This window comes from Oncorhynchus mykiss, chromosome 17 (genome assembly GCF_057628025.1).
Source record: "Oncorhynchus mykiss isolate SJ-2025 chromosome 17, ASM5762802v1, whole genome shotgun sequence".
In the NCBI taxonomy this organism is placed as follows: domain Eukaryota; kingdom Metazoa; phylum Chordata; class Actinopteri; order Salmoniformes; family Salmonidae; genus Oncorhynchus; species Oncorhynchus mykiss.
This window is the reverse complement of record NC_143038.1, coordinates 34,892,335-34,964,423: the sequence shown is the minus strand read 5'-3', so window position 1 is coordinate 34,964,423 and position 72,089 is coordinate 34,892,335. Positions and strand designations below refer to the sequence as shown.

The following is a 72,089-nucleotide window of genomic DNA, read 5'->3' as shown; positions in this document are numbered from 1 at the left end:
CTTTTCTTCCATAAAGATTATTTTTATATCCAAAATACCTCCGTACGTTCAGAAATCCACAGGAAAGAGCGGTCACGACAAATTCCAAATAGTTTCCGTAATGTCCACAGAAACATGTCAAACGTTTTTTTATAATCAATCCTCAGGTTGTTTTTAAAAGATATAATCGATACTATATCAACTGCAAATGTCTTTATCAGTAGGAGAGGGAAAAGTAATGGCTACCCAAACTCTGTTGCGAGAGAGAAACTCATGCGACCACTTGACACGATGTTATCGTTCTGGCTCATTTTTCAAAATAAAAGCCTGAAACTATGTCTGAAGACTGTTGACACCTTGAGGAAGCGAAAGGCAAATGAATCTGGTTGATATCCCTTTAAATGGAGCAGAGGGAGTTTTCAAAATAGAAGCCACTTCCTGTTTTGATTTTCCTCAGGGTTTCGCCTACAATATCAGTTCTGTTATATTCACAGACGATATTTTGACAGTTTTGGAAACTTTAGAGTGTTTTCTATCCAATACTAATAATAATATGCATATATTAGCAACTGAGACTGAGGAGCTGGCTGTTTACAATGGGCACCTTTTCATCCAAGCTACTCAATACTGCCCCTGCAGCCATAAGAAGATAACCTGGAATAAGTAGGTGTATCAACATTTTGACTGGTTCTGTATACTGTATTCTGCCGCTGAAAAGTTTGGGGTCACTTTGAAATGTCATTGCTTTCCATGAAAACATACATGAAATGAGTTGCAAAACGAATAGGATATATAGTCAAGATGTTGACAAGGTCACAAATAATGATTTTTTATTAAAAAAATAATTGTATCCTTCCAACTTTGCTTCGTCAAAGAGTCCTTCATCTGCAGCAATTACAGCCTTGCAGACCTTTGGCATTCTATTTGTCAATTTGTTGAGGCAATCTGAAGAGATTTCACCCCATGCTTCCTAAAGCATCCTTCCACAAGTTGGATTGATTTGATGGGCACTTCTTACGTACCATACGGTCAAGCTTCTCCCACAACAGCTTAATAGGGTTGAGATCCGGTGACTGTGCTGGCCACTCCATTACAGACAGAATACCAGCTGTCTGCTTCTTCCCTAAATAGTTATTGCATAGTTTGGAGCTGTGCTTTGGGTCATTGTCCTGTTGTTGGAGGAAATTGGCTCCAATTAAGCGCCGTCCACAGGGTTTGGCATGGCATTGCAAAATGGAGTGATAGTCTTCTATCTTCAAAATCCCTTTTACCCTGTACATATATCCCACTTTACCACCACCAAAACACCCTTAGACCATCACATTGCCTCCACCATTGGTTGACAGATGATGTCAAGCATTCCTCCAGCATCTTTTCATTTTTTTCTGCATCTCACGAATGTTCTTTTTTGTTTTGGGCAAAAGGCATATCCGAACAACTCAGACTTAGATTCGTCTGTCCATAACACTTTTTTTCCAATCTTCCTCTGTCTAGTGTCTGTGTTCTTTTGCCCATCTTAATCTTTTATTTTTATTGGCCAGTCTGAGATATGGCTTTTTCTTTCCAACTCCGCCTTGAAGGCCAGCATCCCTGAGTTGCCTCTTCACTGTTCACGTTGAGACTGGTGTTTTGCAGGTACTATTTAATGAAGCTGCCAGTTGAAAACTTGTGAGGTGTCTGTTTTTCAAACTAGACACTCTAACACTCTAATGTACTTGTCCTTTTGCTCAGTTGTGCACCGGGGCCTCCCACTCCTCCTTCTATTCTGGTTTGAACAAAAAGTCTATACACAGTGAGTGCAAATGAGGTAAGATAAGGGAGGATAAGGCAATACATAGGCCATGGTGCCAAAGTAATTACAATAAAGCAATTAAACACTGGAATAGTAGAGGTGCAGAAGATTGTGCAAGTAGAGATACTTGGGTGCAGAGGAGCAAGATATAGCAAGATATACAGTGCCTTGCGAAAGTATTCGGCCCCCTTGAACTTTGCGACCTTTTGCCACATTTCAGGCTTCAAACATAAAGATACAAAACTGTATTTTTTTGTGAAGAATCAACAACAAGTGGGACACAATCATGAAGTGGAACGACATTTATTGGATATTTCAAACTTTTTTAACAAATCAAAAACTGAAAAATTGGGCGTGCAAAATTATTCAGACCCCTTAAGTTAATACTTTGTAGCGCCACCTTTTGCTGCGATTACAGCTGTAAGTCGCTTAGGGTATGTCTCTATCAGTTTTGCACATCGAGAGACTGACATTTTTTCCCATTCCTCCTTGCAAAACAGCTCGAGCTCAGTGAGGTTGGATGGAGAGCATTTGTGAACAGCAGTTTTCAGTTCTTTACACAGATTCTCGATTGGATTCAGGTCTGGACTTTGACTTGGCCATTCTAACACCTGGATATGTTTATTTTTGAACCATTCCATTGTAGATTTTGCTTTATGTTTTGAATCATTGTCTTGTTGGAAGACAAATCTCCGTCCCAGTCTCAGGTCTTTTGCAGACTCCATCAGGTTATCTTCCAGAATGGTCCTGTATTTGGCTCCATCCATCTTCCCATCAATTTTAACCATCTTCCCTGTCCCTGCTGAAGAAAAGCAGGCCCAAACCATGATGCTGCCACCACCATGTTTGACAGTGGGTATGGTGTGTTCAGGTTGATGAGCTGTGTTGCTTTTACGCCAAACATAACGTTTTGCATTGTTGCATAAACATTTCAATGTTGGTTTCATCTGACCAGAGCACCTTCTTCCACATGTTTGGTGTGTCTCCCAGGTGGCTTGTGGCAAACTTTAAACGGCACTTTTTATGGATATCTTTAAGAAATGGCTTTCTTCTTGCCACTCTTCCATAAAGGCCAGATTTGTGCAAAATACGACTGATTGTTGTCCTATGGACAGAGTCTCCCACCTCAGCTGTAGACCTCTGCAGTTCATCCAGAGTGATCATGGGCCTCTTGGCTGCATCTCTGATCAGTCTTCTCCTTGTATGAGCTGAAAGTTTAGAGGGACGGCCAGGTCTTGGTAGATTTGCAGTGGTCTGATACTCCTTCCATTTCAATATTATCGCTTGCACAGTGTTCCTTGGGATGTTTAAAGCTTGGGAAATCTTTTTGTATCCAAATCCGGCTTTAAACTTCTTCACAACAGTATCTCGGACTTGCCTGGTGTGTTCCTTGTTCTTCATGATGCTCTCTGCGCTTTTAACGGACCTCTGAGACTGTCACAGTGCAGGTGCATTTATACGGAGACTTGATTACACACAGTTGATTGTATTTATCATCATTAGTCATTTAGGTCAACATTGGATCATTCAGAGATCCTCACTGAACTTCTGGAGAGAGTTTGCTGCACTGAAAGTAAAGGGGCTGAAAAATTTTGCACGGCCAATTTTTCAGTTTTGTTAAAAAAGTTTGAAATATCCAATAAATGTCGTTCCACTTCATGATTGTGTCCCATTTGTTGTTGATTCTTCACAAAAAACTACAGTTTTATATCTTTATGTTTGAAGCCTGAAATGTGGCAAAAAGTCGCAAAGTTCAAGGGGGCCGAATACTTTCGCAAGGCACTGTATAAGTAAATACAGTATGGGGATGAGGTAGTTGGATGGGATGTTTACAGATGGGCTATGTACAGTTGCAGTGATTTGTGAGCTGCTCTGACAGGTGGTGCTTGAAGCTAGTGAGGGAGATGTGAGAATCCAGTTTCAGTGATTTTTGTAGTTCGTTCCAGTCATTGGCAGCAGAGAACTGGAAGGAAAGGCGGCCAAAGGAGAAATTGACTTTGCGGGTGACCGGTGAGATATACCTGCTGGAGCGCCTGCTACGAGTGGGTGCTGCTATGGTGACCAGTGAGCTGAGATAAGGCGGGGTTTTACCTAGCAGAGACTTGTCAATGACCTGGAGCCAGTGGGTTTGGCGACGAGTATGAAGAGAGGGCCAGCCAACGAGAGCGTACAGGTCTCAGTAGTGGGTAGTATATGGGGCTTTGGTGACAAAACGGATGGCACTGTGATAGACTGCATACAATTTGTTCAGTAGAGTGTTGGAGGCTATTTTATAAATGACATCGCCGAAGTCGAGGATCGGTAGGATGGTCAGTTTTACGAGGGTATGTTTGGCAGCATGAGTGAAGGATGCTTTGTTGCGAAAAAGGAAGACAATTCTAGATTTAATTTTGGATTGGAGATGCTTAATGTGCGTCTGGAAGGAGAGTTTACAGTCTAACCAGACACCTAGGTATTTGTAGTTGTGCACATATTCTAAGTTGGAGCCGTCCAGAGTAGTGATGCTAGACGGGCGGGCAAGTGCGGGCAGTGATCTGTTTTACTTGCATTTAAGAGCAGTTGCTGCCATGGAAGGAGAGTTGTAATAGCATTGAAGCTCATCTGGAGGTTAGTTAACACAGTGTCCAAAGAAGGGCCAGAAGTATATAGAATGGTGTCGTCTGCTTAGAGGTGCATCAGAGAATCACAAGCAGGAAGAGCAACATCATTGATGTATACAGAGAAGAGTCGGCCCGAGAATTTAACCCTGTGTCACCCCCATAGAGACAGATCAGTCGTGATGGATCAGCAGAGCTCTGTGTTGTAAAAGGGTCCAGGCCAATTGGCAAAATAAGTATAGTAGCCCAAAGAAATTGGCTGAGGGACTTTTTTAACTAACAGTCCGGTGTGCTCGAGACAGCTAGCGGGCTACGGCTAGCAGGCTAGCAGATGTTCTTTCAGGGGACGTCGTGACGGGGAACCAGTTGAAAAAACCCCTCGGGCGGATTACGTTGATAGTCCAGTCGTGATGGATCGGTGGGGCTCCGTATCGGCAATAAAAGGGGTTCAGGCCAATTGGCAAAATAGGTATTGTAGCCCAAGGAATGACTGATGTACCTCTTCAGCTGGTCGGGAGATGGGCCTAGCATAGGCTAGCTCCAGTCTAATTGGTGCTTGCTTCGAGGCATAGACATTAGCCAGGAGAAGCCAATCGGTTAGCAGCTAGCTGCGATGATCCAGGTGAAGAGGTTCAGAGCTTGCGGTAAGAATCTGGGGATATGGAGAGTAAGAAGAAATAATCCTGATAGGTATCAATTTGTTGTTTTAATAACCTTAGTGATCACTGTTTTACAGCCTGAGGCTAATCAGTGAAACAACCTGTCAAAAACTTTAATGAGCAAGCCTTCCTTCATGACCTGGCCTCTGTAAATTGGTATAGAATCAGCTTGATCCCTGATCTCTGTTGAAGACTCTTGGTCCTTCTTTTTGATATTTTCAGAGGTATTGTTAATTAACAAACAGACCCCCATAAAGAAAATGAGAATCAAAAACAGGTTCAGCCCCTGGATCGACTGTGATCTTGCAGAGTTACTCCACCTCACGAATTGCATTTGGCAAAAGGCTCAGCACACGCATACTCAGGCTGACTGGCTCTTGTTAAAGTTGATGATGTGGTTGTTACTGACAAGAAGCACATGCTGAGCTCTTTAATCACCACTGAATTAAGTCCTATTTGACTCAACCAAGCCCCCTTGCCCCCCCCCACCCCTTCTAATGCAACTACCCCCGATGCTCTTCCCTCATTGTTCCCAGCCGTGCTACAAAGTTTTTACCTGCAGATGGTCACTGAGTGAGGTGCTAAAGGAGCTCCTTAAACTTGACCCCACAAAAAACAACTGGGTCAGATGGTTTAGACCCTTCATTCTTTAAGGTCATCGCCAAACCTATCTCTCATCTTTTTAACCTTTCTCTCCTCTCTGGTGAGGTTCCCATTGCTTGGAAGGCAGCCATGATTCATCCTTTATTTAAAGGGGGAGATCAAGCTGATCCTAACTGTCATAGACCTATTTCTATTTTGACCGGTTTATTAAAGGTGTTGGAAAAACTTGTCCATAATCAACTGACTGGCTTTCTCGATGTCTATAGTATTCTCTATGGTATGCAATATGGTTACCGCTAAGGTTAAGGATGTGTCACTGCAACCTTAATGGTCCCCAATGATGTCACCATTGCCCTTGATTCTAAGCAATGTTGTGCTGCTAGTTTTATTGACTTGGCCGAAGCTTTTGGATGGTAGACCATTCCATTCTTGTAGGCCGGCCAAGGAGTATTGGTGTCTCTGACGGGGTCTTTGGCCTGGTTTGCTAACTACCTCTCTCAAAGAGTGCAATGTATAAAGTCAGAAAACCGGCTCTCTCAGCCACTGCCTGTCACCAAGGCTCGATCCTAAGCCCCACGCTTTTATCAAACAACATAGCTCAGGCAGTAGGAATCTGCCTCACCCATTTATATGCAGGCAATATAGTCTAATACTCAGCTGGCCCCTACCCGGATTTTGTGTTAAATAATCTACAACAAAGCTTTCTTAGTGCCCAAGAAGCTTTCCCTGCCCTTCACCTTATTCTGAACACCTCCAAAACAAAGGTCATGTGGTTTGGTAAGAGCAATGCCACTCTCCCCACAGGTGTGATTACTACCTCTGAGGTCTCAGAGCTTGCGGTAGTCACCTCATACAAGTACTTGGGAGTATGGCTAGACGGTACACTGTCCGTCTCTCAGCACATATTAAAGCTGCAGGCTGAAGTTAAATCTAGACTTGGTTTCCTCTATCGTAATCGCTCCACTTTCACCCCAGCTGCCAAAGTAACCCTGATTCAGAAGAGACGTAATTTATAGATTGGCAGGTAAGGGTGCTCTCGAGCGGTTAGATGTGCTTTACCATTCGGCCATCATATGTGCCACCGATGATCCTTATAACACACATCACTGCACTCTATACTCCTCTGTATACTGGCCATCTCTGTATGCCCGTCGCAAAACCCACTGGTTGATGCCTATTTAAAAAACCCTCTTAGGCCTCACTCCCCCATATCTGAAATATCTACTGCAGTCATCATCCTTCACACTCAACAACTGTTCTGCCAGTCACTTTCTGTTAGGTCCCCAAAGCACACACATCCTTGAGTCGCTTGTCTTTTCAGTTTACTACAGCCAGCGACTGGAACAGGCTGCAACAAACAGTCAAACTGGACAGTTTTATCACAATCTCTTCATTCAAAGACTCAATCATGGACACTCTTACTGACAGTTGTGGCTGCTTTGCGTGATGTTTTGTTGTCTCTACCTTCTTGCCCTTTGTGCTGTTGTCTGTGCCCAATAACGTTTGTACCCTGTTTTGTGTTGCTACCATGTTGTGCTGCTGCCATGTTGTGTTGCTACCATGTTGTTGACATGTTGTGTTGATACAATGCTCTGTAGTCATGTGTTGCTGCCATGCTACGTTGTTGCCATGCTATTTTGTTGTTTTAGGTCTCTCTTTATGTAGTGTTGTCTCTCTTGTCGTGATGTGTGTTTTTTGGTTACTACATGATTCCATATCTGTTATTTCATAGTTGTGACGTCTTCACTATTATGCTACAATGTAGAAAATAGTGAAAATAAAGAAAAAAATAAAGAAAAACTCTTGAATGAGTAAGTGTGTTCAAACTTTTGACTTTTGACGAAAACCCTGTTTCCTTTTTCACGTGCAGCTGACACATAGCCAAGTCTTCTCCAATAAAATCTTCACTGGATAACTCATTACAGTATCTAGGAAGGTGCCCTGCACTCTTTGAAAAAAAGGTGCTATCTAGAACCTAAAAGCTTCTTCGGCTGTCCAGTTCGGAGAACCTTTTGAAGAACACTTTTGGGTTCCAGGAAGAACACTTTCGGGTTCCATGTTGAACCGTTTTCACATAGGGTTCTACCTGGAACCAAAAAAAGTTAGAACTGGAATCAAACATGGTTATCCTATGGGGAAAGCCGAAGAACCCTTTTGGAATCTTTTTTCTACGAGTGTGGACTAGGATATGGCCAATTTAATCATGCCAGTGTACCTAGGCAAAAGGAAAATAAATCAAGGCCTACATAATCAATGAACTGGTCCTCTGGAGATGTCTTCTTCCAGGACCTGGACAGCTTATATGTTCCTAAAGCCCCTTAATGGACCCAGAATAGTACAATGTGAACTAGCCAGCTCAGAGTGGAGATTAAATCAAATCAAAATCAAATCAAATTGTATTTGTCACATACACATTGTTAGCGACAGTGTAGTAATGTCTAACAAGTGATCGAACAAATTCACTACTACCTTATACACACAAATGTAAAGGGATGGAATAAGAATATGTACATATAAAGATATGGATGAGCGATGGCCGTGCGGCATAAGCAAGATGCAGTAGATGGTATAGAGTACAGGATATACATATGAGATGAATAATGTAGGGTATGTAAACATTATATAAAGTGGCATTGTTTATAGTACCTAGTGATTTAATCCATTTATTAAAGTGGCCAGTGATCTGGGTCTGTATGTTGGCAGCAGCCTCTATGTTAGTGATGGCTGTTTAACAGTCAGATGGCCTTGAGATAGAAGCTGTTTTTTTGTCTCTCGGTCCCAGCTTTAATGCACATGTACTGACCTCGCCTTCTGGATGATAGTGGGGTGAACAGGCAGATTAACACAACCTACTGCTGTGAGATATAGTATTATATATGAATAACAAGTCAGATCCAGGTCCCTTTCATCCTTTCACTAAGGGCCAAAGACTTAGCCATCCATTCAGGAGGTAAACTACCTTCACACAGAGTCCACCCCTATAAAGTACAAAGTGAAGGAAGGGCCGATAATTTCCTCCAGGTGTAGACGTGTCTGATGGTCTAATCACTCCAAGAGGTGTGGGTATGCTTCAGCTTTAACTCTATCGGTCCTGAAACCCCAGCAAAAATCAGCTATAGTTTTATCTGACATTCATTTATCTGCATGTCCAGGCCTTATATCTAGTCACACAATTAAGCTTTTTACCATTTTCTTTTCAGGATAAATACCTATACAAATAGAACAGAAAACAATTTGACATAAACAGTTGCATTCATGAGTTTTATAAACTTGATTAAAATGAATTTAAATGGATGCTCTAAGTGTAGTAGGACGTAATATTTGATATATGAATATACAGTATATTATACATACCTCCTATGTGACTCGTAGTAAGACTAAGCAATTTTCCCATTAAAATGTTTTTCTGAGCCCATGAAGATAATTAAAATATACAAGCAAGCATTAGGCAATGAGTTGACGTTCTTTAGCAAAAATTGGTCTGAGAATGTTCTATATCAAAGGCATGTATTTTATTAACATTGTACAATGAATGGATTCACAAACAAGGCACAACGCTAAGTTACAAAGCATTAACAAGCATTACAAGGCATTATTCCAAGCATAAAAATCCTAAGGTTAACTTACATGATGAAGTATGGACAAAGAGATGCTTACTAGGCCAGAGCCTAGACGTCCAGGAAATTAGAATTGATCATTCAACCTTCCTCCATGGACTGTAAACAGGATAAGAGAGAGAACAAGGGCATTTCATTCCTTTTCTAACATCTGAAAGTGTACCTTTTAACCTTAGACCAACCCCATTTGACCAATCAAACGAGACCTAGTGTCCACAGTAACCTAACCCTCATGGCACATCTCCACAGGGTGTCAAAGCATCAAAAATGCTTGTGTGGGGGATGGGACGGCTCTAAATGAGACAGACTTCCTGAGAGACCAATATCACCTCCTTGGGAGTAATTTAGAGTTCACCCTATACAGATATATATATAACTACAGGGATCATACATACATATAGACAACATCACAGTAATTCTCAGTGGACACTGTTTCAAATAGAATAATGATATAATATCTATGTTTGGTATCTATCATTCATTCAATAGTCAGTCCTCTGGATAATGTAACAGAGATACAGTTGAAGTCGGAAGTTTACATCACCTTAGCCAAATACATTTAAACTCAGTTTTTCACAATTCCTGCCATTTAATCCTGGTAACAATTCCCTGTCTTAGGTCAGTTAGGATGACCACATAATTTTAAGAATGTGAAATGTCAGAATAATAGTAGAGAGAATAATTTATTTCAGCTTTTATTCCTTAAATCACATTCCCAGTTGGTCAGAAGTTTACATACACTGAATTAGCATTTGGTAGTATTGCCTTTCAATTGTTTAACTTGGCTCAAATATTTTGAGTAGCCTTCCACAAGCTTCCCACAATAAGTTGGGTGAATTTTGGCCCATTCCTCCTGACAGAGCTTGTGCAAATGAGTCAGGTTTGTAGGCCTCCTTGCTCGCACACACTTTTTCTGTTCTGCCCACAAATTGTCTATAAGATTGAAGTCAGGGCTTTGTGATGGCCACTCCAATACCTTGACTTTGTGGTCCTTACGCCATTTTGCCACAACTTTGGAAGTATGCTTGGGGTCATTGTCCATTTGCAAGACCCATTTGCGACCAAGCTTTAACTTCCTGACTGATGTCTTGAGATGTTGCTTCAATATATCCACATAATTGTTGCCATCTATTTTGTGAAGTGCACCAGTCCCTCCTGCAGCATAGCACCCCCACAACATGATGCTGCTACCCCTGTCTCTCACAGTTGAGATGGAGTTCTTGGGTTTGCAAGCATCCCACCTTTTTCCTCCAAACATAACAGTGGTCATTATGGCCAAACAGTTCAGTTTTTGTTTCATCAGGCCAGAGGACAATTCTCCAAAAAGTACAATCTTTGTCCCCATGTGCACTTGTAAACCGTAGTATGGCTGTTTGGCAGTTTTGGAGTACTGGCATCTTCCTTGCTGAGCGGCCATTCAGGTTATGTCGATATAGGACTTGTTTTACTGTGAATATAGATACTTTTGTACCCGTTTCCTCCAGCATCTTCACAAGGTCCTTTGCTGTTGTTTTGGGATTGATTTGCACATTTCGCATCAAAGTACGTTCATTTCTAGAAGACAGAACGCATCTACTTCCTGAGCGGTATGACGGCTGTGTGGTCCCATGGTGTTTATACCTGCGTACTATTGTTTGTACAGATGAATGTGGTACCTTCAGGCGTTTGGAAATTGCTTCCAAGGATTAACCAGACTTGTAGAGGTCTACAATTTGTTTTCTGAGGTCTTGGATGATTTATTTTGATTTTCCAATGATGTCAAGCAAAGAGGCACTGGGTTTGAAGGTAGACCTTGAAATACATCCACACATGACTCAAATTATGTCAATTAGCCTATCAGAAGCTTCTAAAGCCATGACGTGATTTTCTGGAATTCTCCAATCTGTTTAAAGACACAGTCAACTTAGTGCATGCAAACGTCTGACCCACTGGAATTGTGACACATTCCTCTATCTGTTCCCATCGGAAACACAGAACAGCTCTCAGGTGGAAAGGCCACACACAGCTTTACATTTAACATTGGTGGTACTACTAGTCACCTCAAATGGACTGTAGATCAGACACATGAGTCTACTGAGAAACGAGACAGAATATTACAGTCAGACATCTGGCAAATAGTTGATGATTGACATGTCATTCGGGTGACTTGATATGCTATAATAATATTGCTACATAGGGTGAGAGGCTAGCTAATTTAACAAGTGAGTGTGTAGCCTACTGTACCAACTCAGGGCTGGATGGGTGCTGGCAGTCACAACATTACAGCTCAAGTCAAATGCAGTGAATGAATGCTTTGGCTGAAGATTATTGTTTTCATTCCTTATTTGAAGGTATTTGAATACATGCAAGTTATAAATATATATATATATATATACTGAGCTGGCTAGTATATATATATATATATATATATACTAGCCAGCCTAGGATATATATGGTCTAGGATATATATATATATATATATATATACTACCGTTCAAAAGTTTGTGGTCACTTAGAAATGTCCTTGTTTTTGAAAGAAAAGTATATTTCTTGTCCATTAAAATAACATCAAATTGATCAGAAATACAGTTTAGACAAGTTAATGTTGTAAATGACTATTGTAGCTGGAAGCCACTTGCTATAGACCACCCTCTGCCCTCAGCTGTGCCCTGGACACCATATGTGAATTGATTGCCCCCCATCTATCTTCTGAGCTTGTGCTGCTAGGTGACCTAAACTGGGACATGCTTAAAGTAGATAAGACACTTGACAGAGAATTGGTACAGGATTGATATGAATGGACACCCAAGGGAGAATTGGACATGTGGAGAATGAAAGGGGCGCTCCTACATGATGATGTCAGACATAAGGATAATTTACTAATCTTACCTAAGTCATTGTTTAGAGTAGGCAAGGTTGTTACCTGGGCAGAGTCAGGTATCAAAGGGGGGATGGGTAAATTATGGTCTAGGATAGGATGTGGCCTATTGGATAACAAACTAATACAAAAAATTTAGCTAACAAGTAGGCACAGACATTAATGTGTGAAAGTTAAATATTTAAAAAATATTTTTTTGAATTTCCCGCTGAATGGGGGGGGGGGGGGGGTTCCGTTAGAAAATTAACACCCCGGCCATCCTACAATCTAAGCTTGATGCACTCAATCTCACACAAATGATCAATTAATCTACCAGGTACAACCATCCTAACTAACTCCCCTCCGAATACACCTCTGCCATTTTCAACCAAGGTCTCAGCGATCACTGCCTCATTGCCTGCATCCGTAATGGGTCTGTGGTCAAACGACCACTCCTCATCACTGTCAAACGCTCCCTAAAACACTTCTGCGAACAGGCCATTCTAATTGACCTGGCCGGGGTATCCTGGAATGACATTGACCTCATCCCGTCAGTAGAGGATGCCTGGTTATTCTTTAAAAGTGCCTTTCTCACCATATTAAATAAGCATGCTCCATTCAAAACATTTAGAACTAGGAATAGATATAGCCCTTGGTTCACTCCAGACCTGTCTGCCCTTGACCAGCACAAAAAACATCCTGTGGCGTTCTGCAATAGCATCGAATAGCCCCCATGATATGCACCTTTTCAGGGAAATTAGGAACCAATATGCACAGGCAGTTAGGAAAGCTAAGGCTAGCTTTTTCGAACAGAAGTGTGCATCCTGTAGTACAAACTCAAAAAAGTTCTGAGACACTGTAAAGTCCGTGGAGAATAAGAGCACCTCCTCCCAGCTGCCCACTGTGCTGAGGCTAGGAAACACTGTCACTACCGATAAATCCACAATAATTTAGAATTTTAATAAACATTTTTCTATGGATGGCCATGCTTTCCATCTGGCTACCCCTACCCCGGCCAACAGCCCTGCGCTCCCCACAGCAACTTGCCCAAACCTCCCCAGCTTCTCCTTCACCCAAATCCAGATAACTGATGTTCTGAAAGAGCTGCAAAATCTGGACCCCTATAAATCAGCTGGGCTAGACAATCTGGACCCTCTCTTTCTAAAATGATCTGCCGAAATTATTGTAACCCCTATTACTAGCCTGTTCAACCTCTCTTTCGTATCGTCTGAGATTCCCATAGATTGGAAAGCTGCCACGGTTATCCCCCTCTTCAAAGGGGGAGACACTCTAGACCCAAACTGCTACAGACCTATATCTATTCTACCCTGCCTTTCTAAGGTCTTTGAAAACCAAGTTAACAAACAGATTACCGACCATTTCGAATCTCACCGTACCTTCTCTGCTCTGCAATCTGGTTTCAGAGCTGGTCATGGGTGCACCTCACAGACGACACCATTCTGTATATCTCTGGCCCTTCGTTGGACACTGTTAACTAACCTCCAGATGAGCTTCAATGCCATACAAATCTCCTTCCGTGGCCATCGACTGCTCTTAAATGCAAGTAAAACTAAATGCATGGTCTTCAACCGATCGCTGCCCGCACCTGGCCGCCCGTCCAGCATCACTAATCTGGACGGTTCTGACTTAGAATATGTGGACAAATACAAATACCTAGGTGTCTGGTTAGACTGTAATATCTCTCTCCAGACTCACATTAAAACATCTCCAAACCAAAATTAAATCTAGAATTGGCTTCCTATTTCGCAACAATGCATCCTTCACTCATGCTGCCAAACATACCCTTGTAAAACTGACCATCCTATCGACCGATCCTCGACTTCGGCGATGTCATTTACAAAATAGCCTCCAACACTCTGCTCAACAAATTGGATGCAGTCTATCACAGTGCCATCCATTTTGTCACCAAAGCCCAGCATACTACCCACCACTGCGACCTGTATGATCACGTTGGCTGGCCCTCGCTTCATACTCGTCGCCAAACCCACTGGCTCCAGGTCATCTACAAGTCTCTGTTAGGTAACCTTATCTCAGCTCACTGGTCACCATAGCAGCACCCACCCATAGAACGCGCTCCAGCAGGTATATCTCACTGGTCACCCCCAAAGCCAATTATTCATTTGGCTGCCTCTCCTTCCAGTTCTCTGCTGCCAATGACTGGAATGAACTATAAAAATCTCTGAAGCTGGAGACTCTTACCTCCCTCACTAGCTTTAAGCACCAGCTGTCAGAGCAGCTGACAGATCACTGCACCTGTACATAGCTCATCTCTAAATAGCCCGTCCAATCTACCTCATCACCATACTGTATTGATTTATCTTGCACCTTTGCACCCCAGTATCTTGCACATTCATCTTCTGTACATCCTACCTTTCCAGTGTTTAATTGCTATATTGTAATTACTTTGCCACCATGGGCTAATTATTGCCTTACCTCTCTTATCCTACGTCATTTGCACATGCTGTATATAGATTTTCTATCTATAGATATATGTATATAGATTTTTCTGTATTATTGATTGTATGTTTGTTTATTCCATGTGTAACTCTGTGTTGTTGTATGTGTCAAACTGCTATGCTTTATCTTGGCCAGGTCGCAGTTGCAAATGAGAACTTGTTCTCAACTAGCCTACTTGGTTGAAATAAAAAATAAAAAGAGAGAGAGGTTAAATGATACAATTACAAGCCGGGAATGATTTGCTGGCCATGGTAGCCCGACTAGATCACTTACTGTACACTTCAGCATGCAAATTACTAACAAGTTGTCCCTGTGAATGCCAGTGGAGCAATGGACAACAGGCTGGGCAGTGAATAATCTCAGTCTGGTGTGTGTGGAAGCAGATCTCCAAACGGAGGCCTGGTGACTGGGAAGGCAGCTGCCAGGTCAGGAAAAGAGCATGGTCCAATAGAAAAGAGAATGCATTTGTAGAAAAGTTTTTTAAAGACAAATTTCCAAAGGTTATCAGTTGAAGTACTCCGTTGCTATTGCAAAACAGAAACACTAACTTGTAATGTCCCTTTGTTCTTGTGTAACATTTTATAAGAAGCCCATTTTCTTTCTTAACTAAATAGTTTATCAGCTGAGAAAAACCTTGGTATGTCATTGTATTATTGGTGCTGGACTAGATTACTTTTACTAGAGTGAAATAAAAATTTGATGCAAAGTACCATTGAGATTTAATAGCTATACTAAAAACATATTCGGGATCGGTGTCCCGTGAGTTATTGCAGAATCCTTATAATGTATAAATCAAAGAGCAACAACACCCTCATTATGACCACCAAACACCAAATGGAAGGCATTGCTACATCTTGTAAATAAAAGAGGTACAAGCATATACCTGCCTCCTCAAATCAAAGGCATTTTTGTCGAGGTATGAACGACTGATATTTTGTAAGCTCTGAAACTCTGCAGGGTGTATATGCATGAAAGCAAACAAAATATGTTAAGTATTCAGAGTTGCCTTTAAAACCACTGGTAAATATTCCAATAATTTGAATTGCCGTGGAAAAATGCATGCAGTCAGTATGTACATGCCAATAAATCGATCTCTTTCTATTACTTGGATGACCTTGAATACAACATAATGATTTGTGAATGCCTATCTTTGTGTTGTATAACAATGGTAACAATGTTACGTAAAGAAATGTGCATAACAATTTGTAAACATGTGTATAAAACACTATATAAAATACACTGCTCCAAAAAATAAAGGGAACACTAAAATAACACATCCTAGATCTGAATGAATGAAATATTCTTATTAAATACTTTTTTCTTTACATAGTTGAATGTGCTGACAACAAAATCACACAAAAATCATCAATGGAAATCAAATGTATCAACCCATGGAGGTCTGGATTTGGAGTCACACTGTGGAAAACCACACTACAGGCTGATCCAACTTTGATGTAATATCCTTAAAACAAGTCAAAATGAGGCTCAGTAGTGTGTGTGGCCTCCACGTGCCTGTATGACCTCCCTACAATGCCTGGCATGCTCCTGATGAGGTGGCGGATGGTCTCCTGAGGGATCACCTCCCAGACCTGGACTAAAGCATCCGCCAACTCCTGGACAGTCTGTGGTGCAACGTGGCGTTGTTGGATGGAGCGAGACATGATGTCCCAGATGTGCTCAATTGGATTCAGGTCTGGGGAACGGGCGGGCCAGTCCATAGCATCAATGCCTTCCTCTTGCAGGAACTGATAACACACTCCAGCCACATGAGATCTAGCATTGTCTTGCATTAGGAGGAACCCAGGGCCAACCGCACCAGCATATGGTCTCACAAGGGGTCTGAGGATCTCATCTCGGTACCTAATGGCAGTCAGGCTACCTCTGGCGAGCACATGGAGGGCTGTGTGGCCCCCCAAAGAAATGCCACCCCACACCATGACTGACCCACCGCCAAACCGGTCATGCTGGAGGATGTTGCAGAAAGCAGAACGTTCTCCACGGCGTCTCCAGACTGTCACGTCTGTCACATGTGCTCAGTGTGAACCTGCTTTCATCTGTGAAGAGCACAGGGCGCCAGTGGCGAATTTGCCAATCTTGGTGTTCTCTGGCAAATGCCAAACGTCCTGCACGGTGTTGGGATGTAAGCACAACCCCCACCTGTGGACGTCGGGCCCTCATACCACCCTCATGGAGTCTGTTTCTGACCGTTTGAGCAGACACATGCACATTTGTGGCCTGCTGGAGGTCATTTTGCAGGGCTCTGGCAGTGCTCCTCCTGCTCCTCCTTGCACAAAGGCGGAGGTAGCGGTCCTGCTGCTGGGTTGTTGCCCTCCTACGGCCTCCTCCATGTCTCCTGATGTACTGGCCTGTCTCCTGGTAGCGCCTCCATGCCCTGGACACTACGCTGACAGACACAGCAAACCTTCTTGCCACATCTCGCATTGATGAGCCATCCTGGATGAGCTGCACTACCTGAGCCACTTGTGTGGGTTGTAGACTCCGTCTCATGCTACCACTAGAGTGAAAGCATCGCCAGCATTCAAAAGTAACCAAAACATCAGCCAGGAATCATAGGAACTGAGAAGTGGTCTGTGGTCCCCACCTGCAGAACCACTCCTTTATTGGGGGTGTCTTACTAAATGCCTATAATTTTCACCTGTTGTCTATTCCATTTGCACAACAGCATGTGAAATTTATTGTCAATCAGTGTTGCTTCCTAAGTGGACAGTTTGATTTCACAGAAATGTGATTGACTTGGAGTTACATTGTGTTGTTTAAGTGTTCCCTTTATTTTTTGGAGCAGTGTATATGAATATATTGCAAAGGAAATCTGTAAACTCTTTGCCAGCGGCACTAGAACTAATTAGAAATTGTGGCTATGTATTTATGAGTAAGTTGAGTGAGCCTGTCTAAGCTATGTGAAAACTAACTCTCACACCATAACACATTAAATCTGCTCTGACCTTGACTGCTCTGGCAAACGTATAAGAAGGCAGTAGTCAAAATGTTGACAATGAACATGCTGTAAACATACTACAAATATTATTGTTTATTCAGGATCTGCTCGTTTTTTTCAAATTTTTGCCTAAAATGACATATCTAACTGCCTAACTCAGGTCCTGAAGCAAGGATATGCATATTATTGGTACCATTGGAAAGGAAATACTATGAAAATTGTGGAAATGTGAAAGGAATGTAGGAGAATAACACAATAGATCGTAAAAGATAATACAGAGAAAAAACTAACTAGATGGCGTCAGTGTATGTGCAACGTTTTAGACTGATCCAAGGAACCATTGCATTTCTGTTCAAATTGTTCTATCAAGACTGCCCAAATGTGCCTGATTTGTTTATTATTAACTTTCATGTTCAAAACTGTGCACTCTCCTCAAACAATAGCATGGTATGTTTTCACTGTAAATTGGACAGTGCAGTTAGATGAATAAGAATTTAAGCTTTCAGATATGCCTATGTCCGGGGAAAATGTTACTTACAACCTCATGCTAATCATATTAGCCTAGCTCACGGGACACCGATCCTGAAGAAGCTTTAGCGTCTTAGTGTCAAATCCCTCTAGCGGGATAAAATTCGACAACATCCGGTGAAATCGGAGCACGCCAAATTCAAAATACAAAATCGTAATATTAAACATTCATGAAAATACAAGTGTCCTACATCATTTAAAAGCTTAACTTCTTGTTAATATAGCCGCGTTGTCAGATTTAAAAAAAGCTTTACGGTGAAAGCGTAGCATGCAATTATCTGAGGACAGCGCCCCGCATTCAAAAGCATTACAAACATTTTCCAAACAAGCAGAGGCCTCACGGAAGTCAGAAATAGCAATAAAATAAATCACTTACCTTTGAAGAGCTTCCTCTGTTTGCAATCCCAAGGGTCCCAGCTACATAATAAATGGTCCTTTTGTTCGATAAAGTCCTTCTTTATATCCCAAAAAAGTCACCTTTACCTAACAAGTTGGATTGTTGGGATTACCCAAACATGGGTTAACTTAAGCATCAGTTGGGTATTTTTTTACTCTCATGCTGGGTTGACCTAGTAGCTTGGTCTTTTTTAATGTCATCCTTAGGTTATTTTCAGGAGGCTTTGCTTATTAGGGTCAAGGCTTTCAGTTAGGAGACCTGTGAGAGTAAATGTAATTCCGGCTCATCATGTTAAGTTTACCTACTGAAAACTCAAACTTTCATTATATGTTTTTGCATTTCCACGTTCTTCTATAATATTAAGATAATTTATTACATATTGTTATAAGGTATACCAATGTCATTGTTTGACCTAAACAACAGAACACATTCACAGGAATAACATTTACTCGTATGGGTAGCTAAAAATAACTATCTGAAAACCACTACTAGACTATGCATCCAGTCTTCTGATCTGACCCGGTGGGTCATATCTCAATAACCCAGCACCAATAACCCAGTACCCAGCAGCAATAATCCAGCAACCCAACTAAGTGACCCAACACCTGCAACCCAGCATGTTTTTGTGTTTACTCTCCTTACTTCAGCCTAATTCCCACCCCTCCTCCTCCTCATCCACACCAGCCCAATACCTCCACATCTGGCTTCTTCACCTGTGGGATTGTCTGAGACCAGCCTCCAGACAGCTTATGAAACTGAGGAGTATTTCTGTCTGTAATAAAGCCATTTTGTTGGGAATAACTCATTCTGATTGGCTGGGCCAGGCTCCCCAGTGGGTTGGCCTGGCTCCCAAGCGGGTGGGCCTATGCCCTCCCAGGCCCATCAATTCCTGCCCCCTGCCCAGTCATGTGAAAAAGTTAGTTGAATTAGTCTAAATATATTACCATAATCACAAGGTTTGGAGTGCTATTAGATATTAATGTCATAGCCGATAGCCAAGAATCAAATACATGAGGGACATGGAATCACCCCAACATAGACCACTTTTGCAGTTTCAAAATGACAAAAAAATATATATTTCCATGAGTGGAGGCTGGTGACTTGAAAAATTGAGGAGGATGGGACACTACCTGCAGCTACCTTATATAGGCACGTAACACACAGAAACGACAAAGTGTGTTTCAAAAATCATTTAACCTAAAGAATTTAATAAAGACATTTATAGTATCATATTATGGAGAATTGGAATGAGAGGGATACTTACACCGTGTTGGAAAGGGATCACAGCAGTGAAAGGCTGTACTGTACTGGTCAGAGGCTTGACCAGTACAGGACTGGACAGGATTTGACTGGGGAGACACAAAACAATAACACAACACACTACACAGTTAGACAAAAGACCTAAGAATTAGTTATTCCAAGCAAGGAGTAAAGCCATTGATGTGTAATAACGCGATTGACTTCACATACAGGAATGAGAGAAAATACGTATATAGGGGAACTCTATAAATTCAATGTGCCAGTGAATGAGCGGGCACATGAGACATGGCTTCAGTTCATCTCAGGAGAGAGTTGAGAAAGGTAGTGGAGTGGAGTAGTCATCCCCTCTTAATTAGGGAACAGGAGGGGACTTAGCTGTAAATACAAATAGGAGATGCATTCTATTACAGCTTCGCCATCGTAGGTTTGGACAAAGAGTTTCTCTATGAACTTAAACTCAGACATCTCAAAATTCATAAAGTTAAACATAGACTGCACATCTTGCCCACTTGACACATCAAAGTATCCCAAGAAAAGTTCCTGAATAAAGCCCTGATCTGTCACATACCTGACGATAACTGACCACCGTAGGTCCCAGAGCGGTGGGGCAATTTTTACCCACTGGGGCCTGGAGTTTTTCCTTATATGTTAACCTAACTAGGACAACTCTGGACCCTATAAGGTATGACAGTGATTATTCAGTTGTAGAAAGGTTTATATGTGCTATGATGGGACCAGTTTTTCTAAATCAGGTCACATTATTTTTTTAAACTCCTGAAAGAACTCCTGGGGCTTTAAACCCTGTCAAACTGCAGCTACCTTATATTTGTTCATATAAACTAAATTAGGAGGGGGATTTCCTCTACCCAGACACATAGACAACAACTGATAGACAATAGAACTCACAGGGCTGAGTTTGCTTTATGCATGTTTGCATCATGCAGGCCTATGCAACTGTAGGCCTTACAAAACATTTACTCACATCGTCATCACTATTATGTTGATTCATTAATTAGACTTAATCATTATGGATTAAAAACATATATGCAGTTTAGCAAGCCCAAGTTTTTATGCAAACTAAATTTGATCACATTCACATTTTCTCCAGACACACAAATGGACTTTAAATACCTAACGTTACCAATTAGTTTACCCTGACCAGGTGGACAGGGCGCATAGGCTGTATGTAATTGCTCTTATTAGTAGCGTACAACTGATCAGGCTGAAAAATAGTATAGTTTTCATCTCATACAGCATGTCAGATTTTATAATGTTTATGTGTAGCCTAGGCTGCTGCAAGATTTATGTCATGAGTTTTTGCTTGTGTTTGTCCGGAGTAATTATGTGTTATCATCTTTGCTAAATAGATACCGGAGGAAAGGGGAAAAAATGTGCTGCGTCAAACTCTCTTTAATCTTTTAATGGATGATGGGATGGAAGTTATCAAATCATTCGGAATTGTTTTCGACATCCTAGAAAAGACAGTCGAAAGTTCGATATGTTCAGCAAGTAAAGCATCGTAACGTGCGATTACCGCTGCAAGTTTGTTGTAGTTGCCCTTGTCGGTGGAATCTTCCATCTTGTCGTGTCCTCTAAAAGCAAATTCTTGCACGCACAAAAACGCAGACAAGCCAGCAATACAGGCGGCTTGATGAATGGCTCCCTGTTAACCAGCTATACATTTGATACCAGGTGATATTGAATGCCCTCACATTTTCATCCTTCTTCATGAAACTGATCTCAGGCAGAGGTCAACCCTCGCGTTTAATTCACACCTTTCCGTGGACCCCAGAGAATGAAAGGGGTTCTTCAACAAGAACCCCCAATAATGCTCGGTGGTACAATCCCAAAACAACTCAATAGGATCGTTCCCTGATCCTAATTGTATGATTGGATGGACAACATGTCAGTTCATACTGCAAAAGCTTTGATTGGTTGGAGGACGTCCTCTGGAAGTGGTCATAATTACCATGTATGTCTATGGAAGGGGGTGAGGCCTACGAGCCTCCTAGGTTTTGTATTGAAGTCAATGTAGCCAGAAAAGGACGGAAGCAAGCTGTCCTCCGGCTACACCATGTTGTTAACATTGTTGCTACATAAGACTTTGGGTATTGCTGTCTTTGTGGGCTATACTCAGCCTTGTCTCAGGATGGTAAGTTGGTGGTTGAAGATATCCCTCTAGTCCTGTGGGGGCTGTGCTTTGGCAAAGTTGGTGGGGTTATATCCTGCCTGTTTGGCACTGTCCGGGAGTATCGTCGGACGGGGTCACGGTGTCTCCTGACCCCTCCTGTCTCAGCCTCCAGTATTTATGCTGCAGTAGTTTGTGTCGTGGGGGCTATGGTCAGTCTGATATATCTGGACTATTTCTCCTATCTTATCCGGTGTCCTGTGTGAATTTATGTATGCTCTCTCTAATTCTTTCTTTCTCTCTCTCGGAGGACCTGAGCCCTAGGACCATGCCTCAGGACTACCTGGCCTGATGACTCCTTGCTGTCCCCAGTCCACCTGGCCATGCTGCTGCTCTAGTTTCAACTGTTCCACCTGCGGCTATGGAACCCTGACCTGTTCACCGGACATGCTACCTGTCTCAGACCTTCTGTTTTCAACTCTCTAGAGACAGCAGGAGCGGTAGAAATACATTGAATGATTGGCTATGAAAAGCCAACTGACATTTACTCCTGAGGTGCTGACCTGTTGCACCCTCGACAACCACTGTGATTGTTGTTATTTGACCCTGCTGGTCATCTATGAACAATTGAACATCTTGGCCATGTTCTGTTATAATCTCCACCCGGCACAGCCAGAAGAGGACTGGCCACCCCTCATGGCCTGGTTCCTCTCTAGGTTTCTTCCGATGTTCTGGCCTTTCTAGGGAGTTTTCCTAGCCACCGTGCTTCTACACCTGTATTGCTTGCTGTTTGGGGTTTTAGGCTGGGTTTTCTGTACAGCACTTTGAGATATCAGCTGATGTAAGAAGTGCTTTGTAAATAAATTTGACTTGATTTATAATTACATAATAATTAAGTTATTACATAAGTGAAATAAGTATCATTCACTATTTAGTTGAAACTCTATATAAACCTCAAGTATTTGAAAAGATGGTATTTTCAAATAAACTGCAAAATGCTACTATTTTCTGCCCAGGTCTGTACAGCAGTGAGGGTACAATTTTAAGTCCTTAGTGATTTCGACCTTTTCAAGGGCATGTTGACAGAGTCATACAATAGTTGAGCGTCACAACGTATTTATACTTATCTGTACAAAATATCATTGGTTAACTGGTTTGACTTGATCATGTACGTCTGGGTCAATGGACATTCAGGAGAAAGGCCACTTACAGAATGTTCAGATAGAAATGCATTATGTAGATCAAATATGACTGCCAGCTCAAATGGACTCCTGAGTGGCGCAGCGGTCTAAGGCACTGCATCTCAGTGCAAGAGGCGTCACTACAGACCCTGGTTCGATTCCAGGCTGTATCACATCTGGCCATGATTGGAAGTCCCATTGGGCTGTGCACAATTGGGCCAGCGTTGGGTTCGGCCGGGGTTGGCCGTCATTGATCCAATTAGAAGCCGGGAATGATTTGCTGGCCATGGTAGCCCGACTAGAAACAATAACTTACACTTCAGCATGCAACTCACTGACAAATTGTCCCTGTGAATGCCAGTGGAGCAACAGACAAGCGGTTGGGCAGTGAATAACTGTCGGTCTGATATGTGTGAAAGCAGATCTCCAAACAGAGGCCTGGTGATTGAGAAAGCCAGGTCAGGTAAAGAGAAATAGAATAGAAAAGAGAGTCCAATAGAAAAGAGAATACATTTGTAGAAACATTTTTTTCATATATATATTTATATATATATATATATATATATTAAACATTTTTTTCATATATATATTTATATATATATATATATATATATATATATATTATTGTTTTTACAGATGTTCTCAGTTGAAGTACTCTGTTGCTTCCGCAAAATAGAAACACTTTCTTGTAATATCCCTTCGTTCTTTGGAAACATATTTTTTTTTCTTAACTAAATAGTTTATCACCTGAGAAAAACCTTGGTATTTCAATGTATTTTTGGTGCTGGACTGGATTACTTTTACAAGAGTGAAGTAAAAATGTGATACAAAGTAACATTGTGATTTAATAGCTTTACTTACTAAACAATCATGCTTGTAGTATGTTTACTTCATGTTCATTGTCAACATTTTGACTAATGTCTTCTTACACATGTTTGCCAGAGCAGCCAAGGTCAGAGCAGCTTTAATGTGTTATGGTGTGAGAGAGTTAGTTTTCACATAGCTTAGACACACTCACTCAATTTACTCATAAATACAGTGGGGCAAAAAAGTATTTAGTCAGCCACCAATTGTGTAAGTTCTCCCACTTAAAAAGATGAGAGAGGCCTGATATTTTCATCATAGGTACACTTCAACTATGACAGACAAAATGAGAAAAAAAATCCTGAAAATCACATTGTAGGATTTTTTATGAATTTATTTGCAAATTATGGTGGAAAATAAGTATTTGGTCAATTACAAAAGTTTATCTCTAAACTTTGTTATATACCCTTTGTTGGCAATGACAGAGGTCAAACGTTTTCTGTAAGTCTTCACAACGTTTTCACACACTGTTGCTGGTATTTTGGCCCATTCCTCCATGCAGATCATTGCTCTAGAGGAGATCTGCATGGAGGAATGGGCCAAAATACCAGCAACAGTGTGTGAAACCTTGTGAAGACTTACAGAAAACGTTTGACCTCTGTCATTGCCAACAAAGGGTATATAACAAAGTATTGAGATAAACTTTTGTTATTGACCAAATACTTATTTTCCACCATAATTTGCAAATAAATTCATTAAAAATCCTACAATGTGATTTTCTGGATTTTTTTCTCTCATTTTGTCTGTCATAGTTGAAGTGTACCTATGATGAAAATTACAGGCCTCTCTCATCTTTTTACAGTTTTTTTCGATTGCTAAACGACAGTGGGCACAACTGGAGTCACATGTGCAAAACTCTAACTACAGTCTGCACTACCAACAGTCACCTGAGCTAAACAGTTCACATCACCTGCAAAACTCATTCCAAGCAACACAACTCTTAACACATGGCTCAAAACACGCTCAGTGCAGCCAAACACTATGCACAACCCTCACTGAGATAACACACACTGTCACTCAGAACACACTGAGAGTAAAAACACTAGCATCAAACACCAATACAGAAAATACAAACTTTTCATCTTTACAGTTTGAACAATTTCAGTGACTTCACACAAAGTAATATTTTCTTCAAAGAAAAGAGTGACATTCTTTCACATGATTTATTAAAATTTTTAGAACATAACAATTCTTTAAGGTAAATGAAAATTACCAGTTTGCTTCAATAGTCTGTAGTAATTTACGGAATAACAGTAATGAGAAAAAAAAGGTAGAAACTAAAAGTACATACTGTAATTCGAACAAATAATTGAGGGGCTAATCCTGCCTCTTTCTAGCATCAGGCCACAGGTTTTCTTCAACATCACATCTAATGTTTTCTCTTGCCATGCACCTGGGGAAGAACCTTCTGGAGTGCCTTATCCATCCCTGGCAGTCCTCTGGACTCGTGTCCTCACATCCGGCACGCATGGCTTCCAAAAGAGACATTTGGTCATGTGGATGGTGACCAAACACTTTCCACCTCCAGGCAGAGAAAAACTCCTCTATTGGGTTGAGGAAGGGTGAATATGCAGGCAGGTTCAAAACCATAAATCTGTGATGTGCTGCAAACCAATCTGTGACAGCTGCAGAGTGGTGAAAAGCAACATTATCGCAAAAACTTGGGGGTTTCTTACTGGCTCCCCCTGTTCTGCTGGCACTAGCTGAGCATAGAGCTGTTCTAGGAAAGCTATAAGCCTTTCTGTGTTGTATGGGCCAATGAGTGGTGTGTTGAGAAGCAAACCATCATTGGCCATTGCAGCACACATGGTGATATTTCCCCCCCTTTGGCCTGGAACCTCCACAGTGGCCCTTTGACCTATAACATTCCTTCCTCTGCGCCGTGTTTTGGCAAGGTTAAATCCAGCTTCATCGATAAATACAAATGAATGTGGTCTTTCCAGTGCTTCCACCTCCATTACTCTCTGAAAAACAGTAAGTGCACAGTTTTACTGTAGAAATGCTAGTGTTTTTTTTTTACTGTAAATATTTTGTATAGCTGTGTACGTAACCTCAGACGTCTTACCTGGACATATTGGTATCTTTGCTCTTTTACCCGTTCACTGTTTCTCTCGAACGGTACAGTGTATAACTGTTTCATTGTAACTTGGTGTTTCTTTAGGACTCAAGCAATAGTTGTTGTGCTGACAGAATTAACATTTTCAAATATATCATTATCAGCCAGCACTCTATCTTGAATCTCACACAGTTTTATTGCATTGTTGACAACAACAATGTCAACAATAGCATTTTCCTGCGCATCTGAAAATATTTTTCCTCTTCCCCCTGTTGGGGGCAGCCTTTGGGTCCTGTTGTAAAAATATATTTTACAGTCAAACTTACTGTAATATATATCTGTGTAAATATTATATAATTGCAATACAAAATAGATTCCTGTAATGTTTTCATTTACTGTAAGGATGTAACTCTCACCTGTTTGCATGATGGAAAATTTGCATTACAGATGCCACTGTGGATCTTTGCAGATTGGGTTGCACCCTCAACCCTGCCTCTCTCAATGAGAGACCATGGTTCACAACATGGTCTATAAGTGTAGCCCTTATTTCATCTGAAATAACAGCTCTTTGTCTTCTTTGTCTTCCTCCACGCATCCGCCCTCTCCCTGCCACCCTTCTCCCTCCACAAACCCATCTTCCTTGTTCCATTTCCAAAATTAGTCTTTCTGAGGTCTACCTATATATACTGTAATATGTGTGTGTGTTCACTAACAAGTCTAAAACAAGACACCTGCTTAGCCTTTCATCTGAAATTGCAATCAGCAGTGTTTGAAAGGCACAAGGCTGAAATCTATTCCGTTTTGAATGTGTGGTTCACAGTTTTGACAGCAGTGTGTTAGCATTTGAACAAAGTGCTGTAAATCCACAGTGTTGTACAGGTTGTGGTTAAAGTCATGGGATAAGTGTGTAGAGTTTTGAAAACTGTGTTCAAGCAATGAAAAACGAACTAGAGTTTGGTCCACATGAACTGCTGCTGTGCAGACTGTAGTTAGAGTCTTGCACATGTGACTCCAGTTGTGTCCACTGTCGTTTAGCAATAGAAAAAAACTGTAAGTGGGAGAACTTGCACAATTGGTGGCTGACTAAATACTTTTTTGCCCCACTGTACATAGCCACAAATTGTAATGCCTTATAATGCCACTGGCAAAGATTTTATACATTTCCATTGCAATATATTCATATATTTAGTGTTGTGTTTTCTACACATATTTACAACATTTTTTTGCACAATAATGAAATACATTGTTGCCATGGTTATTCTAGACAAAGAGAGGCATCCTTGAACCATATTGTTTTATTCAAGTGCATCCATTTAATAGGAAGAGATAGATTTATTGGCATTTATATACTGACTGCATGCATTTTTTCATGGCAATTAAAAGTAATGGTATATTTCCCAGTGGTTTTAAAGGCAATTGGGGATATTTAACATCTGTTGATTGCACTCATGCATACAGACCCTGCAGCGTTTCAGAGCTCACATAATATCAACAAAAATGCCTTTGATTTTAAGGAACACATTCACACTATTATGGGTGGCTAAAAAGAACTATCTGGAAACCACAACCCTACTAAACTATGCCTCCAGTCTTCTGATCTGACCCGGTGGGTCATATCTCAATAACCCAGCAGCAAACCCCAGCTGTTTTTAAAGAAAGCAACCCAACTAAGGGATCCAACACCTGCAACCCAGCTGTTGGGTCAACCAAACAACCCAGCATATTATTGTGTTTACTCTCCTTTCTTCAGTCTAATTAATGTCCTCCTACTCCTCCTCCTCCGCCTCCTCCATGACCTTAGTCCCTCACTCCTTTTCTTGACCTCTCTCTACTTTCCCTTAACTCCTCTCTTTCTTTATCTTTGCCTGTGCCCGCCTGTAAAAAACACTTAGCAGAGGAATGTGTGAAGGAAGATAACAGAGCTTAATTGGTACATGGAGTGAAAAGAGTGAGCGAGAAAGAGAGAGCTTGTGTGTGTGTGTGTGTGTGTGTGTGTGTGTGTGTGTGTGTGTGTGTGTGTGTGTGTGTGTGTGTGTGTGTGTGTGTGTTTTCATGTGTACGTGCGCGTGTGTAGGAGCTAAGCCTGAAGCTTCTTTAGTCATACGAGTCCCATTTAGTATACAGATATTTATGACACCTCATGAGCTGTCCTAACCAGTTAAGAGTTACCAGCAGGTGTCTTGATAATAAGACGAGTCAGTTGTTCATGCTCCAATAGTTATGTTTTCATCCAATTGGTGACAGAATTTCATGTGAATATTCTAAAATCCTCATTAAGAAAAAGTGCACATTTTTCCACCAGTGGTGTTTCCACCAAACAGACTTGTTGTGGATAAAATTCAGTGCGTGATGACATAGTGGACACAAAATGTTGTTTTCATGTACAGAATAAAAATCTTAAATTCACTGTGTTTCATTTTCAACTCCACAAGTAGTATTGTGACAAACTGTTGCGTTAAATAGCAAATGTTCCTACTCTGGTCTTGGTACCTGCGCTCTAGCCAACAGCTTCGCAAATACAGAATGTGTAGGCTGTAAGGGTAGGCTGCTCTACATGATGAGTTCATTATTTGTCAAAATGGCAGTCAAGCATTAATCATCAAATCAGCAGAATAAGACCCTCAATATTTATTGGACAAGAGCATCAGATCACTGTGCAGAACACCCCCCTGTGAAGTTCATCAAAAAATGTATTTCATCTATAGGTTAATAAACTACAGGGTTTTCTTGAGTTGTAGTGTGAGGAGCACACCTTTGACCATTTTACTCCGATATGATGGTTATTATATCGATATTTGAGCATAAAGGAGTTTCCACCACCGTTTCGAACACAAAAAGAGGCTCGTACGGTACAACTTTACTCACAGAAAATCGGTGGATGGAAACATTTCTATATGATCAACTCATAGATAATGTAGACCTGTAACAGTATCAATATCTTGTGTTTTTGGCAAGGATTTCATGAGGCCAAATTCACATTTTATGCCTAAATATTACTAGGCTAATACATAATCAAAAACATTTTATTTTATTATTTTATTAAACTCAGATCGGCTGATCCATTTTGAGCATAGTGGGCCTGTCTAACTTGAGTCAAACTTTTAAAAAAGGGTCGTTGTGCGGATCTCAATAAAAAACATGGTCTGGTTTGTTAGAAATGGCAGGGACTATTTTTGGTCCCAGTCCGCTCCTGATTAACCAACATCATGTTATTTCAAGTTATCCCTTTGGAGCACAATATCACATTGTTAAAAATGATGCCTACATTGGTTTGAGTTTGAGTGTATTTTTATTTTTACATGGACAGTGCACATGAATCAACATTTCGGTGCTGGGCAGGTTATTAAAAGCAATTACAATACAGACAATCATTGAGCAGTGAGCACACACAGAGCAACATAGGACAAGCAAGACATAGCATGCAGACAGAGCAACATAGCACAAAAAAGTAATGGTTATAGGTTATGCCTATACTGAAGAAATAAATCCTTCAATAGTCAAGATAAATTACTGTTCAAGAAACCGTGACATACTGTATAAACGGAATACAGTAGAGTACCGTAAATTACATTGCACTGTTGGGGAACAAGTCTAAGTCCAGGAAATCTTTGACGTATTATGGACATTACTGTAAAAATGACCGTAAAAAAAAAACAGAAAACACAGTAGCAGTTCACTCACTTTATTTGTGAATATTCACAATAGAATGCCACAACAGACAAAAAAAACACACGGGCAACACAATCAAAGGACATCTTTTGAAACAGGAGAGAAAACATTATTAGCTTCTTATTTTTATGTTATATTTTATTCTTAGTTAATTGGTACCTGTTTTGTTATTTTATATGCATTACTTTGTTTGTGGCAGTACTGTTTTATGTTTTAGAAAAAAAACACAATCAGAAAGGCACCTCATACAAATAAATAATTTTCCATTTTAAACCAAGCACACAAAATACTTGTGGAAATTACTCAAATTGCAACATCACATCCTGAATACAAACAAGGGTCCCTCATCCCTTACAATAAATTACAGTACCAGTAAGGGTACTGCCAATGGATTACAGTAACAGTATTGGTACTGTAAAACTGTTTTATTTGTGGTAACTTACTGGCAGCAAGTTACCTGTAAGTTACTGTAAAACAATATATATTTTTAAATGTTTTGTAATATCTGTGTTTTGCATGTACATCGATAGACTGATTAATCTTATGATACACAAAGATATTTAACATGCATATTTCTAAACTAATCAAATCCAAAAATGTTCAATCATTACTGATATAGTTGTTCCAGTTTTAAATGGTTAGGTAGTCACCTCACAATGTTCCTAACCCTGACAGTCTTTCTGAATGCAGCTTGTGGTTTATAAATTGGTGCCAACAGATATGGCAGCTCTGCTTCTAGCTCTTGATGCAAATTTGCAGTATTTTGTTTTTTTGTGTGTTATTTCTTAAATAATTAGCCCAGAATTGTTTTGTGTCATTATCTACAGCCGGAAACAACTTTATGTTATCAGAGTAGCGGTAACCAGTATTACTACCAGGAATACGACTTTCCCCAATTGTTCGTAGCCCCCAGGGCAATTGAATGTATTCCTTATTCTGTAATGTCGTTTTAGAGAATTTGGTAGTACATCCAACTGGCATCACAACCTCAGACCACGTGTATGGCGTCGTGTGGGAGAGCAATTTACTGATGTCAACGTTTTGAACAGAGTGCCCCATCAAATCAAATCAAATGTATTTATATAGCCCTTCGTACATCAGCTGATATCTCAAAGTGCTGTACAGAAACCCAGCCTAAAACCCCAAACAGCAAGCAATGCAGGTGTAGAAGCACGGTGGCTAGAAAAAACTCCCTAGAAAGGCCAAAACCTAGGAATAAACCTAGAGAGGAACCAGGCTATGTGGGGTGGCCAGTCCTCTTCTGGCTGTGCCGGGTGGAGATTATAACAGAACATGGTCAAGATGTTCAAATGTTCATAAATGACCAGCATGGTCAAATAATAATAAGGCAGAACAGTTGAAACTGGAGCAGCAGCACAGTCAGGTGGACTGGGGACAGCAAGCAGTCATCATGTCAGGTATTCCTGGGGCATGGTCCTAGGGCTCAGGTCCTCCGAGAGAGAGAAAGAAAGAGAGAATTAGAGAGAGCATATGTGGGATGGCCAGTCCTCTTCTGGCTGTGCCGGGTGGAGATTTTAACAGAACATGGCCAAGATGTTCAAATGTTCATAAATGACCAGCATGGTCGAATAATAATAAGGCAGAACAGTTGAAACTGGAGCAGCAGCACGGCCAGGTGGACTGGGGACAGCAAGGAGTCATCATGTCAGGTAGTCCTGCGGCATGGTCCTAGGGCTCAGGTCCTCCGAGAGAGAGAAAGAGAGAAGGAGAGAATTAGAGAACGCACACTTAGATTCACACAGGACACCGAATAGGACAGGAGAAGTACTCCAGATATAACAAACTGACCCTAGCCCGCCGACACATAAACTACTGCAGCATAAATACTGATATTTATTAGTGGCGGTGGGGTTATGGCATATGCAGGAATAAGCTACAGACAACAAACACAATTGCATTTCATCAATGACAATTTGAATGCACAGAAATACCATGAGAACCTGAGGCCCAATGTTGTGCTATTCATCCCCTTACCATCACCTCATGTTTCAGCATGATAATGCACTGCCCCATGTGGCAATGATCTGTACACAATTCCTGGAAGCTGAAAATGCCCCAGTTCTTCCATGGCCTGCATATTCATCAGACATGTCAGCCGTTGAGCATGTTTGGGATGCTTTGGATCAACGTGTACGGCAGCGTATATTGCCGGTGACACTGTCTGTGATTTATTTAGAATTCAAGGCACACTTAACCATTATAGCTTCTGCAGCGATTCAACATCCAATCTGGTTTGCTCATAGTGGGATTATCATTGGTTTTTCAACAGGACAATGACCCAACACACCTCCAGGCTTTGTAAAGGGCTATTTGACCAAGAAGGGGAGTGATGGAGTGCTACTACAGATGACCTGGCCTCAACAATACCCAACCTCAACCCAATTGAGATGATTTGGGATGAGTTGGACTGCAGAGTGATGGAAAAGTAGCCAACGAGTGCTCAGCATATGTAGGAACTCCTTCAAGAACGTTGGAAAACCATTCCAGGTGAAGCTGGTTGAGAGAATGAAAAGAGTGTGCAAAGCTGTCATCAAGACTACTTTTAAGAATCTGAAATATAAAATATATTTTGATTTGTTTAACAATTTTTTGGTTACATGATTACATGTGTTATTTCATACTGTTTAAATAACACATACATTATTCTTCAATGTAGAAAATAGTACAAATAAAGATGACTCCTTGAATGAGTAGTTGTGTCCAAACTTTTGACTGGTACTGTATATATTTAGAAAAAATATATATTGGGGATTGTAAATTATGCAGACAATTGGAAACTACAATATATCTGCAATATTAAAGCTGATTTACCCCCTAAATAAATAAAAATACACTGACATCATGGATAGTCAGTCTTTGCATCCATAGCTCATAATGTGAATTTGAGTGGTTACATTTTCCAGGCCCATCCCTCTGCTTGTAATCGAAACAGGGGTGGGAAAATCCTGTAGAGGTTAAAGAAGTTGGCAATATCTGTTGGTTTTGTGATGAATGAGCCATCTGATTCAATGAATGATAGAGCTGAGTTTGCCTTTTTTCCCAAAATGTTATTGAATGTGCTCAAAAGCTTTTTATATAATTTATCTTTGTTTCATAGTTTAGTTTCTTCTTTTAATTCAGTTTAGTCACATGATTTCTCAATTTGCAATATGTTTGCCAATCGGTTGTGCAGCCAGACTTATTTGCCATTTCTTTTGCCTCATCCCTCTCAACCATACAATTGTTCAATTCCTCATTTATCCACATGGATGTAACAGTTTTTACAGTAATTTTCTTAATGGGTGCATTCTTATTAGTAACTGGAATAAGCAATTTCATAAATGTGTCAAGTGCAGTGTTTGTTTGATCCTCATTACACACCACGGGCCAATAAATATTCAACAAAATAGAAATCACTACAAAATGCATTGTAGGACCTCTTATGCACTATATTAGGCCCAGCCACTGGAACTTTGGTTTTCCTAGATGTGGCTACTATATTGTGATCACTACATCCGATGGATGTGGATACTGCTTTCAAGCTAATTTCTGCAGCATTAGTAAAGATGTGATCAATAAATGTTGATGATTTCATTCCTGTGCTGTTTGTAACTACCATGGTAGGTTGACTGATAACCTGAACCAGGTTGCAGGCACTGGTTACCATTTGAAGCTTTTTCTTGAGTGGGCAGCTTGATGAAAGCCAGTCAATATTTAAATCCCCCAGAAAATATACCTCTGTTGGTATCACATACATTATCAAGCATTTCACACGTTATCCAGATACTGACTGTTAGCACTTGATGGTCTATAGCAGCTTCCCACAAGAATGGGCTTTAGGTGAGGAAGATGAACCTTTGACCATGTTACTTCAAGACTATTTAACATGAGATCCTCTCTAATCTTTCTGAATATAAGCAGCAACACCTCCACCATTGGCATTTCTATCTTTTCTGTAAATGCTATAACCTTGTATTGCTACCACTGTATCATCAACGGTTTTATCTAAGTGAGTTTCAGAGATGGCCGGAATATGAATGTCATCTGTTACTAGCAAATTATTGATTTCATTAACCTTGTCTCTTAAGCTACATATGTTAACTTAGGCTATCTTAAGCACTTTTCTTCCAGGACGGTAACTTGTTTTCAACCCTTTACTTGGAAGCTTAGCAGAAGTAGATATGCTCATGTTATTTATGAAAGTGCAGGGTGAGCTGCACACGGTGGACTTCCTCCGGGGGCACAGCGCCTCAGTGATAACAGTATAAATCTGGTTCATAGGCACATGATTACTACTGTAGGATCAGCAGAGGCTTTCAGGGCAGTTCGGGGGAAATAAATTAGGTTACTTACATTGTGTCTACCAAGGCCCCTTGTGTAATTTGTTGAAGCATTATGACAATTCTGCATCACAATGGTAGGGATTAGCTGAGCTGGGCTGATAAATCATTGTCTGAGAAAGGATCCAGGAACCCAAATGATTTGGGTGGATCCCATCCTCCTTATAAAACGTGTTTTGTTTCCAAAAGAGATTGGCACTCAGCGCTAGAAGGCCCTCATCAACAATAGCTCCATTGGTACAACTTCTCTCAAAGAAGCCATCCTCCCCAGTAGGCATAGGCACTGGCGAAAACATACTGTGACGCAGCCGAAATTTGGCTAAGCAGAGCCGGAACCCAGACACCCTCCGTGGGGACAGAAAAATCGCAATCTAGCTTGAGACCCAGAAATGGAATGCGCTGAGATGGAGTCAGACTGCTCTTTTTCTGGTTTCCTATGACGCCTAGAAACATAATACGGGACACTAGCATGGATGTGTGAAACACTATCACCAGTCAATCACTGTAATAGCCCAGCAGTGTGTGAGCATTCTGAGTTTGTAAACTCTGAGGTGCTTGTTGGGGGTACGTAGGTCTAATCACTTTTCATAACCAGGAATACCGGCTGTATCAGCCGTCCTGGATCTTCGACATAGGAATAACTCAGATTGCCTGCTTCTGGAGACAGGAGGATATTTCCTGAAGCCTTGCGAACTGTCAACGCGATGATGCTGCAGAAGCATGGGGCGCAGACAACAAATTGTATCCTGTTCCCTGACATCACTGTTCACATGATCCAGGGTGACACTGCGCATGCAAGACATTGGTCGGAATAGACATCGCAACTCCTGTGAAGTGCGAGCTGAAGGGTCGGGACGCCACGTTGCGGACTGGGTGAGATTGCTTCTTTTTCCATTTCCACCACAACCGTGTGTCCGAAAATGGAAAAGGGACACTTTTAATCGAACTCTCATGCGGGAGACAACACTTTTAACGCTTGTGAACAATGTGGAACCCGGGGTTCCAAGGTTTGCCTAAAGCCAGACCAACTCTGTGTACACAGGCTCTGGCTATTTGCCGTACCCTGATTGGCCATGCCACTTGAAGTTAATGTTGTCACAACGAGTTTAGGCGGTAAGATGTGTTCCGGGAACCGATTGGCACCCAGTGCTTGCCAAACGTGTTAATGAAGGGTCCGGTTCCACCTCGGTGATCCAGTCCTTCGTGAACTTTCGAGACAGGTCTAGCTAAACATGCGCTGCATACCGTGCTAGCCAGGTTGGCTCACTCCCTGAGGTGTGCTAGCTATGGCTAACTGTTCCTGCCTCCCCAAGATGGGGTTTCTGGGTAGCTCTCTTGTTTAGTATACGTAGCGTTAAGTCCCTTGGTTATTATAAATGGAACGTGCTGCAGTTAAAGAGTCTAGCTAGCCTAGCTTAGCCTAAAAAGCATCCTGGCTAACGTCGGCCCTATGAAGTGTCTAGTGATACAGGTTATGGGTTCTATAGGCAATTAGTTGTTGATAGCGGAGTCGAGAGAATGAGCAGGGTTGGACAATACCACGCTGTGCCCCCACGCATGGCAAATGGGTTACATGTTACACAATAGGAGACAGGAGGATATTTCCTGAAGCCTTGCGAACTGTCAACGCGATGATGCTGCAGAAGCATGGGGCGCAGACAACAAATTGTATCCTGTTCCCTGACATCACTGTTCACATGATCCAGGGTGACACTGCGCATGCAAGACATTGGTCGGAATAGACATCGCAACTCCTGTGAAGTGCGAGCTGAAGGGTCGGGACGCCACGTTGCGGACTGGGTGAGATTGCTTCTTTTTCCATTTCCACCACAACCGTGTGTCCGAAAATGGAAAGGGGACACTTTTAATCGAACTCTCATGCGGGAGACAACACTTTTAACGCTTGTGAACAATGTGGAACCCGGGGTTCCAAGGTTTGCCTAAAGCCAGACCAACTCTGTGTACACAGGCTCTGGCTATTTGCCGTACCCTGATTGGCCATGCCACTTGAAGTTAATGTTGTCACAACGAGTTTAGGCGGTAAGATGTGTTCCGGGAACCGATTGGCACCCAGTGCTTGCCAAACGTGTTAATGAAGGGTCCGGTTCCACCTCGGTGATCCAGTCCTTCGTGAACTTTCGAGACAGGTCTAGCTAAACATGCGCTGCATACATTGCTAGCCAGGTTGGCTCACTCCCTGAGGTGTGCTAGCTATGGCTAACTGTTCCTGCCTCCCCAAGATGGGGTTTCTGGGTAGCTCTCTTGTTTAGTATACGTAGCGTTAAGTCCCTTGGTTATTATAAATGGAACGTGCTGCAGTTAAAGAGTCTAGCTAGCCTAGCTTAGCCTAAAAAGCATCCTGGCTAACGTCGGCCCTATGAAGTGTCTAGTGATACAGGTTATGGGTTCTATAGGCAATTAGTTGTTGATAGCGGAGTCGAGAGAATGAGCAGGGTTGGACAATACCACGCTGTGCCCCCACGCATGGCAAATGGGTTACATGTTACACAATACATGTATGTTTTGTTTGATAAAGTTCATATTTATATAAAAAAAATCTGAGTTTACATTGGCGCGTTACATTCACTAGTTCCAAAAACATCCAGTGATTTTGCATAGACACATCAATTCAACAGAAATAATCATCATAAATGTAGATGATAATACAAGTTATACACATGGAATTATAGATATACCTGTCCTTAATGCAACCGCTGTGTCAGATTTCAAAATACTTTACGGAAAAAGCTATCCATTTAATAATCTGAGATGGCACTCAAAACAATCAAGTCAAATTAGCCGCCATGTTGTAGTCAACATAAACGATAAATTACATGCTAAATATTCCCTTGCCTTTGATGATCTTCATCAGAATGCACTCCCAGGAATCCCAGGTCCACAATAAATGCTTGATTTGTTCAATAATGTCCGTTATTTATGTCCAATTAGCTAGTTTTGTTATCGCGTTTGGTATACATATCCAAACACTCGCTCAGCTTTCCGTCGGACAAAAACTTTATAAAAAAGTTATATTATAGGTCGACGAAACATTTCAAACTAAGTACAGAATCAATTATTAGGATGTTTTTATCATTAATCTTCAATAAAGTTCCAACCGGAGTATTCCTTTGTGTCTTGAGGAGCCATGGAACGCAGGTCGCTATCAAGTGAAATGCGCGTGACCAGGAAATGGCTGACTGCCAGACACCTGAATCATTCTGCTGTCATTCAGTCCCACAACACAGTAGAAGCCTCATTCATTCATTTCTATAGACGGTTGACATCTAGTGGAAGCCCTAGGAAGTGCAATTTCATCAATATCTCAAGGAGATTTCAATGGGAACTGTGTTGAATGCATACCAACCTCAGATTTCTCACTTCCTGTTTTGATTTCTCCTCAGTGTTTACTGAGTCTGCCAGATCAGAGGCAGTAGGGATGACAACGCATTATATTGATAGGTGTGTGAATTGGACCATATTGCTGTCCTGTCTGAGCATTCAAAACGTAACGAGTACTTTTGGGTGTCATGGAAAATGTATGGGAGTAAAAAGTACATATTTTCTTTTAGAATGTAGTGGAGTAAAAGTAAAAGTACAGATACCCCCCAAAAACGATTTAAGTAGTACTTTACACCACTAGTAATCGTAATGTATTAGATACCCTCTTGAAATAGTTGATCAGTAACAGTCACATTTACTGAATCAGTATAGACCTTGACACAGTCTCTCTCAATCTCCCTCTAATCATAATGCCATATTGGCCCATTTATATTCTACTTTGTTCCCAGCTTTCTTTGCTGCCAGGGGGCTGAGTTCATTCTTTGGCTAATCCAGCCAAACACACACGTACGCGCTCACACATGCACGCATGCATGCACCACACACAATTTCTCTATTAGAACTCGAGTCTGACAGAACTATCATGAGGAATACCTGGAATATTCTCAAGTAATCAATGTGACAGGTGAGTGCTGGATTCCTAAATAATTCAAATTTTATGGTAATCCTAATGGGATTTTGTGGGAATGCAGAGGAAGTGTATTGCGAGTTATGGCAGCCAAAACATGGAAATCAAAGAGCAATTGAAAAGTGTTGTGAAGCAGAAACTGAGACAGAAAGCTAAATGAAGTGAGTTGAAAACAATATGAAGTTCATAGAATGAAACAAATCACACATCATAGTGTCTGTCATACTTTAGTTGAATGGATTTCGAACTTAATCCTTGGGTGGTGTTCGGGTCTGTGGCACCCATTTTCAATGTTTCCTAAAAGAGAAATGATAGAATGAATTTTTTTTGAACTTGAGACTCATTAACCTTGGCTCATTTTCTGTAAAGAAACATTTGCATTGTGCACATTGTGCACCCCCCTACACATTCATACTACATATGTGATGTTCGGGTACACTATTACCCGAGGGTAATCAAATTGTGGAAAAGTGTGTGTGTGTGTGTGTGTGCGTGTGTGTGTGCGTGTGTGTGTGTGTGTGTGTGTGTGTGTGTGTGTAGGTGTGTAGGTGTGTGTGTGTGTGTAGGTGTGTGTGTGTGTAGGTGTGTGTGTAGGTGAAGACAAGTAAAAATGAAAGAAAAAGGTTTGCTGTGTGCCTTCACTCTTCACTCTGTCTTCCTCCTCCCCGGGCCCTCTGTTTCAACATAGCACGAAGAACCTGTCTGTCTCACTGCCTGTCTCCTGCTTTTCTCGCACTCTTTACCCTTTGTAGTGTGTGAAACTGTACACAATGTCTTGTGGGAACCTACACAATGTTATTACAATATATTATTTTCAACCATTGTAAAAACAAATCTGTATTTTCCCACACTGTACCCCAGTCAGGTGCCAATTGGGGGAGGGACACAACAAATAAATAGCGTTGCATGTGTGGCTCCTTACCACAATCAATTAGTATGGCAAAAAAATTATCTCTGCTCAAAGGGCATTTTTTGCAGAGAGAAAAGTTAGTGTGGAAGGAGCGTCTTCCACTTTGGAAGATATGAGGATAATGTCACTGTCAATTTGGAGTCTGACAGTGAGTTGGTTGAAGAGGGTGAGGTTGACCCTCAGCCAGCTCCAGGACCAGCCCGTCAGTAACCAGCTCATCAGCAGCCTGCAGGAGAAATGTAGATGTAAAACAATTGTGAAATTTAATAGTCTTCTTGCCCAAGGAATGAACCACCCCACATGGCTGCCAATGTGATAAGGATGCAACCAGGGCCAACAAGGGTGGTGGTTACTCATGTGTAGGACATAAAGTCTTCTTTTGAACTATTCAACCCAGAAACCATCCAGAAAATCAATCTGGACTGCAATAATTTGGAGGGAAGGCATGTTTTTGGAGAGAGATGGAAAGGGATGGACCAAACTCATTTACATGCATACTTTGGAGTTCTTATCCTTGCTGGTGTTTTCAGATCCAATGGGGAATCCACAGAATCCCTGTGGGATGCAGAAACTGTCAGATAACTTTTCTGTGCATCAATGTCTCTGGAAAAAAAACTTCCACATTATTTCCAGGATTATCCGCCTCGATAACCGAGACACCAGACCAGCTCGGCGGCAGAGAGACAAGCTAGCTGCAATCAGGTCAGTGTGGGACAAGTAGGTGGACCAGCTTCCCCTGTTTTACAACCCTGGGCCCAATGTTACTGTTGATGAGCAGCTCATGCCATTTAGGGGCCGCTGCCCCCTCAGGCAGTACATACCGTCTAAACCCACAAAATATGGAATCAAGATCTGGGCTGCCTGTGATGCTGCTTCATCATATGCGTCGAACTTGCAAGTGTGTACGAGGAAGCAAGATGGAGGAGCCCCTGAGATGAACCAAGTGATGCGGGTTGTCCTGGACGTGAAGCAGGGACTCCGTGGCCAAGACATAACAAGCAATAACTTTTGTACTTCGCACAAGCTGGGACAGGAGCTCCTCAAGAGGAAGCTAATGATGGTAGGAACAGTACGATATAACAAGCCAGAGCTCCCAACTCAACTGTTGATTACACGGAACAGGCCTATCGATTCCACTAAGTTTCGTGTTCATGGCCAACACGTCCCTAGTGTACTATGTGCCAAAGAAAGGCAAAAATGTGGTACTCATGGGTAAGCTCCATAGGGATGGGAGAATCTGTGGCCAGGAACATAAAAAACAGAAATCATAATGGACCTCAAAAAGGAGGGTTGGACAATTTAGACAAGCTCGTGACTGGCTACAGCTGCAAAAGAAGGACCCTACACTGGACACTTGGGATATTCTTCAGCATCCTGGACATCTCGGCGTACAATGCGTTTATCATCTGGATGGCATTGAACCCAGATTGGAAAAGAGGGAAAGCTCCAGAGGTGACGGCTCTTTCTTGAGGTGCTGGGCAAGACCTCAAATTTAACATATCCCAATGACGCCAGCTTCTGCAGCCATCGTGAGGAGGATTCAGGAAGAGGATGCTGGTGCCCCATGTGCCCGACCCACAGAACCAGCAACTCCAATACCAGAAGTAAGTGTGAGTGATGTTGTTGCATGTGCGTGTGTCTGACTCTCCTACCTGCTGTGACTATATGAGTGAGTGAGTGAGCGAGATGTTTGTAAAATTCCTAAGCTAAGTGTTTTCATCCGGTATCAAAAAGAAGAAGCGCTGCAATGTGTGTGGACCCAAGAAGAACAAGAAGACACAGTACACTTGCAAGTACATTTGCAACAACACACACCCAGTAAAACTCTGTGGTTTATAAACTGACCTTAATTTGTTTTCAACGGTTCTCATTTATCATTTCCATAAAATACTGTATGTAAAATTTGTTCAGTTCAAAGCAAAACATCAATAGCGATGGAAACCTTGCTTCATTTATATTTGTTCAAGACAAACATGATTTATTCCACCCATGTCTTCATTATAATTTAATTTATTGTGCTTTTTAATAAATGTGATCTAGCAGAGGTAAATGGAAAATATGAACAGTTAATGGTGTCTATATTGCTTGTAATTGATGTAAGTCAACATCTATGTATTAAGAATAACGTATTTTTACATAAACTATTATGGCTGTGTGGTTTTGAAAACCAAATAATGTTGTAGGTTCATCAGACCCGCAAACATTGGGTGAATAACAAAAACTTGAACACCACACAAGGGTTAATGTCAAGCCCTTTGACTAGTGACCACAGGAGAATCTGGGGATAAGAGAACAGGTTTAGAGTTTAGCTTGAGAGTTCAGCTTTCACAACTCCATTAGGTAAAATACATAAAGCACATGTTTTTCCTAAGAGCTCAAAGTGTGTTATATTGAGAGAGGGGGAAATCACCTCATGCACTGCCATCCACTAAACTTCCAATGCCATCCATTTGTTTTCTGAAAGAGAATGAGAGAAGAGTTCTGTTTGGGTAGAGTTCCTTGTGCTGGTGACCTGGGTCATGTTCACGGGGGGAGATGTGTTGAAACAGATTTAGGTCATTCAGTGCAACCTTAACCCTCACTCTTACCCTAGTCCTTGGGGGGGATGCCTACGGTCACAAATAAAACATTTGGAAAGATGGGACATTTAGAAAAACCTAATGTTGAATAGTACATTTGAAACCTCTTCTAACCCATTGCAACACATTTGGGGTAGATAGGACGCTTAGAATAAGTGGGCAAAAATAAAAATAAATATTCATATTCATCCAAATATTCATCCAAAAATCTCATCCAGGATGTCCAAGAATGTTATCATCCCCAGGACAATATCTATACAGTGCCTTCAGAAAGTACTCATACCCTTTGACTTACTCCATATTTTGTTGTGTTACAGACTAAATAAGAAGTGTATGAAATAGATTATTTTTCTCACCCATCTACACACAATACCCCTTAATGACTATGTGAAAACATATTTTTTGAAATGTTAGCAAATGTATTGAAAATTAAATACATATATATCTAATTTACATAAGTATTTACACCACTGAGTCAATACTTTAGAATTACCTTTGGCAGCAATTACAGTTGTGAGGCTTTCTCTATGAGCTTTGCACAACTGGATTGTACACATTGTTATTTTTAAATTCTTCAAACTCAAGTTGGTAGACAACCATTATCTAGTCTTGCCATCAATTTTCAAGTCGATTTGACTCAAAACTGTAACTAGGCTACTCAGGAGCATGCAATGTCGTCTTCGTAAGCAACTTCAGTGCATATTTGCCATTTTATTTTATGTCCTGCTGAAAGGTGAATTTGTTTGCCAGTGTCTGTTGGAAAGCAGACTGAACCAAGTTTTCCTCTAGGAGTTTGCCTGTGCTTAGCTCTATTCCATTTTGTTCATCCTGAAAAACTCCCTAGTCCTTGCTGATGACAAGTATACCCATAACATAATGCAGCCACAACCATGCTTGGAAATATGAAGACTGGTACTCACTGATGTGTTGTGTTGGATTTTCCCCAAACCTAACGCTTTGTATTCTGCATATAAAGATCATTTCCTTGCCAATTTGTTTGCAGTTTTACTTTATTGCCTAATTGCAAACAGGATTCATGTTTTGGAATATTTTTGTTCTGTAAGTGCTTCCTTCTTTTCACTCTGTCATTTATATTAGTATTGTGGAGTAACTACAATGTTGTTGATCCATCCTCAGTTTTCTCCTATCACAGCCATTAAACTCTGTAACAGTTTTAAAGTCACCATTGGCCTTGTGGTGAAATCACTGAGCGGTTTCCTTCCTCTCCGGCTGAGTTAGGAAGGACGCCTGTGTCTTTGTAGTGACTTGGTGTATTGATACACCATCCAAAGTGTAATTAATAACTTCACCATGCTCAAATGGATATTCAATGTCTGCTTTTTACATTTTTACCCATTTACCCACCCAGGCCTTGGAAAACCTCCCTGGTCTTGAATCTGTGTTTGAAATTCACTGTTCGACTGAGGGACCTTACAGATAATTGTATGTGTGGGGTACAAAGAGGTAGTCGTTCAAAAATCATGTTTAACACTATTGTTGCACATGTGTTAGTTCCAGGTTAGAACCCGGCCGATTCCAGCCAAGGTAGAGCATCTCCTATTGCAAAGTTAGTCCAAGAATCCTAGCAAACCTCTAACCCTAACCCTAACTCCCATATGGTGCCTTCTTTGTTGACATAAATTGGACGAAGCTGGATAGAACCATTTCGGGAAGGTGAATGTTTCTGATTGTTCTGGAATTTTTCATATAAACCATATAATCCTTGTGTTATTCAAACATTACATTGGTCTTTCGGCTAGCGTAATCAGGCCTTCAAAAAGACTAGAGGGGGGGGGGGGGTCTGGGAGAAGTAAGAATGTGTGCATGTGTGAGAGTGTGTACGTGTATGTGTGTGTGTGTGTGGTGGGAGGGGGGGGATTAGTAACAGCTGAGTACATGTTGACCTAAATGACCTTGCCTTCCCTCAAATGCACCCTTTTCTCCCCCCTCCCATGTACCTCTCCTGATAATGACCCATTATTTTGGCCACGTCCCTCACCAGCCAACTGAACAACAGGGGTCCATCCCTCCACTGGCTAACCCTGCTAGACCAGCACTCTAAAGGAGAAGACAATATAGGAGAGACGAGGAGAGGGTATTATTTAACACTGCTGGACCAGCACTAAAGGAGATAACAGGAGAAGAGAGAGGATAAAAAGGGGATTAGTTAACTCCTGACACTGGTAAGTTCTATTTCATGACTACTACACAGTGTTTTGGGGTTTCTCTCTAAGCATACTCTTGTGCTGCTAAACCCCACTGTCACTAGAGAATGACTCAAGGGCCAATGGGGTTTGGTTTTATTAAGGGACTAATACAATAAACTGGTCATGTCAATCGGTACACATCATCATAAAGTGGTGTAATTCCACTTTTGTTAGTGTCATGTCCAAGAGTGTGATTTGGATATTTGTCTGATTGGCAACAACATTACTGTGATTTTGCTGACTCATTAAGTACAATATAATTTATATTTATGCACATGTTTAAGTCATTCAATTGACATCCCTTGAAACTCATCCCTGCTGTTTCTGTAGCTGTAGCTTGAGTAGTACAATATCAGCACTCAGTTTGTTGATAATATCAGTCATCTCAATATTCCATTCAATAGACCTTATTGGTCATCAAATAGTATAACTTCTGGTGCATAATCCTGTTTTGTGTATGACTTGTGTTAAGTTCTGTTGGCACCAGACAAACCCAAGGCCAGACTCACACACTCATGTCTGCTTTCAGAGCAAACATTCCATCTGCATTCTTACCAACAACTCAACAATACTCCCTTGGTTCCAAAGCAATAGGGATCCTGAATGTGACCTCTTGGCAACCTTAGGTCTGATCTGAGGTCAGATCTGAGGTGCAGAAACAAACACCAAAACATACAGGGTCACATTCGGAGAACAGGGAAATGTGGAGATCTAACCTAAAAAGACTGTACATCGTTTGAAATATCCAGTTGTATTTGATTTGCCCTTGGAGGCGGTTGTGTCTGAGACAGTGGACATCTGGAGTTGTGTGTGTGTGTATCTGTGTCTGTGTGTGCGTGTGTGTGAACCAATACATCTCCAGCTATACTTAGGCTAGACAGGCCGGAGGCAGTAGGGAGAGGTGGACCCTAGAGGTCATGCAAACATTGGACTAATGCCCTTGTTAAAAACAAAATAGAAGAGCCTGTAAAATAAAGATCAATTACCATGCAGATGGGGTTTACTAACCAAAAAATCTACCAGGTTACTATCGCTGATTGCGATCATACAGAATTAATTTACAACATTCGCTTTATCACAACTGTTTATCCTAAGAGGTGATATGGTTGTGATATGAATTGAAACCAAGTGCTGTATTTTTAAGATGATTTGGTACATTTTTAGATGCTAGCATTAGCACTAACCAAAGCCTACTGAATTTAACGCTTTGACTGACAATCTCTTATCACAGGTGTGTAGCCTGAGAATGGCCCTGCTGTGTGTGGTTGTGGCTTTTGCCCTGACTCTGCTAGGCCCCTGCCCCAGTGTGTGTGCCCCTCAGGGGGGGGCAGAGCCAGACGAACAGCCCTATGACCTGGATGACTTTGATATGAATGGAGAGACAGACTGGGAAAACTTGGACCTCAATGGAGAAAACTATGACTATGAAGACCTAGACCAAGAGGTGAGAAGGAGAGGAGGAGAGACGAGAGACTAGCAGAGGGTGAGAAAGAAGAGGAAGGAACAAGAGAGGAGAGGCAAGATAAAGAGAGAAGAAAAGTAATATAGGGATAGGTGTGAGATAGGGATAGGTGTGAGACGGAAGGGAGGAATGATGGGAGTGAAAGAAGGGAAACTAGAGAGAGTGGTTGAGAGAGGTGAATTGGTCAATCTACTAATGTACTCTTCTCTGTGAGAGCAGATCGAGGTGGGGACGGTGGCCCCCCCTGCTCCTGAGACCCCTCCTCCAGCCAACATGACCCCTCCCCCAGCCAACATGCCCCCTCCTGAGTATGAGGAGGAGATGACCCTGTCCCCCAGGCCGACCCCTCCCCTGGCTCCAGTAACTCTGGACTTCAAAGGACCAGGCCTGTTTGGACCCGACACTGGCCTGGGTGAGCCGTGTGTGTGTGTGTGTGTGTGTGTGTGTGTGTGTGTGTGTGTGTGTGTGTGTGTGTGTGTGTGTGTGTGTGTGTGTGTGTGTGTGTGTGTGTGTGTGTGTGTGTGTGTGTGTGAGCGTGTGTGCTAGTGTGCGTGCGCAAAATGTAATCTCTCTCTGTGCAGGTATGCCTACGTGTCTGCTGTGTGTATAATAATAATAATAATAATAATAATATGTCATTTAGCAGACACATACATTTTTGTACATGTTTTATTTCACCTTTATTTAACCAGGTAGGCCAGCTAAGAACAAGTCAAGTTCTCAGTTACATCTGTGACCTGGCCAAGATAAAGCAGAGCAGTTCGACAAAAACAACAACACAGAGTTACACATAAACAAATGTACAAAAGGAAAGAAAAATAGAAAAATCTATTTACAGTGTGTGCAAATGTAGAAGAGTAGGGAGGTAGGCAATAAATAGGCCCTAGAGGTGAACATAATTTCAATTTAGCATTAACACCGGAGTGATAGATGTGCAGATTATTATGTGCATGTAGAGATACTGGGGTGCAAAAGAGCAAGAGGGTAATTATATGTGTAATAATAGTATTAATAATATTTATCCAAAGTGACTTACAGTCATGCCTGCATACCAGTAGGAGTGTGTGTGTAATGTTCTCTCTGTCTCTGTGCAGGTATGCCTACATGTTTGCTGTGTGTGTGCATCAGTGGAAGTGTGTATTGTGATGATGCTAACCTGGAGCAGATTCCTCCACTGCCTAAAGATACCACACACTTCTATGGACGCTTCAACAGTATCAGACACGTCAAGAACACTGACTTCATCAACCTCAGTAAGATATATGCAGGCACGCGCACACTCACAGGCACGGAGGCATGCACACACACACACACACTCACACACACACACACACACACACACACACACAAATCACCCTGCAAGTAGTGAGGGTGATTACACAGGCTGCTGCGGCTATTTGATCATAATGTAGACCTACCAGAGTGGCCTGCAATGGATAAAAGTGGAAAACAATGGATAAAAATGCATCTCATAAATTTTTAACATAGAAATAGCTGTTCTATCATTCGGCCTACAGCAGCAGAAAAGGTTTGGTGTTCAATGTAGGCCTACAATCCATAATACTTTTGGAAAAAAAACGTACACGGCTTGACATTAACCTGTTTATCCACTTGTCCTTCAGACAAGGCAGTGGCTGAAAATGTTGTGTTGTTTGATGCAAGAAACCACTTTACAAAGTAAAACTCATTATTATTCCCACACCATTATTACAGAGAATAAGACAAATTATGCTACCCTCTGCCTATTGGCTGCTTAGCTTATTAAAGACAGTCTCAAAATACAACACTGCCCCTTGACGAGACAGAGGAGCTGGCCGTTTACAATGGGCACCTTTTCATCCAAGCTACACAATACTGCCCCTGCAGCCATAAGAAGTTAACACAGTCCAGGTCAAAATGAATGGCACAGATCCAGATATGGCAATAGTTATTTGCATATAGTCCTACTGCAGTTCTGATTGGTTATGGTACACCGGTCTGTGTAGAGTCGGTCCATGAGTCCTGCATGTCAATGCAATAGAATCTCTTGCACAGTTTGTTTTGCAAAATAAGTCTTGCATAGTTTGTTTTGTTTGTTTGTTACATTGAAAGTGGATAATATTGTGTTGATTTGAGCACAATTCCCACAGTAGAGCGAAACGTTGATAGTGTTAACTAAAGGGGGAAAGTTCAATCTTTTGCTTCCCTGCACTTTTTCTTCGGTATCCAATGACTTGATAAAAATAATAATTTACTACTATAGCCCATACAAATGCATACATTTTTAGACAGTCTAAAAATACCTCTTAAGGAATAAGGATTTGAAGTGTATGGCCTATATCTAGGAGATATAGTGTATGGCCTAAATCTACAGTAACTTCAGAAAGTATTCATACCCCTTTACTTATTCCATATTTGTTGTGTTACAGCCTAAATTCAAAATGAATTAAATAAATGCCCATCTACAAACATTATCCCATAATGGCAAAGTGAAAATATGTTTTTAGAAATGTATTGAAATTAATCTACTAGAGAACCATTTTTGTCTCCCAAACTAATATTCATTATATAATTAGTCACGTCTAATTTTGTCTGGCTTAGGATTCCAAATAAAGTGAAATATATTTTGTTCATATGATTTAAAAAACGAGTCGTCTGGAGTAGTTAGTAAGTAAGTAAACTGTGATAGGAACAAAGAGTTAATCAATGAGATTTTTCAACAAACAGACAAGTAATTACCTCTGCATGGTAGCAGAATCGTATCAATTTTTGCAAACCTTCTATTGAAATTGATTGTGATAAATTAATAAATATTTTTTGAGATGTGAATACCAAGTATGTCTACTACACCATCTGCCCATTTTATTGGTAAACCACAAGGTACAGTATAATTAGGTTTTATTCTAGAGAGGCTAGATAAGTGATCAAATCTTCAATGAGACTGTGCAGGGATCCAGATTATGGACTTGAGTCATCGGCATACACTGACACTTTTGTTTTATCTCTGGATTTCTCACCCTTTGATGTTGTTGCTGGACCTAATTTTAATAGCTAGCATTTCAATGACCATTATAAATAGATATGGAGACAATGGACAGCCCTGTTTTACTCCTCTTAAAAGCTCAATACTTTGAGAAGTAACTATTATTGACTATTTTACATATGGGGTTGCTGTACATAACTTTAACCCATTGCAGAAGAGATTCACCAAAATGAAAGTACCCAGGCATTTTTATATCAATTACAGTCATACTTTATCAAATGTCTTTTCAAAATTTGCTCTGAAAACCAGGCCTGGTATCTTTGATGTTTCATAATATTTAATTCTTTCAAGTAATTGTCGTATATTATCTAAAATATTTTGTCCATGTAAAAGATGGATAACACTGAATTTGGTATTGATAGCTAAAAAAAAATACAAGGAAACTATTAACAACTCATTCTTAGCATATGTAACGCTAACGCTCAAAACCATATGCAATCAAATGTACTCATTACACTTTGAATACTTGGCTGGACAGGGAAAATGGTCAAATTCACACACTAATCAAGATAACAACGCTGGTCATCCCTATTGCCTCTGATCCGGTGTACTACTAAACACAAATGCATCATTTTTCAATTAATGTCTAAGGGCTGGAGTGTGCCCATGGGTATCCGTAAATAAATGTAATTTTTTTGTTGTTGTCTGGTTTGCTTAATATATGGAATTTGAAATGATTTATACTTTTACTTTTGATACTTAAGTGTATTTTAGCAATTGCATTTAATTTTGAACCTTAAGTATATTTAAAACCAAAAACTTTTAGACTTTTACTCAAATAGTATTTTACTGGATGACTTTCACTTTTACTTGAGTACTTTTCTATTAAGTATGACAATTGGGTATGTTTTCCAACACCAAGGAACCATAAGTCAGATTCATTCCAGATGTTGTCTTTAAACTCATTGCATCATTCTAGACAAGGCGACAGGTAGCCTAGCAGTTAACCTTTTTGGGATAGGGGGCAACATTTTTACTTTTGGATGAATACCGTGCCCAGAGTGAACTGCCTCCTACTCTGTCCCAGATGCTAATATATGCATATTATTATTAGTATTGGATAGAAAACACTCTGAAGTTTCTAAAACTGTTTGAATGATGTCTGTGAGTATAACAGAACTCGTATGGCAGGCGAAAACCTGAGAAAAATCCAACTAGGAAGTGGGACATCTGAGGTTTGTAGTTTTTCAAAGCTTGGTGTCTATGGTGTCTATGGAGTCAAGTTGCACTTCCTACGGCTTCCTACGGCTTCCACGGCTTCCACTAGATGTCAACCATCTTTAGAAACTTGAATGAGGATTCTACTATAAAGGAGGGGCTCATGAGACCTTTGAGTCAGTGGTCTGGCAGAGTGCCTTGATCTCATGACGTGCATTCCCGACAGAGTTACCTCTTGTTCCAGTGCTTTTCTGAAGACATAGGAATTCTCCGGTTGGAACATTATTGATGTTTTATGTTAAAAACATCCTAACGATTGATTCCATACATCGTTTGACATGTTTCTAAAGGACCGTAACGGAACTTTTCGGGCTGAACAAGCTGACAACAAGTGGCTATTTGGACATAAATGATGGACTTTATGTTACTTTATGGAACAAATCAGTAATTTATTGTCAAACTGGGATTCCTGGGAGTGCCTTCTGATGAAGATCATCAAAGGTAAGTGAATATTTATGGTGTTATTTCTAACTTCTGTTGACTCCAAAATGGTGGATATTTCTCTGGCTGTTTTGGGCTCTGAGCGCCGTTCTCAGATTATGCCAATTTGGCATAAATGCGGAAGACACATTTTGGCTGGATGCAGTTGTGCAAATGACTAGGTATTTATGGTTTTGATTTGAAAAAATCCTGCATTCAAATATGGTCACACTGTACCTATAGATGCACATATGCTAATTCTAAAAATACTTTAAAAATCTTCTCATGAACCGTAAGTCCAATTGTCTTAGTCAGAATGGCACCGGAGAGAATGGCTGACGTTTTACAGTCTCCTAACCAATTGTGCTATTGTGTGTGTTTTTTCACGTTATTTGTAACTTATTTTGGATATAATGTTTCTGCCACCGTCTCTTATGACCGAAAAGAGCTTCTAGAAATCAGGACAGAGATTACTCACCTCGTATTGAAAGACAATTATTTTCTTTAACGAGTCGAAGGAGGGAGATTTACTCCAGACACCCGATAAGGCCCTCATCCCCGTCATTCACAGAAGAAAGAGACAGAGATATCGAGGACGAAGGTTGGGGTGCCGTTTGAGGATCAAGCGGCGAGTGGGTAATTTGCCTTTACGATCGGTCCTATTAGCCAACGTACAATAATTGGATAATAAAATAGACAAACTACAAGCACATATATACTACCAACGGGACATTAAAAACTGTAATATCTCATGTTTCACTGAGTCGTTGCTGAACGACAACATTAATAAGATACAGCTGGTGGGTTATACACTATATAAGCAGGACAGAATAGTAGCCTCTGGTAAAGACAAGGGGTGGAGGTCTATGTATATTTGTAAACAACTGCTGGTGCACGACATCTAAGGAAGTCTCGAGGTTTTGCTCACCTCGAAGCAACGAGTATGTTAAATGTGCAACCAGAGGGAAAAAAACTATAGACCACCTTCACTCCACACACAGAGACGCATACAAAGCTCTCCTTCACCCTCCATTTGGCAAATCTGACCATAATTCTATCCTCCTGATTCCTGCTTACAAGCTAAAACTAAAGCAGGAAGCACCAGTAACTCAGTCAATAAAAAAGTGGTCAAATGAAGCAGATGCTAAGCTACAGGTGTAAGGTATCTGGGTGTAGCATGTAAGGCGGAGTCAGAGGCAGGACACAGAGATGAGTAATTCACGTAACTTTACTCAAAACAACAACAAATATCACCTATGCCTTAGGTGAAACAAGCGTTCCCCTGCCGCTCTACCCTCAGGCGGATGGTCGAAAACCGCCCCGAAGCGGCGGGTGAAATCCTCATAGTGGTCCAACACGATCCATGGCTGTGCCGAGACTATGCAACATGGTCGAGTGCTGCTGGACACGCTCCTCTACTAACAAAGGAGGGCTTTGTGCACCTGCTGACTCCATTTTAAGGTGCGTGTTTCTGTAAGGCGTCTAGGTATAGCAGGTAAGGTGGAGTCAGGCGCAGGACACAGAGATGAGTAATTCACGTAACTTTACTCAAAACATCAAATATTCCAAGAAGGAAAATAATCAAGGTCAGAAATACAGACCAATTTACAACGAACAAACATGCACAAAACCATGGGGGAACCAGAGGGTTAAATAAGGAACATATAATTATGGGAATGGAAACCAAGTGTGTACAATGACGACAAAACAAATGGAAAATGAACAGTGGCGGTGGCGGCTAGAAAACCGGTGACGTCGACCGCCGATCGCTGCCCGAACAAGGAGAGGGGCCAACTTCGGCGGAAGTCGTGACAACAGGACTATTTTGCTAGCACAGACTTGAATATGTTCCGGGATTCTTCCGCTGGCATTGAGTAGTACACGTATGTACGTATGTACCCCAAACAGAAGCCATGGATTACAGGCAGCATTTGCACTGAGCTAAAGGCTAGAGCTGCCACTGTCAAGGAGGGGGACTCTAACCCGGAAGCTTATAAGAAATCCCGCTATGCCCTCCGACGAACCATGAAACAGGCATTACAGGACTACAGGACTACTACTATTACAAGATTGGATCTGGATCTTGGACTTCCTGACGGGCCTATAGGGAGGAGATCAGAGACCTGGTTGTGTGGTGCAAGGACAACAACTTCTCCCTCAACATGATCAAGACAAAATAGATGATTGTGGACTACAGGAAAAGGAGGACCGAGCACGCCCCCATTCTCATCGACGGGGCTGCAGGGGAGCAGGTTGAGAGCTTCAAGTCCTTTGGTGTCCACATCAACACCAAACTAACATAGGCCAAACACACTAAGACAGTCGTGAAGAGGGCCCAACAAAACCTATTCCCCCTCAGGAGACTGAAAATATTTGGCATGGGTCCTCAGATCCTCAAAAAGTTCTACAGCTGCACCATCGTAGTATGGCAACTGCTCGGCCTCTGACCGCAAGACACTACAGATGGTAGTGCGTACGGCCCAGTATATCACTGGTGCCAAGCTTCCTGCCATCCAGAACCTCGATACCAGGCGGCTTCAGAGGAAGTTCCTAAAAATTGTCAAAGACTCCTTCCACCCTAGTCATAGACTGTTCTCTCTGCTACTGCAATGTAAAGCGGTTACTTTTCTTTCTTATTTTATACTTATCTATTTTACTCTTATACTTGTCTATTTTTTACTTAACACGTATTTGTCTTAAAACTGCATTGTTGGTTAAGGGCTTGTAAGTAAGTATTTCACTGTTCGGTAATTCAGCTCATGTGACAAATACATTTTGATTTGATTTGAAATTGACTCCATGTGGTATTTGAACTCAACGAATTAGCTTCTAATGAATTTGAGAATAATTCGCTACTGAATTCAAAGTAATGCTGAACATATTACACAAATATTAACAGAAACCATTAGTCAAATTGACCCCAGAATTGGAATATAAACTCAATACATTAAGCATTGACTTTAAGAATGATTACCTGCTGCATTCAAAGATAACCAACCTAAAGCACTAGACTAAACTTGCGTCATCCTTGTGGTATAGACAAGTACACATAGTAATGCTTTCACTGATTGTACATATTTGAAGATAGTTCATACATGATAGAGTGCTCGTTTTGTTATCCTACACTTCCTGTGTCCTTTCTGTCATCCTGTGAACCCCAGGTCCTACTGCTCATAGCTATATTTTGTTGAACTTTTTCCCCAAATAACTGCCAGGTGTGTGTTTGAAGAGAGTAGTGGGTTGTCTGTGTTTACATGTCTATACCACTGGCTTTTATGATCTGATTGTCGGTATTTTAGCCAATGAGGCACAATGTGTCCAGCTAAACAAATGCACTGCCAGGGATAATTGTTACTTCGGCCTGTGGGGAGGTGGAGACACAGCAGCAGTTGTAGTATGGACGGTAGGGGAAGTCAGGATTTTGCAATTTAGTTTTATTTGTCTATATAAGGGCCATGTAAGTTTGGTGCTGACCAATGGCATTATGCTGGAGATAAGCAACCGGGCTCAGGTGACTGTCCCACCGTCAGAGTCATGCAATAACTTGATTTTAGATGTGCTGCAGCAAAACTAAATAAACAAAAACAAAATAAGAGAGTGTCTCATCTTCCTAAAAGATGCTAGAGTCAGGATATACTTTTTTTGTAGGAGATTGTGATGAAGATGACAGTGTCGCTGTGTTGGAATGTGCTCGGGAGACAGACTCTGTTGTAGAGGAGTTAGATTGGGAACTTGGTGGTAGGAGGAGCCTGGAAAAGGAGTGTGAGCGTCTCAGGGAGGAGAGAGGCTGTACAAGGAAAGGATAGATGAGGCTGAAGCTGTTACACAGATGCTGTTAGAGAGGTATGTATGGATTTTATCACTACCATGTGTGTTGTTTCAGTAAAAGCAGCACTGGTTGTCAAGGTTGTTTTGGAAAAACTTGGTGGGTCACAGGTTGACAGGTGACCAGGTCCAATATTCTGCATGTACATGGTTTTGGAGGCATGACAGGTTTCAATGTGACATCTGGAGGATGCTTTGAATAAGCTCACCCTTTGCACTGATGCTACTAGTAAGTTTGGACACAAGTATGGCACTGCAGGCATACTTCTAAAGGATGGCACCAAGTTTGATTTAGATTTGAAAGAGCAGGAATCCATCTCTACCAAGTGCACCTTTGACACAGTGCGTGCTAAGGTTTACGATGGGGTCAGTAGTGGTGGTGGAGACATTGATGCTCTTTGTATGACTAATCCATTACAGTCTAGGGGGGGGTTCTACTAAGCTATATGGTATTGTTTTAGGTAGGTCATAGCAAGGATAATTTTGCTACTGAATTTAGATCTTTGTTTTTATATACATTGCATTCTGAAAGTATTCGGACCTCTTCCCTTTTTACAAATTGTGTTACATTACAGCCTAGTACCAAAACAAATTAAATCAATTGTTTATCTCATTAATCTACACACAATACCCCATAATGACAAAGAGCAAACAGATGTATTACAAATAAAATCAGAATTATTTATCTACATAAGTATTCAGACCCCTTGACATGAGACACAAAATAAATTGAGCTCAGGTGCATCCTGTTTCCATTGATCATCCATGAAATGTTTCTACAACTTCTGGTAAATTTAATTAATTTGACATGATTTGGAAAGGCACACAGCTGTCTATATAAAATCCCACAGTTGACAGTGCATGTCAGAGCAAAAACCAAGCCATGAGGTGGAAGGAAATGTTATTAGAGATCCAAGACAGGATTCTGTAGAGGCACAAATCTGGGGAAGGGTACAACAAAATTTCTTCAGCATTGAAGGTCCCCAAGAACACAGTGGCATCCATCATTCTTAAATGGAAGAGGTTTGGAACCACCAAGACTCTACCCAGAGCTACCCACTAGGCCAAACTGAGAAATCGGGGAGAAGGGCCTTAGAAGGGCCTTGGTCAGAGAGGTGACCAAGAACCCGATGGTCACTCTGGCAGAGCTTCAGAGTCCCTCTGTGGAGATGGGTGAACCTTCCAGAAGGACAACCTCCTCTGCAGCACACCACCAATCAGGCCTTTATGGTAGTAGCCAGATGGAAGCCACTCCTCAGTAAAAGGTACATGACAGCCCCCTTGGAGTTTGCCAAAGGGAATCTTAAGGACTCTAGGACGATGAGAAACAAGATTCTCTGGTCTGATGAAACCAAGATTGAACTCCTTGGCCTGTATTTCAAGCATCACGTGTAGAGGAAAACTGGCACCATCCCTACGGTGAAGCATGGTGGTAGAAGCATCGTGCTGTGGGGATGTTTTTCAATGGCAGGGTCTGGGAGACTAGTCAGGATCGAGGGAAAGATGAACAGAACAGATCAGAAAGTACAGAGAGATCCTTGATGAAAACCTTCTCCAGAGTGCTCAGGACCTCAGACTGGGACGAAGGTTCACCTTCCAACAGGATAACAGCCCTAAGCACACAGCCAAGACAACACAAGAGTGGTATTGGGACAAGTGTCTGAATGTCCTTGAGTGGCCCAACCAGAGCCCGGACTTGAACCCGATCGAACAGCTCTGGAGGTACCTGAAAATAGCTGTGCAGCGAAACTCCCCATCCAACCTGACAGAGCTTGAGAGGATCTGCAGAGAAGAATGGGAGAAACTCCCCAAATACAGGTGTGCCAAGCTTGTAGTGTCATACCCAAGAAGACTGGCTGTAATCGCTACCAAAGGTGCTTCCGAAAAGTACTGAGTAAATGGTCTTAATACTTATGTAAATGTGATTTTTTTCGGGGGGGGTTTGTTATACATTTGCTAACAAAAATAGCATAAAATACCAGTTTTTTTCTTTCTCATTATGGGGTGTTGTGTGTAGATTGATTACGGGAAAAAACAATTTAATATATTTTATAATAAGGCAGTGACGTAACAAAATGTGGCAAAAGTCAAGGGATCTGAATACTTTTCAAATGCACTGTATAAAAAATATTTGATGAAAATTTTTATTGGCCTTACTGCTATTAGTCCTTACAAACATAGCACAACAGATAGTCCCAAAATAAAATCAAAAGGAAGTTTGCCCTGAAGTGTCTGTCCTATATCTGAGTGATACCATGAATGGGATCATTTACAAAGTGTGAGATCTATCACTATGAACGTTTGCTTGAGCGTGTGCATAAATTACTCACAGCCATGATCATGACGCACAGTGCCAATTGGTGGAATAGGGGGACTGCTTGTCAAGCATAGCCTAGTGAATGGGGAAAATGTATGTTGAACATGTGTGAAATTGTGAGAGTAAATCATTTTACATTTTTAAATAATAATCCATGTAAAGTACAGCAACTTCTTAAATTAGAGGCACGTGTGAAAGTTAATTTATTGTTGAAATATTATAAAAGACTGAGATAACGGGGCATTGAATGAGAGATGGCTGATCTTTCTCTGTTGGAAGATTTTGGACATATTGTATTTTGCAGAGAGCCCATTTTTAGAGAAAGGTGGGATTGGCTCATCAGATATCGTTTCCCAAAACCAATATTTTTTGCGAGGATTTAAAACCTACTTTAGAAAGACAAACATGCATGCCATTCCGGTGCACATCCAAGTGCTATATCCACCCTCAGGTTTTTGTCAACAGGCACTTTTCAGCTGGAACTTGACGATGGGTATTTCACAGCCCTCGATGAGCCAATGTTTTGGATGCAATCATCAGCAAAATGAACAGTTACATACAATTTCCATAGACCATCGCAAAACAGGTTGAAGTGAAGAGAGGTTTCCTGGCCATCAATCAGCCTGGTCTAATAGAGAGACCAGGCCTTCAATCAGCCCGGTCTCATAGACTAGACATGACATAGTAAATGTAAATTTATGACACTCAAGTTAGTATGATGTTACCTTTGGTTTAGTTACATAAGACAGAAGGTTACTTAAAGCGCAAACTAAAGTAGGGTGGTTAGTCAGGGTGGATGGTTAGGTGTACAGTTGTGGTCAAAAGTTTTGAGAATGACACAAATATTAATTTCCACAAAGTTTGCTGCCTGTGTCTTTAGATATTTTTGTCAGATGTTACTATGGAATACTGAAGTATAATTAACAGCATTTCATAAGTTTCAAAGTCTTTTATTGACAATTACATGAAGTTGATGCAAAGAGTCAATATTTGCAGTGTTGACCCTTCTTTTTTAAGACCTCTGCAATCCGCCCTGGCATGCTGTCAATTAACTTCTGGTCCACACTGATGCCAGCCCATTCTTGCATAATCAATGCTTGGAGTTTGTCAGAATTTGTGGGGTTTTGTTAGTCCAGCCGCCTCTTGAGGATTGACCACAAGTTCTCAATGGGATTAAGGTCTGGGGAGTTTCCTGGCCATGGACCCAAAATATCAATGTTTTGTTCCCCGAGCCACTTAGTTATCACTTTTTCCTTATGGCAAGGTGCTCCATCGTGCTAGAAAAGGCATTGTTCGTCACCAAACTGTTACTGGATGGTTGGGAGAAGTTGCTCTCAGAAGATGTGTTGGTACCATTCTTTATTCATGGCTGTGTTCTTAGTCAACATTGTGAGTGAGCCCACTCCCTTGGCTGAGACGCAACCCCACACATGAATGGTCTCAGGATGCTTTACTGTTGGCATGACACAGGACTGAACCTTTGGCCACGACTGTATAACGCAAACGTCTAGCAACTCAAAGGTTGCCTGTTTGAATCTCATCATGGACCATTTTAGAAAATTCGGCATACACATCACAGACAAACTGAATTGGTACACCCACACAGACAGCATCGTGAAGAAGGCGCAGCAGCGCCTCTTCAACCTCAGGAGGCTGAAGAAATTTGGCTTGTCACCAAAAGCACTCACAAACTTCTACAGATGCACAATCGAGAGCATCCTGTCAGGCTGTATCACCGCCTGGTACGGCAACTGCTCCGCCCACAACCGTAAGGCTCTCCAAAGGGTAGTGAGGTCTGCACAACGCATCACCGGGGGCAAACTACCTGCCCTCCAGGACACCTACACCACCCGATGTCACAGGAAGGCCATAAAGATCATCAAGGACAACAACCACCCGAGCCACTGCCTGTTCACCCCGCTATCATCCAGAAGGCGAGGTCAGTACAGGTGCATCAAAGCTGGGACCGAGAGACTGAAAAACAGCTTCTATCTCAAGGCCATCAGACTGTTAAACAGCCACCACTAACATTGAGTGGCTGCTGCCAACACACTGACTCAACTCCAGCCATTTTAATAATGGGAATTGATGGGAAATGATGTAAAATATATCACTAGCCACTTTAAACAATGCTACCTAATATAATGTTTACATACCCTACATTATTCATATCATATGTATATTTCTATACTGTACTCTATATCATCTACTGCATCTTTATGTAATACATGTATCACTAGCCACTTTAACTATGCCACTTTGTTTACATACTCATCTCATATGTATATACTGCACTCAATACCATCTACTGTATCTTGCCTATGCCGCTCTGTACCATCACTCATTCATATATCTTTATGTACATATTCTTTATCCCCTTACACTTGTGTCTATAAGGTAGTAGTTTTGGAATTGTTAGCTAGATTACTTGTTGGTTATTACTGCATTGTCGGAACTAGAAGCACAAGCATTTCGCTACACTCGCATTAACATCTGCTAACCATGTGTATGTGACAAATAACATTTGATTTGATTTGATTTGATTTTATACCCTAATGAAGACAGCTTGGCTGTCGAAACGTTGGTATTACATTTTTGCATCTGAGCTCCTAGAGTGTGCGGCTCTCTCTTATTTTCAAGACAATTACTTGATACACACGGGAAACAGTTGAGTGTAAAAAAAACAGCAGCGTTGAAATTCTTGACACAAACCGGTGCGCCTGGCACCTACTACCATACCCCGTTCAAAGGCACTTAAATATTTTATCTTGCCCATTCACCCTCCAATAGCACACATACACAACCCATGTCTCAAGGCTTAAAACTCTTTCTTTAACCTGTCTCCTCTACTTCATATATACTGATCTAAGTGGATTTAACAAGTGACATCAATATGGGATCATAGCCTTCACCTGCAATCCCCTAGTCAGTCTGTGCCATCAAAAGCAGGTTTTCTTACTGTTTCGTACAATCAGTGTAGGTTCACACTTATGTTGAGAATATTGGGCTGTAGAGAGAGAAATGTTCTGCCTGTCTCAGCTAAAGTGGGGTGGAAAATACTCAGTAGGGTCTCTACTGACCAAATATGTGTCGTTTTGGAGAGGGACTGTGTCGTATATATCCAGTAGCACTTAATTCTCCACCCTCTCCATAGCCACCAATGGACTGTACATGGGATACAAATTGGCTTGTAGTGTTAATAATTTTATTTTCCAATATTTATTCCCTATTGGATTTTGGCCTCTAGGTACCCTCTCTCAGGCCAGAGGTCACCGTAAAGCAGGCCTCAGGAACTGGTATATGGGCCCCTGAGCCATAAAATCAGCCATAGGTGTCCGCAATTATGTTTCAAATGTATAGTCTATTCAACCCCAAGATCTCAGCCTTGATTTAATGCTTTGGCACCAGGCACAAAAGGGTGAAACAGCAAACAGCGAAGGCAAGAGTATTTAGGTCAGCCCTGCCAGCTGGAGGGGGAGAGATTTGCTGTGAACAAATCTCTTAGAGGAATGTGTCTGTCTTCCAATACATCTGTCTACGTCTGTCTATGTCTGTATTTGTCTTTCTACGTCTGTCCAAATTGTTGTGGTAAACCGTGAGGGTTTGGGTTGTGCCTGCAGAGATTAACACAGAGAAAGGGAGGTTCTAGTCAGAAAACACGACTTTACAAGGCAACAAAATAAACATCACAAAATAACGTGGGTTTGGCTCGGTCCTTCTTCTCAGGTTCTGCTCTGTCTGTCTCTCTGTCCCTCCTCGCGGTGTGCCACGGTGCTCCCTTTATGTGGCCTGCACGGCTGGTTGGCACTCTCCCCTAATTACCTCTACATGGAGCCATCCGCGTTGGGGTGCCCAGCTCGTGTACTCCCAGCAGAAAGAGCCAACGTCGCGGCATGTACCTTCCCTCTATCACCAACCCCTAGGGTAGACTTCCCGGGATACTATACTGTCCATGTCTGTCTGTATTTGTCTGTCTCTGTCTGTATTTGTCTATTAAATATTTAAATATAGAAGTTGTTTGCCTTATATTTCGCATCTAGCATTTCTCCACACCTAGACCAGGTTTTCAATTCCAAACAGTAGAGTGTAAACTTTTCTACCTGTCTTAGCTAAAGTGGGGTGGAAAATACTCAGTAGGGTCTCTACTAACCAAATATGTGTTGTTTTGGAGAGGGACTGTGTCGCATATATCCAGCAGATATGAACGATACACATATCCCCATGTGCAGTTGCAAAAAAGGCTTTTTTTATGGCAGTTTTGGAGCAGTGGCTTCTTCTTTGCTGAGCGGCCTTTCAGGATATGTCGATATAGGACTCGTTTTACTGTGGATATAGATACTTTTGCACCTGTTTCCTCCAGCATCTTCACAAGGTCCTTTGCTGTTGTTCTGGGATTGATTTTCACTTTTCGCACCAAAGTACATTCATCTCTAGGAGACAGAACGCGTCTCCTTCGTGAGCGGTATGACGGCTGCGTGGTCTCATGGTGTTTATACTTGCGTACTCTTGTTTGTACAGATGAACGTGATACCAGGCATTCAGGCATTTGGAAATTGCACCCAAGGATGAACCAGACTTGTGGAGGTCTACAATTTTTTTTTCTGAGGTCTTGGCTGATTTCTTTTGATTTTCCAATTATGTCAAGCAAAGAGGCACTGAGTTTGAAGGTAGGCCTTGAAATACATCCACAGGTACACCTCCGATTGACTCAAATGATGTAAATTTGCCTATCAGAAGCTTCTAAAGCCATGACATAATTTTCTGGAATTTTCCAAGCTGTTTAAAGGCACAGTCAACTTAGTGTATGTAAACTTCTGACCCACTGGAATTGTGATATAGTGAATTATAAGTGAAATAATCTGTCTGTAAACAATTGTTGGAAAAATTACTTGTGTCATGTACAAAGTAGATGTCCTAATCGACTTGCCAAAACTATAATTTGTTTTTGGAGTGGTTGAAAAACGAGTATTTGTTACGGTGCGTGAATGAGGACCCAAAAGCGAATCAACTTAAACAGAGCTTCTTTAATTACCAAACATAGGTAGGCTCAGACGGACCGGCAGATTCCGACAGGACAAGACAAGGTTACAGCAAACATGACGACAGTCTGGTTCAGGCATGAAACACAACAAACAAGAATCCGACAAGGACAGGAGCAGAAACAGAGAGAGATATAGGGACCTAATCAGAGGGAAAAAGGGAACAGGTGGGGAACGGGGTGAATGGGTAGTTAGAGGAGACAAGGGACAGCTGGGGGAAAGCGGGGGAGAAAAGGTAACCTAACACGACCAGCAGAGGGAGACAGGGTGAAGGGAAAGGACAGAGACAAGACAACATGACAGTACATGACAGTACCCCCCCACTCACCGAGCGCCTCCTGGCGCACTCGAGGAGGAAACCTGGCGGCAACGGAGGAAATCATCAATCAGCGCACGGTCCAGCACGTCCCGAGAGGGAACCCAACTCCTCTCCTCAGGACCGTACCCCTCCCAGTCAACTAGGTACTGATGACCACGGCCCCGAGGACGCATGTCCAAGATTTTACGGACCCTGTAGATAGGTGCGCCCTCGACAAGGATGGGGGGGGGGGGGGGAAGACGAGCGGGGGCGCGAAGAACGGGCTTAACACAGGAGACATGGAAGACCGGGTGGACGCGACGAAGATATCGCGGAAGAAGAAGTCGCACTGCGACAGGATTAATGACCTGAGAGATACGGAATGGACCAATGAAACGCGGGGTCAACTTGCGAGAAGCCGTCTTAAGGGGAAGGTTCTGAGTGGAGAGCCAAACTCTCTGACCGCGACAATATCTAGGGCTCTTCGTTCTACGCTTATTAGCAGCTCTCACAGTCTGCGCCCTATAACGGCAAAGTGCAGACCTGACCCTCTTCCAGGTGCGCTCGCAACGTTGGACAAAAGCCTGAGCGGAGGGGACGCTGGACTCGGCGAACTGAGATGAGAACAACGGAGGCTGGTACCCGAGGCTACTCTGAAAAGGAGATAGCCCGGTCGCAGACGAAGGAAGCGAGTTGTGGGCGTATTCTGCCCAGGGGAGCTGTTCTGACCAAGACGCAGGGTTGCGAAAAGAAAGACTGCGTAAGATGCGACCAATAGTCTGATTGGCCCGTTCTGCTTGACCGTTAGACTGGGGGTGAAAGCCGGAAGAGAGACTGACGGAAGCCCCAATCAAACGGCAAAACTCCCTCCAAAATTGAGACGTGAATTGCGGACCTCTGTCCGAAACGACGTCTGACGGAAGGCCATGAATTCTGAAAACATTCTCGATGATGATTTGTGCCGTCTCTTTAGCAGAAGGAAGCTTAGCAAGGGGAATGAAATGAGCCGCCTTAGAGAACCTATCGACAACCGTAAGAATAACAGTCTTCCCCGCTGACGAAGGCAGTCCGGTGACAAAATCTAAGGCGATGTGAGACCACGGTCGAGAGGGAATAGGAAGCGGCCTGAGACGGCCGGCAGGAGGAGAGTTACCGGACTTAGTCTGCGCGCAGACCGAACAAGCAGCCACGAAACGACGCGTGTCATGCTCCCGGGTGGGCCACCAGAAACGCTGGCGAATGGAAGCAAGCGTACCCCGAACGCCAGGGTGGCCGGCTAACTTGGCAGAGTGAGCCCACTGAAGAACGGCCAGACGAGTAGGAACGGGAACGAAAAGAAGGTTCCTAGGACAAGCGCGCGGCGACGGAGTTTGAGTGAGTGCTTGCTTTACCTGCCTCTCAATTCCCCAGACAGTCAACCCGACAACACGCCCCTCAGGGAGAATCCCCTCGGGGTCAGTGGAGGCTACTGAAGAACTGAAGAGACGAGACAAAGCATCAGGCTTGGTGTTCTTAGAGCCCGGACGATAAGAAATCACGAACTCGAAACGAGCGAAAAACAGCGCCCAACGCGCCTGACGCGCATTAAGTCGTTTGGCAGAACGGATGTACTCAAGGTTCCTATGGTCAGTCCAAACGACAAAAGGAACGGTCGCCCCCTCCAACCACTGTCGCCATTCGCCTAGGGCTAACCGGATGGCGAGCAGTTCGCGGTTACCCACATCATAGTTACGTTCCGACGGCGACAGGCGATGAGAAAAATACGCGCATGGGTGGACCTTGTCGTCAGAGAGGGAGCGCTGAGAAAGGATGGCTCCCACTCCCACCTCTGACGCGTCAACCTCGACAACGAACTGTCTAGAGACGTCAGGTGTAACAAGGATAGGAGCGGATGTAAAACGATTCTTGAGGAGATCAAAAGCTCCCTGGGCGGAAACGGACCACTTAAAGCACGTCTTGACAGAAGTAAGGGCTGTGAGAGGAGCTGCCACCTGACCGAAATTACGGATGAAACGACGATAGAAGTTCGCGAAGCCGAGAAAGCGCTGCAGCTCGACGCGTGACTTAGGGACGGGCCAATCAATGACAGCTTGGACCTTAGCGGGATCCATCTTAATGCCTTCAGCGGAAATAACAGAACCGAGAAATGTGACGGAGGAGGCATGAAAAGTGCACTTCTCAGCCTTCACAAAAAGACAATTCTCTAAAAGGCGCTGGAGGACACGTCGAACGTGCTGAACATGAATCTGGAGTGACGGTGAAAAAATCAGGATATCGTCAAGGTAAACGAAAACAAAGATGTTCAGCATGTCTCTCAGGACATCATTGACTAATGCCTGAAAGACAGCTGGAGCGTTAGCGAGGCCGAAAGGAAGAACCCGGTATTCAAAGTGCCCTAACGGAGTGTTAAACGCCGTCTTCCACTCGTCCCCCTCCCTGATGCGCACGAGATGGTAAGCGTTACGAAGGTCCAACTTAGTGAAAAACCTGGCTCCCTGCAGGATCTCGAAGGCTGAAGACATAAGAGGAAGCGGATAACGATTCTTCACTGTTATGTCATTCAGCCCTCGATAATCTATGCAGGGGCGCAGAGACCCGTCCTTCTTCTTGACAAAAAAAAACCCCGCTCCGGCGGGAGAGGAGGAGGGGACTATGGTACCGGCGTCAAGAGCTACAGACAAATAATCTTCGAGAGCCTTACGTTCGGGAGCCGACAGAGAGTATAGTCTACCCCGGGGGGGGGTGGTTCCCGGAAGGAGATCAATACTACAATCATACGACCGGTGTGGAGGAAGAGAGGTGGCCCTGGACCGACTGAACACCGTGCGCAGATCGTGATATTCCTCCGGCACCCCTGTCAAATCACCAGGCTCCTCCTGTGAAGAAGAGACAGAGGAAACAGGAGGGATAGCAGACATTAAACATTTCACATGACAAGAGACGTTCCAGGAGAGGATAGAATTACTAGACCAATTAATGGAAGGATTATGACAAACTAGCCAGGGATGGCCCAAAACAACAGGTGTAAAAGGTGAACGAAAAATTAAAAAAGAAATGGTTTCACTATGATTACCAGAAACAGTGAGGGTTAAAGGTAGCGTCTCACGCTGAATCCTGGGGAGAGGACTACCATCCAGGGCGAACAAGGCCGTGGGCTCCTTTAACTGTCTGAGAGGAATGTCATGTTCCCGAGCCCAGGTCTCGTCCATAAAACAGCCCTCCGCCCCAGAGTCTATTAAGGCACTGCAGGAAGCTGACGAACCGGTCCAGCGTAGATGGACCGACAAGGTAGTGCAGGATCTTGAAGGAGAGACAGGAGTAGTAGCGCTCACCAGTAGCCCTCCGCTTACTGACGAGCTCTGGCCTTTTACTGGACATGAAGTGACAAAATGACCAGCGGAACCGCAATAGAGACAGAGGCGGTTGGTGATTCTCCGTTCCCTCTCCTTAGTCGAGATGCGGATACCTCCCAGCTGCATGGGCTCAGCACCCGAGCCGGCAGAGGAAGATGGTAGTGATGCGGAGAGGGAGGCGACGGAGAGCGCGAGCTCCTTTCCACGAGCTCGGTGACGAAGATCAACCCGTCGCTCAATGCGAATAGCGAGTTCAATCAAGGAATCCACGCTGGAAGGAACCTCCCGGGAGAGAATCTCATCCTTTACCTCTGCGCGGAAACCCTCCAGAAGACGAGCGAGCAAGGCCGGCTCGTTCCAGCCACTGGAGACAGCAAGAGTGCGAAACTCAATAGAGTAGTCTGTTATGGATCGATTGCCTTGACATAGGGAAGACAGGGCCCTGGAAGCCTCCTCCCCAAAAACAGATCGATCAAAAACCCGTATCATCTCCTCCTTAAAGTCTTGATACTGGTTAGTACACTCAGCCCTTGCCTCCCAGATTGCCGTGCCCCACTCACGAGCCCGTCCAATAAGGAGAGATATGACGTAGGCGACACGAGCAGTGCTCCTGGAGTAAGTGTTGGGCTGGAGAGAAAACACAATATCACACTGGGTGAGGAACGAGCGGCATTCAGTGGGCTCCCCAGAGTAACACGGCGGGTTATTGATTCTGGGCTCCGGAGATTCGAAAGCCCTGGAAGTGGCCGGTGGATCGAGGCGGAGATGGTGAACCTGTTCTGTGAGGTTGGAGACTTGGGTGGCCAGGGTCTCAACGGCATGTCGAGCAGCAGACAATTCCTGCTTGTGTCTGCCTAGCATCGCTCCCTGGATCTCGACGGCTGAGTGGAGAGGATCCGAAGTCGCTGGGTCCATTCTTGGTCGGATTCTTCTGTTACGGTGCGTGAATGAGGACCCAAAAGCGAATCAACTTAAACAGAGCTTCTTTAATTACCAAACATAGGTAGGCTCAGACGGACCGGCAGATTCCGACAGGACAAGACAAGGTTACAGCAAACATGACGACAGTCTGGTTCAGGCATGAAACACAACAAACAAGAATCCGACAAGGACAGGAGCAGAAACAGAGAGAGATATAGGGACCTAATCAGAGGGAAAAAGGGAACAGGTGGGGAACGGGGTGAATGGGTAGTTAGAGGAGACAAGGGACAGCTGGGGGAAAGCGGGGGAGAAAAGGTAACCTAACACGACCAGCAGAGGGAGACAGGGTGAAGGGAAAGGACAGAGACAAGACAACATGACAGTACATGACAGTATTAATGCTCCAACAAAAGTGGATTTAAACTTCTGACTTCAACTGTACATACATACTGTATGCGCTTACAGTAGAAACGAGAAAACGATATACAGAAAATAAGGAAAACAACAAGGAAGGGAAAGCGAGCACCAGCAAGAACATTTTCAAATTCTTGCAAAACTGCGCAATTATTTGCATACTTGATCTGTGCAAACGTGTGAAGTTTGCTGTGTTCTCCTAGAAGAGAGAATTTTATCTGGCTCAGTAAAGCTTCAAACATAAATTATCAGCGACGCTGAAATGGGCCACTTCTATGTGAATTAATGAGACGGCGGAACACACCTCAATTCAAACTGTTGTTCGAAAATACAACTTGTTAGAAAATAATTTGAAATTGACAAGTTGAAACATAGCCTATAGATAATTAGCAGGCAGCGCATGTTAACTGTCCTGTTGCGAAATAATCATATTTTGGAACGGTGAGTGCATTCTGACATGTGAATAAAACAACTCAAGCTGGGGTGACCGTTAGAGATATTTGGAACTCACACGTGAAAAGGTCAATTTGACAGATTCTTATGGAGACTTTTGTATTTGCTAATTAGGCTCCGGACCTCGTAGGGTAAGAGCTGAGTACCCCTGCTGTAGCCTGTCTTTTGACATGTGTGGAGTGGGAACAGTAGTTATTCTTGGAAACAGTGAAATATAGCTAATCTCTTCACTTTTGAGAGTTATTTGACAATGGCAAGTATTTTGGAAACCTTATCCTCTGATCTTTCGGATACTATATGTACAAATCAAATATACAGAAATCAAAACTTCTTACCTGCATGTGACTCTGTAGAAAGATTTGAAAAAGTAATTTTTTGGCACTAAGGGAAAATAATGTCCTCTTAAGACTGCTTATACGACAGATTCTGTTTGTGATGTCGAAATTCTAACATACATTTGTTAAACAGACTTTTGTTAAACAGGAAAAGTCAAAGAAGGAGGTGAGCATGTGTGTGGGGGGCATAATGCAAGTAATCCAAAAGTAACTGAAAGTAATCCGATTATGTTACCGAGTATGGGTAATCCAAAAATGACATTACTGATTACAATTTTGAACAGGTAGTTAACTAGTAACTGTATACTAGTAACTGTATCGGATTACATTCAGAACCCAACACTACCCAACACTGTGTGTGATACAGTATATGTTCACCTCAACCCCCTGGTCTGTGCGTTCCAGACAAGCTGAAGAGCATCGACTTAACAGGGAACCAGATCTCTGGTGTGGATGAAGATGCGTTCCGCCCCCTATCACAGCTCCAGGACATCCTATTGGCTGATAACAACCTGCAGGCGTTGCCAGAACTCCCACCCACCCTCAGATACATTGATGTGCGCAACAACAGACTGATCAGCAATGGACTACATACAGATGGGTTTAAGGTGCACACACACACATTTGCACACACACACATAAATACATTCACATGCGCACACACACTCTAGCTATAATTTTGATTAATTCTTTGATGTAAATGCCAGAAGGAATTCCTTTTGACAACATCATCGAACAGTAAATACCAAAGTAGCTGAAGCAGTATTGTAGGATACAGTTCCTCTTGACTGAATAGAGATGGAGCTCCCTCTGGTGGCTTTTATTGATGTTTTACATTGTTGTTTTACTCCATCTGGCCTAAACAGGAGATGATCCTGCTCGAGTTCCTGTATCTGTCTGATAACAAGCTGGACTACATCCCTGTCCCACTACCTGAGAGCCTCCGAGTACTACACCTGCAGGTATCAACATGCATGTACACACACCCCTGATACACCTCACATACCTCACACACTGCTCATACTCCTCATATACCTCACTCACACCCCTCACACAGCTCACACACATCGCACACACCTCTCATACACTCCTCATGCATCCCACACACACCGCCCATACACCTCACACGCCCCACATAGAAAATACTACAGGTTACTATAGAATATTATTGTACTTACTCTATCGTTCTATTGCATTTTGTAGTAAACTCTAGTATACTTTAAAATCCTCAACAACAAAAAAGGACCCCTCGATCACATGTAGTACTTGCTGTAGCAAGAATACTGTAGAATTCTCCACACTGTAGTATACTGTAGTATCCCTCAATTGTGTAGTACTTACTATATAAAAGTTGTAATATATTGTAGAATAATATACTACAAATCAAATTGTATTTGTCACATGCGCCAAATACAACAGGTTTAGACCTTACAGTGAAATAATTGCTTGCGAGCCCCCAACCAGCAATGCAGTTTCCAAACAACATGGACAAGAATAAGAGATAAAAGTAACAAGTAATTAAAGAGCAGCAGTAAAACAACAATAGCGAGACTATATACAGGGGGGTACCGGTACAAGTACAGGGGGGTACCGGTACCGAGTCAATGTATGGCGGCACCGGTTAGTTGAGGTTGTATGTACATGTAGATAGAGTTATTGAAGTGACTATGCATAGATGACAGCGGTGTAAAGCGGGGTGGGGGGAGCAATGCAAATAATCTGGGTAACCATTTGATTAGATGTTCAGGAGTCTTATGGCTTGGAGGTAGAAACTGTTTAGAAGCCTCTTGGACCTAGACTTGGCGCTCCGGTACCTCTTGCTGTGCGGTAGCAGAGAGAATAGTCTATGACTAGGGTGGCTGGAGTCTTTGACAATTTTTATAGGGCCTCCCTTTGACACCGCCTGATATAGAGGTCATAGATGGCAGGAAGCTTTGCCCAAGTGATGTACTGGGTCGTTCACACTCCCCTCTGTAGTGCCTTGCGGTCGGAAGCCGAGCAGTTCCCATTCCAGGCAGTGATGCAACCTGTCAGGATGCTCTCAATGGTGCAGCTGTAGAACCTTTTGAGGATCTGAGGACCCATGCCAAATCTTCTCATTTTCCTGGGGGGGAATAGGCTTTGTTGTGCCCTCTTCACGACTGTCTTGGTGTATTTGGACCATGTTACTTTGTTGGTGACGTAGCCACCAAGGAACTTGAAGCTCTCAACCTGCTCCACTACATCCCCGTCGATGAGAATGGGGGCGTGCTTGGTCCTCTTTTTCCTCTAGTCCACAATCATCTCCTTTGTCTTGATCATGTTAAGGGAGAGATTGTTGTGCTGGCACCACGTGGCCAGGTCTCTGACCTCCTCACTATAGGCTGTCTCGTCGTTGTCGTGATCAGGTCTACCACTGTTGAGTCATCAGCAAATGTAATGATGGTGTTGGAGTCGTGCCTGGCCGTGCAGTCATGAGTAAACAGGAAGTAAAGGAGGGGACTGAACACGCACCACTGACTGCACCCCTGACTGAACACGCACCCCTGAGGGGCCCCTGTGTTGAGTGCAAATTAGATTCCATCATCTGTGGATATGTTGGGGCGGTATGCACATTTTTGTGGGTCTAGGGTTTCTGTGATAATAGTGTTGATGTGAGCCATGTCCAGCCGTTCAAAGCACTTCATGGCTACAGATATGCTAATATTTCATTAGCATATACCCTGCCCATTCCCCTGCCCATATCCCAATTTTTGCTGGTGGAGAGTCTGGGGAATGTCCTTATCCAGGTATGGGAGGATACCATCTCTCTAACTACCATCAGGCTACCAAAACAACAAATCCCACCTTACCTTGTCCAAATATAATTAAGGAGAAAATACATCAAGACCAGATTCCCCCCCACACCAAATCATAAATAAACCAGCTTCAGAAACATATCAAATAACAATTTACCCTGCAGAACCAGAATACCTGGACCTCATTCTAGAAACAGTTTGGCAAAGACTCCAACCCATGCATCTCTGGCAGACAATAAAGAGTCTTAATGGAAATACAAAGGACAACACAATCCCGACACTGAGGTCACAGGGTCAACCCCTAGAGAATTACTAAGAAAAGGCCGTACTGTTAAAAAAAAAATCTGCAAACTCCAGCGACCCCCGCACCTCAATGCACACTTAATACCAAGCCTTGAGTCAACCACGCCCTCCTTGCCCCTGCCTGCCTTGCCTCCTCCTCTCATCCCATGAGATGAAATGGATAGAAATGAGCAGAAGCTTTGAACTATCCAATCAGGCTCTAGTCCTACCTACCTACAGATTACTGAAAGGAGCAGCCGTTCAGTTCCCAATTCTAACTCCTTACAGGTTATGGACAATTTTCTATTTTTGTATTTGTTCAGTAGGTTTCACTCAAGGACAAATCCCCCAAAAGATAGCAAAAAAAATAGTACTGTCCTACAGTATTCTGCAATAATGTCTGCAAAAATACTACTGTAAATACTACAGCAATGTCTTCAAAAAAAACACAGTAAACACTACAATATACTAGTCATATCTGTAAAAACACTAAATTAAATACTACAGTATTCACTTTAGTGTTTTTGTACAAAAACACTGAGCAAAAACACTAGAGTGAATAGTATAATATATAAATATAGTAATTCCAGTACTTTATACTTCAATTTTTTTTCCTGTGGTACTCCCCACACCCAGCACAACCAGACTAGCGTACACATTTCTGCAGACTCTGTCTCAGCATTCTAGTATCCTAGTATTCTCTGAGGGCTGAAAATAGAGGAGACTAACTTTTCACCCCACACATCTCTACAGCAATCCTCACGCTGTCCCCCATACTGTTTCAGATCCAGTATAACCTGGCTTTTCGATTCCCACTAAGTGGCCAAGCTGCAAAGTCGTAATGACTTCTGAAAACAAAAATTCGCTTTTTGGTCTTAATTTAGGAAGGCATAAGGTTAACAGTGTGGTTAAGATTTGGGTTAGAGTAAGGTTTAAAATCATAATTTAAAAAGAGAAATTGTAGAACAAGGAGGAGCTTCCGACATTGCAACTTGGTCAGATAGTGACGACCTGGCTTCTCTCTCCTCTCCTCTGTAGTCATGGATTCACAACGGGCACAGAGTCAAATTGGAGCAGCTCTCCAGATTAAATGAATTACTCTAATGACGTCTGCCATCATGTCTCTGCTTCATCCAGTTTAATTTCCTCCTCAAAGTAACACATAACCCCCCCACACACACACACACCCCCGTCTCTCTGTTTGTCCGTCTGTCTGTCTTTCTCTGTTTCTCTGTCTCACTCTCTCCTCCTCTCCTCTCCCCACCAGAACAACAACATCCAGAATCTTCATGTGGACACATTCTGTAACAGCCACGACCGTAACTACATACGTCGCTCCCTGGAGGACATCAGGCTGGATGGAAACCCTGTCAACATCAACCTGTTTGCCTCGTCCTACATCTGCCTGCCTCGCCTGCCTATCGGGAGTCACTGAGGGGAGCATTGAGGGGGCCAGGGAGGGGCTCTGCAGAGAGGGAGGCAGGGATGGGTCTACAAAGGCGGTGGTAGGGAGGGTGAGGGAGGAAAAGGAAAGAGAAAATGTTCATTTTTAAAAAGCAAATCAAAGACAGAGATGAGCGTGAGGGGTGGGGAAAGGAAGGATGGAAAGGGGGAGTTGTTAATTCTATTCTGGTTCGCTATCTCTTTAATATTAGCTGCTAACTCAATCCTGAGACACCTGTGATGTCACGCCAGTAAGAGGCTGTCCTGACTGAATGATTGATTGGCAGATGGCCAGATAAATGAGGGGCCGTTTGCTTACATCTGACAGATATCAATCACGCTGAAATCCAACCTGGGCAGAGGAAAACAGCTGCCACTGCATCGACTGTCTGTATGTCTGCCTGTCTGACTGCTACTTTTGACCAACTGAAACATGTGTGTCGCCTCACAATGAGATCGTCATTCTTTATTATAGGTTGACCATAATAAAAACAACTGTGATTCACTTAGTTTGGTTGTTAATCGACAATGTAAATTCATCAATTAAAGTATAAACACTGCTCCATTATTGTCACTTCCCGTGTATTAATATAATTTAAAGGTAGAGTAGCCAGATCAACATGATATTTTGTTTATTTTCAATTCCATTTATTATCTCATCACTGGGTTGTGATCAGTAAAACAGCAGTGAAGTCAGAGAGAAACATCTACCAATCGCAAATTGAACCCTATAGCCCCTGTCCCTTATGCATTTGTGTAGATCTGTGGGGAGCGATTACAATTTAGTGTTGGTCCACTTTCCCTACTGATTGGCTAGGTGTAATTTCCGCCAAAGTGCTTTTACCTCCCCAATATTCTCAGATCTCCACAAGTGCATAGTGTGTAGAGGGCTAGCTATGCAAAGAGA

The 72,089-nt window shown here is 42.3% G+C and overlaps 1 protein-coding gene and 1 long non-coding RNA gene across 2 annotated transcripts; one reads left to right on the top strand and one right to left on the bottom strand.

Annotated features, from left to right (window-relative positions):
- Positions 1–30,654: 30,654 nt before the first annotated feature.
- On the bottom strand, positions 30,655–36,833 carry LOC149975929 (uncharacterized). The gene is made up of 2 exons (XR_016487913.1): positions 36,637–36,833; positions 30,655–31,303 (listed from the first exon to the last, which is right to left on the bottom strand). It is a non-coding gene; the product is annotated as an uncharacterized LOC149975929 (long non-coding RNA).
- Positions 36,834–37,776: 943 nt separating this feature from the next.
- Positions 37,777–71,750, top strand: optc (opticin). The gene is made up of 8 exons (XM_036950062.2): positions 37,777–37,904; positions 43,399–43,579; positions 44,835–45,047; positions 45,285–45,477; positions 46,160–46,318; positions 67,086–67,288; positions 67,547–67,642; positions 71,007–71,750. Exons 3-8 carry the CDS (start codon positions 44,850–44,852, stop codon positions 71,172–71,174), a joined length of 1,017 nt encoding a protein of 338 aa, XP_036805957.2. The 5' UTR covers positions 37,777–37,904; positions 43,399–43,579; positions 44,835–44,849; the 3' UTR covers positions 71,175–71,750.
- Positions 71,751–72,089: the final 339 nt, after the last annotated feature.

What these genes read in the sequence shown, in the direction of transcription:
- optc (XM_036950062.2), top strand. Translation starts at nt 44,850, where the DNA reads ATGGCCCTGCTGTGTGTGGTTGTGGCTTTTGCCCTGACTCTGCTAGGC. An exon ending in ATGAAGACCTAGACCAAGAG is followed by an intron (nt 45,048 to 45,284) that starts GTGAGAAGGAGA and finishes CTGTGAGAGCAG; the next exon opens with ATCGAGGTGGGGACGGTGGC. An exon ending in TACATACAGATGGGTTTAAG is followed by an intron (nt 67,289 to 67,546) that starts GTGCACACACAC and finishes TGGCCTAAACAG; the next exon opens with GAGATGATCCTGCTCGAGTT.